General features: G+C 44.5%; 1 protein-coding gene across 2 annotated transcripts; it reads right to left on the reverse strand.

Annotated features, from left to right (window-relative positions):
* Nucleotides 1–2,071: 2,071 nt before the first annotated feature.
* Nucleotides 2,072–44,536, reverse strand: FRMD1 (FERM domain containing 1). Of its 2 annotated transcripts, XM_005148606.3 has the most exons (14): nt 44,447–44,536; nt 34,589–34,752; nt 28,811–28,901; nt 19,733–19,812; nt 17,642–17,718; nt 15,829–16,015; nt 13,268–13,423; nt 10,992–11,057; nt 10,716–10,784; nt 10,368–10,542; nt 8,370–8,705; nt 8,101–8,229; nt 7,320–7,399; nt 2,072–5,400 (listed from the first exon to the last, which is right to left on the reverse strand). In XM_005148606.3, exons 2-14 carry the CDS (start codon nt 34,682–34,684, stop codon nt 5,113–5,115), a joined length of 1,830 nt encoding a protein of 609 aa, XP_005148663.2. In that variant the 5' UTR covers nt 34,685–34,752; nt 44,447–44,536; the 3' UTR covers nt 2,072–5,112. The 2 variants fall into 2 exon arrangements, with proteins under 2 accessions (XP_005148663.2, XP_030904387.2); XM_031048527.2 differs by lacking the exon at nt 8,101–8,229.
* Between the last annotated feature and the right edge of the window lie 27,553 nt (nt 44,537–72,089).

Raw genomic sequence — 72,089 nt, forward strand, 5'->3', positions numbered from 1 at the left:
AGTGGTTACATTGCACAGAATCACAGAATGGTTTGGGTTGGAAGGGACCCCTGGAGATCATCTGGCCCACCCCCCCCCCCCCCCCCCCCCCCCCCCCGCCAAGGCAGGGCCACCTAGAGCAGGTCACACAGGAACAGGTCCAGGCGGGTATGGCATGTCTCCAGAGAGGGAGACTCCACAATCCAGAGCTCTGCCACCCCCAACATAAAGAAGTTCTCCCTCATGCTGAGGTGAAACTTCTTGTGGTTTAGTTTACGGCCATTGCTCCTTGTCAGTCTTGGCTTCCATATGCTGACTTATTGGAGGGAGTTTGTGAACTAGCGTCACCATTTCACAAACCAGCATCCCATGCCAAGATTCCCAGGGACGGAGAAGCAGAGGCTTTGTTCCCAGTGTAGCTGAGACATACAACCCTCCCTGCAAGAACCGGACATGCTCCCCCGAGCCCAAGGGACGCTGCCCCATGACCCGGGACCACGTTTTGGACATGCTTTGGCGAGCTCCTGATGGCCACAGCAGGTCTGGGGGTCTGCTCGCTCAAACACGGCACTTTGTCCTGCGTGGGCCCTCCGGCCTACCCACGTTCACAGCCGGCCGTGCGCCCGCGTCCTGCGGGCAGTCCGGTCTGCCGCCCCCGGGGTGTCCGCTCTGTCCCCGGGGACGTGGCACCGACACAGGCCGGGCCCGCCGCCAGCTCTGCAGGAGGCCGCTCGGGCCAGCCGGCACCCACCGGGCAGCGGCCGCCATGCTCCTCGGGCGCCGCCTCGCGGTCCGGCCCGGCACTGCCGCCACACGGCACGGGCGGACCCTGGCCCGAGCGAGGAGCGCCGCGATGGCCGCTGGCTCCTGCCCCGCGCCCCCATTCAGCCCCAGCCCGGGGCCCGTTGTTAGTGCGGGAGGGGCGGTCGGACAGGCCGCTCGGCCGGTGCCAGCTGCACCTAGCTTATCCGGCAGCAACAGCACCGGCAGCAGCAGCAGCAGCTAGGGAAGACGTGGAGGGGGCATGCCCTGAGACTTTGTGACCAGTTGTTGCTCAGAAGCGCTGAGGCTCTTGAAACACCGGGTCAGAGAGCCTTTGGTGTCTCAAACCACCAAGAACCGCACTGAGGAGCTGCTCCCACTTCACGCAGAATCCCTGGGTGTGCTATACATCAGCTTGAGCACACACCTTACCTCCATAGAGCAGTTAGCACATCTCACCACATTCCCCCCTTCCCATGCTGTATCACTTTATTGAGCCCACACAGGATTTGCTGGTGCCATGAGAGGGTCCATCTTCAGACACAAAACCATTCTGTATATCCCGGTGAGCAGCAGTGCGCTCTAACAGGAAAGAAGATGCTATTACTTGCAAAGCAAGGAAACAAAAAGTGACAAAACCATTCAGGTATAGGTGACTTTGTATTTGCCTATTATTTTACCTCTATAGAAAGCTCCATGTGTAACCCAGTCCCTTCCTTCCATCACCCCAAAACTCCTCCCTGCATTTACAAGGGAACCCCTGTCAGCAAGCTTCTTCAGGATGGGGATAGTTATACTATGGCATCCCTTCATAGGTCCATGCATCAAGAGAAGCCAGACTTTCCTTTATCCAGGCCAGCAGGTTAGATGACTTGTGGCTGAGTGCTCCTCAGCAGCACTTTGCATCACCTGGGCTCATGTGCCCATCCTCAGACGCAGCCACTGGCAGGATGCTGGCACATCTCTCTAAATCCCCGGGAGTCCACACACTCAGTGTTCTTGACCAGCCACCATAAGCAGCTCAACTTGTCTCTTCAGATTCACCTCCCATCACTGTTCCCACTGACTCCAACCTGACTTGACTGGGGCCTCAGTGCCTGACAGCAGCATGATGCCAAACTGGCTTCCAAGAGTGGCAGGGAAGAAAAAGACTTCCAGGGACTACAGTGCCTCTGGGGCAAGACCATATGGCCAAGATCATATGGGTTACAGCCTGGCAGCAATTTCATGTCTACAACCTACCTATCACACAAGGAAGATGTCACTGACATGCACCACTTAAAGAGAAAAAATAACGAAGATAGACAATTACCTTTTTCTATCCATACTTTATTGCAGGTATACATATAATTATTTATATTTTATTTTAACAAGAAATTCCTTTCATGGAAAGGAGAAACTTTTATCATTAAAATAGAGTGATTATACCATGAGTATTTTACAAATATATACAAATATTGGCAGCTAGTTTCTACCATCAGCTAATAAATGCTTACACGTTACCCTCTACCAAACTAATCCAAACTGAAAACAGCAAGAGACCTTCTAAATTCAAATACAAACAAAAAATAGGCCTATTACTAGCAGGAACAGGGCTGTTTTGTTGGGGTTTTTGTTTTCTTGTTTTTTCTTTTTTTTTATATGAATACAAAAACTTGCATAATAGATATTCACAGTGCTTGTAAGATATTCATTCATTATCAGTCTATACACAAAAGTGTCCAGTCTCCCCTTCATATGCATATGTAACTTGCAGTTCTAGAGGAAGCTGCATAAACCACCGAGAGAAGACAGACCTTGAGAGTTTGCCTTCCCCACCAGCCATGAATAAATACAAGAAAACCTTACATACATACAAGGCAGTGGATGCTCATGCAAGAGCCAATTACACTAGTTTTGAGTATTGGTATGCTTTACAGCCAGCGACAGCAGTATTACAGGTGGATTTCACCACATCCATCGAGTGCTTAGTAATTGCAAGAAACTACCAATCTGCTTTGTGGCAATCACCACTTCAGTAAGGTGGTTAGGCTGAAGCAGGTATGAATGGGATTGTCTTTTGAGACAAGTGTGCACAGATGTGCGCATGTGGTGCACACACATTTTATGACATTTTTCCAAACAACTATACCCACTGAGTTTTGAGGTTCTTTCCTGTTAACAGACATTGCCACAAGCACAAGTAACTGTGTCTGCATGGTTGGAGAGCAAGTTTAGCAGGACAGGCGCTCCAGACCCCCCACCTTTCCCTTGGACAGACAGGCACCACTGCTATAAAAACCATACCTCTAGCTCTGTGATGCTGCAAAACCAAGGTTGCTCCCTGCAGCACAGCCCCAAGCCTCCTGAATCTGGGCTGTGCCTTGTCTTCCATGGCTTATGGCCAAACAGGGCCCAGGTAACAGGGAGCAACCAACAGCAGGATGCTGGACTGGACCACTTGTCCATTTAGATCCATTTAGGAGAGTTTATTTTGGATTAAGTAAATGCACCTCAGGTACTCTGTAAAGGCATTTTGGCTTTGCTTAGAATAAAAGAGGTTATGGTGAATACACAGCTCCTAATTATTCATTACAAAAAGGAAGAGTAGTATGATCAAAGAGGTCACAGTCAAATAAGTCATGACTATGGTGAGCTTGTGCTCATCATTCATTCCTCACAGGTAGGGTTTGGTGCCAGATTCATCTCGGGAGATGTACAACCACAGATGCCACTTTAGTAAATGCAGATGCACCTTCACACTCTGTCTCTACACCACACTCACTTGGATAGACACAGGGAGTTGAAAAACTTCACAGATCTACGATTCTAATAAGTTATGGGAACACAATTAAGCCTGCAAGCCCACTGTCAAAGCAGCAGGTCCAACCCTTTTCACTGTGGTCTGGCTTCCTTCCTTCCCTGAACCTGGCTGTCTTCAGCTTTTGAGTGATAGGCACTGCACAACAAGCACTTCCTCAACCAGTATCAGTCTGTTTCTAGAGTTTGCAAAAAAATATTAGCTTCCACCTGCAAGGCTGTCAAAACCTGGGCACAGGTTACACATGCCTGTAAGTACAAGCTTCCCAAATGCTGGGAATTGATACGGAGAGGAGGTACTGCGGAAAGGCAGGGAAGGAAATCAAATGAACATAGACTTATTTGGGTGTAACAAGGTAGCAGGATGCTTTCCACACCAAATGCTTCCATCAAACAGCATAATAACCATTATTTTCCTAGTGAGAGCCAGCGCAGCCAGCTCCACCACTCAAAATCACCAAAAAAGTACCCTTTGTTTGACACACAAACATCCTATGCTTCCATCACTGCCAGCCCTGCAGCACCACACACACATTTGCATGACCTATCCATGACTAAGTAGGACACAGTCACTCCACCTGTCCTTTCCAAAGTGACTTCTCTCTGGTCCATACTTGCCTCCTAAGCAGAGGGAAAGACTTTTAAGAAACAGATTTATTAAAAACAAAGAAAAGAACAACATTAAAGTATGATTCAGCGTTAAGGGGTGATCATGCCTGGACAAATTCTCCAGTCACACTCCTGTCTTCAAGAGCCAGTCAATTAACTTGGCTGCTCCTGAGAGCACAGAAGACAAGTCACTTGTTTTATTCCCTGCGCCATCTCCCTAAAGATATAAGCATTTATTTACCAGTCTGCATCACAGCAGTAGTAGTAAACAGCTGAGAGACATTTCAATTTGTTGCGTTAAAGAAAAAAGGAAGACAGAACACACAATGTATTTGGCTGGATGCTTGCAAGGAAAAAAAAAAAAAAAGCAAAAAGAAGAACTTCTGGCAGAGCAGGTCTTGCTCCCAGTAAAGCAAACAGGCAACTTGTGTTCATTACAACAGCACAGGCTAGACACTTCCATACACGGCCCTTCAAATGTGCTCAGAGTATATCCTGACCTGACAGCTGTTTGGCAGTGGTGTAGCAGCACATACTCAAGACAATGCTAGTGTACAGATAGTTTGGTTAACTTAAGTGAACCACAAAAGAAAGGCAGGAAGATAAACTGACACCAACTTCAAATTTCTTTCTGATAAATCCATTTAAGACAGTGTTTGCTTTACTAGCTCAGTGCCAGTTTTGGTCCAGGGTTTTTGGTTTTTATGTTGGTTGTATCACTGCTAATGGTGCAGGTCACTTTAATTTTTTGCTCAGACACTTCAAATGCAAACATTAAGTGCTACACTCCAGTTGATTTGCCCTTTAGTCAGGTCTGCAGAAGTGATGCCACTTACTGATTATGGAGCTGAATAACAAAGCTGCTCACAATCTCCTGCAAGAGCCAGAGTGACATCACATGTGTTAATGAGGTATATATTTCCATGACGAGCTGTTTCCTGGTATGGAAGAGCTCCAATCTCATTACACCACAAATTCCTCCGGGAGCTGGTCTTCTCCAAGAAGATCCAAGGAGAGGCAGTTCATGGATCTCTTCCCATAAAGAGCAGACTTAGTTTTGCAGTCTGCTGTGGAATAAACACAGCCATAGATAGACAGCTTATCCTCCAGGCTGCAGCCAAATGTGTAGCTGTGGGACGTGTCTGAAGACAGCGTGGCACTTAGTGGTGGGTGCTGATGCTTGTAAAGGCGGATGTCATCCAAACTCTGGCTGTGCTGGTCTGTGCAGCTCCTGTTTTTGAGCGATCTGACCTGTCAGTTCAGTCACACACACAGGAATAAGACAATGAGTTCAGACACAGCCTAAGGTTGCTGGCTATTCATGCTATGAGTTTCCCAGAATTGTTCTTCTGCTCCTTCAAAAGAGCCCCATCAGCCTGAAGGATGTTGGCTTAATGAAGAAGCTGTGCACCACTGAGGAATTACAAGTGCATTAAGCTGCTCTGCCACATTCAGCCAGATCCTGATCTGTCTGCACAGTGTCCTCAGTGTCCAGTACAATGTGCCAAATACTTGACAGGTATTGGCACCTGACTAACCTCGTACTTCTTGGCAGACCCATGCAGTCATCCTCGAATGGAGGAAGTGCACATGACAAAAAGTTACTCCAACTGCTTGAAATTGCTGAGTTAGTGAAGATCTAATAAGCTCAAAAGAAGGTTCAAGAAGGCAACCATGCAAACTCGTGTCCAAAATGGTGTAACACCTAATGGTGCTACAGTATCCAAAATTAACTAAATGTGACATACAGTTTCATCTACATAACTTTGTTTAGCAATGAAGAAAACCGGAGTGGCATACCAGCAATAATTCCCAGGGGCAGTGTCTTACTACACAAGCTGTAGTGACTCAGCCTCTGTGGAGAAATTACTGACCATTCCAGACATTTCCAACTTCCCCACCTGTTTTTTCTTACTCTGTCTCTTAATTATCAGCTTTTAAATGCTAATATTAAGGCTGATTTCAAGGATGCAATTTTTAACCAAGATACTTCTATTAGGAATGCAGAAAACTTCCTCCCAGTATCACTTCTCTCACTTCCACAGGATGGGAATTAAAAACTACCCTGAGGAAATCCTGTGCTGGCTCAGCTGTGCTCCCAGAAACAGGCACATGCTGTATAGTCTAGTCAATGCTAAGGAAATCCAGTCCTGCAGCATGGCCTTCTAAGGAAGTTTGTGGGTTTTTAAAGTATAAAAGTGGCAGCCAGGTTTTTGCAATTGCTTAGACAGTCCTGTGTTGATCAGAAACATGCTTATAAAACAGATGCTTCCTGATCAATTAACAGTACAAAGCATGTGCTGGTAAAAGCATTAACATCAAAAGCATTACTTTAAGCAAGATGCGCACTCCCTGCCTTGCATTCTTTGAGTCACTCCACTCATACAGGAATAAGTTCATTAGGATTTGTTCAGCTTTGGAAAAAAAAAAAAGGTTAAAAACCCAAACCATTCTTTTAGCAGATAAGGCTAATTTGGATTCAGGAAAGAAATGATGGAGGCTTGGCTTTGGTTTTCTTTTTTATCTACCCCAGTGGGTACAGCTATACTTTGAAAAGAAATACTGTTTGGCCTTAGAAAGACATTTTAATAGGCTTTTTCCAAGCACAACTTATGATATAACATATTTTACCATATATAGTTGTCTTTTCTCAAGGGCTTGATGAAAAGAAAATGTTGACAACAAAGACTTAAGCACACGCATAGTATAATCACACAAATGATAGTAATTAGGAGCTTGAGCATCTGGTTTTGCTCTGATGTGAGATCCTTTTGGCTTCAGGAACAGGAAGATTATCAAGTTTGCAATGCATATCCAAACTGCATGGATGTGTGGCTATGACTTGGCTCTATCTTGCACTGAAAATTTGGAAGTGGGTTATTTTCCATTTCCCATTTCTGGAAGGCAGACAGAGCTGGATTGCAAGATTTTCCCACCAATAGCTCCAAACCTCCCTATACTATTCTGGACCCAAAGGCTACTCTCATCCTCCTCCTAGTGAGCCGTAGCTGGCCAACAGCTGGTTTTGGTTACACCAATTAAAAATCAGACAAATCCAGACCAGTTAAGGTCACCTGATTTACAGCTGATCCATTTACACCTGATTTCCATTGCACTAGACCTTGGTTCAATGCCCACACACAGACCCTCCTGCTGAGCACCCCCCTTACCTGGTGAAGGGATTCCACACTTTGGCCTCTTGTTTTTATTAGCGTGACTTGCACCACAGACAGTGATTCCCGATTTATAGCTACAAAGGAGAAGGAATATGTAAGAAGCATTGCAGATTTGAGGTTTTGTGGGCTGCAGAAAAGGGAAGTCATTCTCACAGGCCACATTCAAGCAGTGCTGGCTTATAGGTATAGATTACATCAGTAAGCACCCTCAGCGCTCTGGAAGGTTTGCTCACAAGTACTCCTTTTTGCCCCTAAGGATTAATGTTTAAAAACCTCAAGAATACAACTTCTCACCAATGTGTCCCATATTCACCCATCTTGCTTTGCTATAAAGGCTATGTGTCTTATGGCCAGACAGTTTCTGTGCGACTCCATTCTCTGGCATTCCCTGTATTATAAGCCACAGACCTTTACCTGTTCATCCCTGTGACTAGCCCGTTAATCTGTGGTTGAACACCTTGTCTGTTTTGTGGTATACAAGATTTTACAGAAAATTCTTTCATGACAAAAGGTCATCTGTTCGCATTAACCGAGTATAAACCTGGCAAATTTGGAGAAGGGAGACCTTGAGGAGGACAGAAGAGAGCAGCACAGTACAATAAAGGGTGCTCGCCTTTAACTTCTAGATGAGCTGACTTCAAATCATGCTGCAGTAGGGCAATAAGTAGTACTGGCAGTAGTTTGAAGAAGATACAGCTTTCTTACATCCCCTCAGATTATGTCGGGTGCTAAAGCCTAAAGAAAAGCATTGAGAAGTAGCAGAAAGCCATCTCACCTTGGCAGCTAGCAGCATCTAGAGGAAGAGATTCAACAGATTCTCCCACAGTGGCCTCCTCTAACTGGTCTCCCTCTAAAGGCTCATCTACAGGCACCTCCTCTGGCTCATCTACTGCCAGCTCAAGCTCTAGGAGGAAGAGAGCAGCAGGAGTAGGGTTAGCATTACACTTCTGCTCCAAGCTGCTTCATATTCTTTTACTCCCTGTTTTCCTGCAGGAGTAGAAAAGAGCAGGTTTAGAAGTTGATCTGCATCTCCAAAGCCTTTACCATCATCCTGAGAGTCATCTTCAGCCCGCCCTTTGCTGCCACTGTCAATGCCTGAGCTGCCGTAGCTGATGGTTGAGCTACAGGATTTCTCTTTCCTGTGCACTCGGTCGATACTGAAGGGCTCATCCACTGACATTTCCACTGACACCCGGTGCCTGGAGTCAGCCTCAATGCCTGATGTGTGGGAGCTGCCGTGACTCCCCGTGGACTGGCGTGAGAGGCGGTTGTCCCTCCGGCTGCCCCCGCTGCTCCCACTGCCACGAGAATTCTTATCGCATGGGTCTAGGTCCATGTCCAGTGTGTCACTGATATAGGACTCCCGGTAGCGCTTCTTCTCTGAGGAAGAAAGAGAGAAGCCAGTGGGAATTTTAAGCAGGACTGAAGAGTAGCAAAAATAACATGGACTGGGACAAACCAACCATTAAGAAACAACTGCTGCAGCTACTGAACAGGTACAGGGACAGCTTTGTGTTTTGCTTCCTCAGCAGATACCAAGATGCTCAGCTAGTTGTAAAAGAATTAGTGAGTCATGCTTGCAGTAAAGCCAGCATCTCCTGAATTAGAACAGGCAGGTAGAGGCAGTTATGATACAGAAAATAGTAGCTTCCAAACTGAAGATAAAAAAAGGGGGGGGAGAGGGGGAGAGGGGAGAATTACTCAGCTAACCCAAGTGCTCAGTCTTTAAGAACAGAGTGCAATGATATCTTCTTAAACAGTCAAGTACATGTGGAGACAGCCAAGAACAGGATCACTGTGGCTGGTATTTATTAATGATTTATTATTTTCAGACGGGTTGTTCTGTTACCTACAGAGAGGCGTGCTAAGGGTGGTCAAGAAATCCATGAGACACTAGTAGACACAGACTAACCTAGGGCCTTTTGCACACACACTTGGTTAGTGAGCCTTTCTACAGGTAACTGGCACGTGCCACTGGTTGCACCCACACAGCTCAAGGCCACTTCTATAACCCTACTGAAGAGAAAGACAAATCACCAAGCTAGATGAGACCAAGCACTGCCTTGCCCTGTACACCGATTCCACACAAACAGTAATCACTGCTTACATTCCTTAGTTAGTTGAGATGGGAAGTAACCAGAAATAAGTTTCCAACAAGACACAGGTTACCAGCTGCTGCTGGCTGCCTTCTACTGACCTTGAGCATAACAACACAAGCCTTACAAAGCCCAGGGAAGACAGAAAGTGCATGAATGGTGAATGCAGGCAACAGCACTTAGGAAAGAAGTAGGATGAAAAAGGCATTCAGAAGGCTAGAGGGAAAAGGACACAATCCTCTGAAAGAAAACCCATGCAATGCATTAAAAACAGTCACCAGGTAGAGGCAGGCTGAGAAGTTGTAGGAGATCCAGCTTGCAGAGTTGGAAAACGGAACAGGGCGAGCTGGGAAGTAATGAAATGAATGAAATTTGTCTGGAAGGATACTAGGGACTGTCAGTTCACATCACTGTTGCTACAGAGAGGGAACCCCATCAGAAGAGACAAATTTTGGGAGTTCTGATCTGCTCTTGGGCTCTAGCACCTGCAACTCCTAGCTCTTAACTGGCAGACACTATAGACTAAATTGTGTGCAATCTTTAGTAAAGGGCACTAAAAAATTAAGACATAGGCTCACAACTTGCACTGCTGCTTGAACACAATACGATCTAATCCCAGTGGAAAGCTTTTTATTCAAAATTACTTCCACTTAGGAACATGTGTCAAATGTGCACAAATTGGGAGCATAAAGAGCAAATATATCCTTACTTAAAGTAAGACATTGCACCTCTACTGCACTCACACTTTCTGACCACAATTTAGCAATGTGAGAACCATAAACATTTCCCAGTAATGGACTTGAAACATACCTAACACATCTATTTCTCTCACTGGCTTCCTGATAAGGCAGAAACACCATTAATTAGATAGAGAGCAGCCAGCATAAAGCAACAGCAGAGCCTAACTCTTCCCCTTACCAAAGTCACCTGCTCTTCCATCACATACCTTCAGCCTCCTCCAGCTTTTGGATTTGCTTCAGCACCGGTTGGATATTGAGAAAGAGCCGGTGACTGTTGCTGAGGAGCTGCAGCAAGTGCCGTGACCTGAAGGGGCAACCTGTGTAGTAAACCAGTTTCCGTGCAGAAGGCAAACCATCTGGCTGGATCTCGAATTTTTTCCCCTGCACGAAGAGGAGAGATGCCAATGAAATGAGCATGTTTCCAGCCGCAAAGCTACCAGAGATAGCTTCAGTCTTGTGTTTATGAGTAACAGGACCTGACATGGCAGAGCAGGCTTTGCCAGGTCCCAGGCAGACAGCCTGTTTCCAGATGGCCTCTGTTCCGTCATACTCACCAGAAACGCCAGCTTTCCGATGTGTGACCAGGGAAAGTCATAGAGGAGCTGTCGAACGTGGTTCACCTCCTGCAATACATCAAGCTCAGAGTGACACAGGGACTGGCAGGTACAGGGTGGAGTTAGCGATGTGCAAAGAATTTGCAAACAACCAAGAATGTGAGATATGCGGGGCCTGGTGCTCGCAGGGGAGGCAGAGGAGCCGTGGTTGGGGGGAGGACAGGGAGCTGGGCAGAGTTAATGCTACACCAGAAGGCTTTCACAGCAGTCTGTTACCTGATAGATGTGCATTCCTCTGAGGGTCAGGCCCAGGATAACTGACGGGCGATCCTCCTTCTTATCCTGAAAGAACAGAAGAGCTCAGAGTAAAAGGTTAATCTACAAAGACCACACTCTTGTTCTGGCACCTACTGCAGGAGAGGTAGCAGGACTCCTCTATCAGGCAGATGCCATCAGCTCATTCAGTTTTTATTGTGTTTGTAAAAGGCACCTTGCCTTGTTGACCCCTGAAATATCTACACCTAAAATCCCCTCTTGCTTGGCAACTCAAGCATTTCACCAGCAAACAAACACCCTAGGTACCTTGGCCAGGCAATCCAGTTTTAGTGATCTGAGAGCATGACTGCATGACTGCTCTCAGAGGTACCTTGTAACCTCTCGTACTGCTATGTGCCATTTCTGCTGTAACCATGAACATGCACCACTGTAGGTGACAGGAAGCCCAAAACAGAAGGGACATGTGTCCCCTTCTCCTTGCCACAGCACTGTTGCTAAAACGCAGGGACATGCTGGACCTTAGGTGTCCCTTGGCAGGGAGAGGGCTAATCAATGCCCAGGAGTTACATAAACTTTCTTTATAACCTTTTGACCTCAGTGTTCTGAGCAGGTGATCTTAAATGTTTGCAGCTCTGTTGGAATACTGCCTTGGTTTTCCTCATATTGTATCTTGGTATGACACACTGTCTCTAATGAGATTCCTTTGCTTGAAGACCAAAAAAATATCAGAAACTAGTTCTTTCAGTCCTTCCTGGCATGGCAGACTAAGGGAGGGGAACACATACCTTTCTTGCGAGGAGAAGGAAGAAAATTTTGGGGTAAAGATTTATGGGCTCACAGAACTCTAACTTGCTATCAGAATTTACTCTCCTCATCTGGCATGTACGATACAAGCCTCATACTTGTATCATCCCATTACCTCCCCCTTTGCCCCAGTACCATCCATGTCTCCAGTCTGAAGTCATTAGGAAATGCTTTCTGCCTCCTAAGAGCTTCATAAATCAGTATTGGTCTGGAGGGGAGACACGGTGCTCAGTGCTGTGTTTTCCTTCAGAGTTCCCAACCTCAGTAGCAGGCATGAGGAGGGCATAAGACGAAAGTAACTGCTATTGAAAACTCAGGGCAGCTGGCACACCAACACATTCACCTGGCACCCCTGTGTGTGACCCAGGTATCACCTAGGAAGAGGGAATCTCACAAGATGAGATAACTGTGTCACACAGCAGGAAGAAGAGCACACTGTAGAGCAAACAGCACATGAAGGAGTCAGCAATGCATAAAATATAAGTTCAAGTTAGATAGGAATTTGGATATTAAGAACAACCATTTCACAGCCCCGGTGCTTTCACATATAAATTATATCCTGTCCTGCCAGGTGGATTTCTTATGGCATTCAAATATAACCAACCATCTTATGACTGCATCATTAACAGTATTGGAATTAAAACTGTGAGGACAGAGGATAGGTAGGGGGAGCATCTACAATTTGCAAGGAACTGAAACTAAGCCTGGACTGTAGACCTGTAGACCAAATTGGAACTTATTTCCTCCAGAAAAATCCAGTAACCAGAACTGCTAGATCTGGTCAAAGGACATAGATACCTTCCAGACATAATTCCCACTGAGCACAACCAATCAAGATAATTAATTATGAGTCTGACAAAGTTGAGTATCTCCATTTGGGAAAAAGAGATCCAAGACATTCCTAATTGCACAGGCAGGTTTCACTCATTCTAAGCTGAACAGAATACTTCTAATTCTAGACCTAAACTCTCTTAGCATGTGAAAACAAAGCACATTCTGTTTAAGCTGGCTTGGCTAGGGAGTCTAAAACTCAGGGACAAACAACACAGGAATCCAAAAACTGACATACAGCTAAAAAAACACCAACCACTCTGACAGGGTTGGAGGCATAAGGGAATAAGAAAGTCAGATGACTCAGTGTCACCTCAGTTATTACATGGCATTTTTATGAAAGCTAGCCAACCTCTTGTCACCATTTCAACTGACTGTACAACAACAAAAAAAGACTTCTCTGTGATTCCCTGGTGTGAGCCTATTGACAGGCAGGGACAAAAATCAAGTTCTGTCATTCTGCCGCCAGTTTCTTGGCCAAGGAACAAAACTAGATTCCAGCTATACCTGTGTATCGACAACAGATTTGTTTGTGGGGACAGGCCTTGTAGGCTGAAAGTTTTAGACTTGTTTTGCAAGTTCAGTGGTGCACCCAATTAATGATGGGAGAGAAGGTCAAAATAAGAAGGGATTTGTTTAACCTTCTGCAGCCTGTAGAAGTGGACAGGCACATCTTCCAGCAGGCAGGACTCCTTAATGAACTTCAGCACTGCATCCTTAGCACTCAGCCCTTGCTGTTCTCGGTGCATCTCTGGGGCATGTTTCAAGATGTAGTTGCTTCCTCTCTTTGCAATTATCTAAACCGCAAGGAAAACAAACAGGTCAGCAACTCTTCAGCAATCCCCACGGGAGGCAACAAAGCAGAGACTGGAGATGGAGGAGGTTCATACAGTCCCTCAAGATGTTAATCCACATTCACCTCTACCTCCCTGGAGGATAAGCATTTAAAGTAGATGGTACCAATGTCTCCAAACAGATCCTAGATGGCAAAATTGTAACAGACCAGGACTACAGAGGTTGTGTCAGCTCTTTTCATTTTAATTACTGGAATTAGCTTTTCTAACCCCTGGCATCCATAAATGCTTGTAGGCAGATAACAAATAGTGCTCTGCATGCCAACACAATCAACAGCAACATCTCTAAACACTGCAGAAATGGTAGGTGGTCCTTTTAAGACTAGAAACTACGCATTACCTTGTTTAGCATTTCCATCCTCAAAGGGATGGATAACACTATCTCAAGGTATTTATCTGTTATGAGTAGCTGGCAGGCATTTGGCTTTGCTAAGCAGTAGAAAAACCCACACTGGGCCATTTGCTCTTTGCCTTGTAAGTGCCCAGTTTCCATGCTTGCCCACATGCCCTCACCATACAAGGCTACAGGATAGCTTAGCCCCATCTCAGACCACAAGCAGCAGTGACAAACAAGAAGGGCATTGGCTGAATTCACTTCATAAAATCCCTCACCAGCGGTGGCATTTAAAACTGGATCCTACCAGATACCTGAGAACATCCTGCCAGAACAACCTGCCTAGGCTCAAAACAACCAGACCCCATCACCACCTGGTTTATATTAAGCCCCCTATTTATTGCACTTAGTAACACCTCTGCCCTCCCTGACATGCCTTGCCAGATGATTTTGCCCTCCCACGAGAAAGGCTGGGCTCAGTGAAGGACAACACTGATGCCATCAGCTGTGCCATGTCAGCAAAAAGATGTGCTAACACCACAGTTCAAAGCCAGGCTGATCACCCCAGGGCAGCACCACCTCTCCTCACCAGCACAAGGCTTGGGGCAGCCCTTGGCCAAATGATCTGAAGCACGTGCTGGAGGAAGAGTTTGTGTTGAAAGAGGAGATCACTCAGTATCTTCACATAGAAGCCCAGGGGCAGGGAGAGAAGCGTCCCCATGCCTGCCAGATTTTGCTCTTTGTAATGATGTAATAAGTCACCCACATACCTCCTTGGGGTTGTGGCTCAGTGCAGGTGAGCCAGGATTTGCCTTGGCTTTTGCAATGTTTGCCAGATGAGCAATAGTCTGTGATAAGACTTTTAACGGCTCCAGAAGTGGCACAAATGAGACCCACCTTTTCGAGCCCTTTGTTAGCTACCTTCTGCCAGGCAACATATAACAAGGAACAACAAGGGTTGAAGGCTTCTTGCCTGGAAGAAAGCTCATTTCTGCACATGCAGACTCATGCATGAATGAGGCTCTACCAGCCTTGCCTCCCCAGTAGAACTTCTGTCACTGCTCTGAACTTTCTCCCCAAAGCAGGGGACAGTGCCACCTATCAAGGGAGACACAACTTGGTTGGGGACCAATTGCCTGAGGCATCTGGGCTTAAAATCTGCTGTCACAGCAGAGAAGGGGGCTCCAGAACTAAATCAGGTTGCAGAGAAGGTTCTGTGCATGTCATAAGGAACATCCTGCTCCACCAGACATCCTCAAACATTGCAAGGATGTACCTGTAGCAAAGCTAGCTTCCTCTTCTATTTTTATGGAAGCTAAAGTGTTTATCAAGTTTCCTTGACATCACTAGAGGTGAACTCTCTGTAGGTAACCAGCTCTGCCAGTGTCTTAGCTATTTTGCCTTCATTTGAAAACTAAACCAACTCTTAGATTTCTAGGTCTTGAAAGTCACAGCCCATGCTCACATGCTTATAAACAAACACACAAACCCATTTCAAGACCCTTCCCTTTTACTGCAGTTGAGCTACAGATTAATGGCAAAGCAAGCACTAGAGGCATTGCACAGCAGTATTATCCCTTAGAGTTTGGGTCTAACCATCCCAGAGACTGGGACAAAAGGCAATGGACTTGGCTTCGAGGCACTCAGGTTTTCTGTAGAGCTTAGGTTGTGCAGATCTTGCTGATGTACCACTGCAAACACAACCCTTTGAGCCACAGAAGAATTACATTTAGACAGCTGCACTGTCAGTTCTTAATTTGACACCAATACATTCCCTCACCAAGGAAGGTTACACACCACCCACTTCACTGATGAGTGAGCCCAGGAGAAATGGGCACCTACATCCAGTGGAAAGAGATGTCATCTTCTGCAGAAATTCAGGTTGCCACTTTACCACTATGCCTGATCACTGCAGTGGGAGTTGTGGATATTGTGTGGCTGCAGTTAGGTACCACCTTAACATAGCTCCTGCTGCACATACGGTCTGTTGACAGAAGGATGCCCTGAAACTCACCCATTGTGGGAAATAAGCCTGAGGTTCAAAATATTTGCCAGTGTGGACCTTCTCTCTGAAGTTGCCCAAGTCTGCCTGTAAGCTGTAGGCTGCCAGCAAGAAGTAGATTTCTTCTTTGTGGTTGCACCGAGACATCAGAACTTGCTCTTTGAGATGGCAGTAGTAGAGCTGCCGTGCCACCTTATCACTGCAAGACACAAAGGTAGATTTACTTGCAGCAGAAAGTTCAGGCTCAGACAAGGCCCCTTGAAACATATCTGGTTTGGAGAGGAGCGGTTAAACTTTGACATCCCTGATGTGTGCCAATGCCACCCTGATATAGCTGTGCGTAGGGGGCACCAAGCCAAGATCAAGGTGTTCTCCCACCGAGTGTTGTACAAACATGGGAAATGGTAGCTCCTATCTTGCCGAACATGAGATCTAAGAAGTTAGGGCAGGGGTAGATGAAAGAAAATCACATCACACCTGTTTTAGAGACTGACTACATCAAGCACTCTGTTTCTCTGGAAAGCCCTTAGCAATCAAGAGAGCCAACCCCCTTGAATCCCAGCCCTGTTTCTTGCACACCTGTCCTCCTTTCGCCTCTAAACCCAGCACTGCTTTTTCATTTCACCTTGCCTTAGGCACAAGGCACTTTTCAACAGCCAATTCCTTGCAAGGAAGATCAAAAGACACAGGAGCCTTGGGCTTGTTTTTGTCTTCTTCCTCAAGCTGCTAAACAGGGATAGTCTGATAAGGCATAACTATCCCATAGCATTGATAACCCACACAGCCCCCGCTGTAATAGCTCATGGGAAGCAGGCTGTTGACATGCATGTACAGATGAGGTGCTGGACACTACAGTCTGGTTGGAAAAGTGTGTGTGTATAATCTGAAGGGGCCATTCAACTACCTCTGCATGGCTCCACAAACCTCTCTAATTAAATTACTAGTGCAAGAGAAAGTTGTTTATGATGCTAAAGGATATGTATGTCAGGAGTGGTAGAATGATATGCAATCTCCCTTTGTACCTATAAGCAAAACTAAATAAAACACACCTAACAGCCAAATAGACTCTATAAGAAAGACTCCCTTGTATCCAAAATGAAAGACTATGGAGAGAAAAACCAAAAAAACCACCAAGCTTTGTTCAAGATGAGAACAAATGCCAAAAATTTGGTAAAGATTTTAATCCACCCAAATGATCCCAGCTCTTGGATTGCCCCGGGGTCACAGCGATGCCAGAAGTGCTGATGCAAATTAACTCTGTCAGTTGTTCATTTTTAACTACCTCATCCTTTGTTCTGTACCAGGGGTGAGGGTGGTGGTGTTTTGAGTGCAGCCCATATTCCATGTGAATAGACTGCAAATGCAAAACTTATGAAGTAATTTCTTTTGTCTGCTTACAAAAGTCCATTTCCAGGAACAGACTGCACAGAGCACTGCTCACATACAAAAAACACATTCAAAATTATTAGCACGTGCTCTGGAGTATAGATAGATATTTTTGGTACATTCATCTGATGCTTTCCATACAACCAAAAGACGCAAGCAGAAGAGTATTAACTGTGTTTTGATACTGTCGTCATTCAACCTGCTCTCTAAACACAGATGGAAAAGCAGTCACTATTTTCATAGGGATAAGAAGTATGATTCAAGGGTAAAATATTCATGGCTGAGTGAGGAACTCTGTGAAAGATAAAAAATAAAGCAAATCTTTTGAGCTTATTTCTGAGAGCTCACAGAGATGAGCTCAACAAATGTTATTTTACTTGCCTCCTAAGAAAACAGTGAATAATTCAAAACACAGTAACTACCATAGAGGGGAACTTACCTTATTACTCTTCCATTTTCTACATAGTATTGTACTCTAAAGAATGCAACAAAAGGAGGGCTGAATTTTTCTGTTCCCTAGAGCAGAGATAGAAGACAGATTAAGTAAGGTTCAGCACCCAAAATTCCTGTTACCCATCAGGTAACTCTCTCTTCTCCTGAGTACCCTCTCTCCATACTGCTTTTCATTTTCTGCTCTTAGCTCTTGGCTAAGGAGGGGATCCGACTGTCTTGCAGGCTCACAACAGTGAGGCACCATAAAACAGGCTGAATGGCAAAACATCCCAGGGAGGGTAGAAGGTTTTGGATGGGGGCAATGAAATAATAACTAACATAAAGGAGTCCCAGTGTAGCCTGGGGATGCCCAGCCTGGCCCAGAGTAACCCAGCTCAGCACCTGGCAGCACATTAGTGCTGAACACAGCAGATTGAACACAGCCTCCCTAGAGCACCAGGCAAGGCAGCAGGGCAGCGTGCCACGCTGGCACACCTAGGAAGAATCAGCTACCCTTGTGCCACACCACATCACTCAGCACAGAGACACGCGCTGCTGCATGCAGCATCTACTGCCTCGGGCTCAGGTGCACCAGCCTGATATTAGCTCCTTGCCTGTTTGACAGGGCTAATGGTTAGTTATCCACACTTTCCTGCAGCCACAGACCAAAGGGAGACATTGGTGTCTGCTTCACACTGAAGATGTCTGTTAGAAGAAAGCCAGCAAGATTTCTGCTGTTGTTTTAACTCCAGTTTAAACAGGAGAAAAAATAAAAATAAATATAAGAAGGAAGGAAAAAAAAGGAACAGCTTATGTTACTAGCTCATTCTCCCATCTTTCCTACTTTGCCACTCACTTCTTTAGTGTTCATACAGGTAACTTTGCTCCCACAGCCAGTTTCAAGGTTTTGCTAGTCAGACCCATCTCACTGGGACAAGGTATATGGCATGCTGTGCACATCTGATGTAGAGAGCAACTTCTTGATCAAATATTTACATGTTATTTTTCTGGAACTTTTTCATAGTCATCCTATATTATCAGCTGGATGGGGCTTTCTGCCTGAAACCTCTTAATAGAAATTAAACCCCTGTCTGCTAACCCAGTCCAACAGCCCAGCTCCTCTCAGATTTCAGTACTGCCAACAGCAACTTATCCAGCCTTTTACAATTCACCTTGCACCAGAGGTTTGACACTTGTCCTCACTTAAAAAATGTTGCAAGAATCCAGCCTCAAAGCAACCACAAAGGATACTCCATTCTGAGGTGACCTGAAACACTTGCCTCAGAAAACCCTCACTGGCTGGACAGTCAGCCCTCTGCACAACTGGTAACTATCTCTGGAGTAACCCTCATGTATCTGGGAGAAGCAGTGTGGGATAAGAGATGTCCAAACCTCAACAGTCATCTGCAAAGTTCTCTAAGCAGCAGAAGTGGCAAGTGAAAACCCTTAAGGAAGGTGGAAAAAGGATGAGCTAATTAAGACATTTGAATGTAATTGCACACTACACTGTGTTCTAGACTGTGGCTCCTCTAATAATGACACACAAACAGGCACTATCATGTCTGAACGACCAGCACTAAACAATTACGTAGGCTTGTCTTTATTTCACATAGCTTTTCTCTCACTTGACAGGCCTGGCTAGCTTTAAAGAATTAAAACTCTTCTCAAACAAAATATCCTTCTTCTCACTGCACTGTCCTGCATGTACTCTGGAAGAGTCACAGCTCCAGTCTCTTCCTCATACCAGGTTCAAGTCACAAAATGTCATTTTGGCTCTTCTGCTTATGCACAATGAGATCTCCAGACTCTTTGTGGGCTTGGCTAAGTTCAAAAGGAATACTGACCAAGTGACCATCTCTACTCTTGTAGCAGCTAAACAGCAACCATGCAGCTACTATTGCTCAGATACAGTTGTGTAAGGGGCTGGTTTAGCTCTTTTAGTTGTATAGCCATGCACAAAACATTGCACCTTGCTACCAAAAAGCATTCTGCAGATCATCTTCAAGATATGCTCTATGCACCTTAGCTTAAGAGCTTTAATTTCACTGTCTAGTCCAATACAGAAGCAGTAGACTGCAAAACCAAACATTTGTCTTACTTTCGTGGTCTCTTTCTTCCATTCTTTTGAGAAGTATTTGCTAAGCTTCTGTTCCAGGTCTATAAAAACATATTCATTATCTGAAAGACAAGAGGAAAAGGAATTCAGTGTTAAAGAATTTCTAGTTCTTATTCATTAAGTACTTAGATGACTATACAAGTTGTTTTCAAGCAATGGACTTTGGAACAAAGCTGACCAGGGAATAGACAAGGCAGGGAAAAGAGAGGGCACCAAGTCTCTTCGGTATGTGTGCTGCCTCAGACAGCATGGAAGGAAGGTCAGCTATACCTCAGTTTCAGAGATCTGAAGTTTCTCAAACACCCTCACCAGAAATGCAGAATTCCTGCTTCATAAGGAAGAAGCCACTTACAGAGGGAAGCATCACCTTACCAAGCTAATTGTACTGTCAGTTTAGCAGATTCAGATTTCTATTACTATTATTTACCAAGTAATCCCTACCCAAACTTACACTCTGCCATCGTGTACTGTCACAGCCCAACATGGCATAAGCAAGTGGAGAGTTAGGTATTTGACAGGTTTCATCCTCTACATATGAACTGGGTCCTCCAAAATGATGAGGAGGGCAATAACCAAACCCAAATGTCCACCTCAGAAGGTCTGGCATCTCCTGCTCACTTCTTTCGTAGAACAAAGAGGTGAATAAAACAAAGGGAAACCTGGCTTCTCACAAGACCAGGACTTGCTCTCCACCCAGGTAAGGGTGAACAAGAGACAGCCTGAACAGCACATCGCCTTCAAAGAGCTTTGTGCTGCTTTCAAAGCCAATGCTTTGTTTCATAGCTTACCAATTATCAAATCCAAAATAAGTCTGACAGTAAAAGATTTTTTCCAGTCTGCACAAGTCTCTTTAATAATAATTTTTAATAATAAATAAATAATAATAATAGTAGTAAAATCTGATGGGTGTTCCAGGCTTCAGCAGCAATGCCAGCTGAGCATTCACTTGACCAGTCCCCCTCCTCTTTGGTCATGCCCAACAAAGTGCTTTGACAGGTGACATAAGTACAAAGTTGAAGGGCTTGTTCCTTAGACATGAAAAGAGCAGGAAAAAGGGGGGGGAACCCAGGAAAACCAAAGGAGAAAAAAAAGAACCCTTCACAAAACAACCTTCTGCCCCTGATGACCAGCCCAGGCTTCCAACTTCACATCTTGTTTTCTGATATCAAAAAAAAAAAAAGAGGAGGAGGACAGAGGTAAAATCCATTTAGTGGAGATTAAAGCCAAATGAGAGCCTGCACTTTTCTCTGTACAGCAGATGAAAATTTGGTAGAGGCTATGGTTCCAGTTACAGCAGGTATTCAAGGGAGCTCTGAGCTACATCACAGCCATCCTGCCAGAGCATTCCAGTTCCTTACAGGGGCAGATACAGCAAATACTTCTTTTGCAAGCTTTTAAAAAACAAGCAAGCAAAACAACCCCCTATTGCCTCCTCCTTCAGTTCCCATCTCAAGTGAAAGAAACCACATTGGTCCATACACCACACTAACAGGAAGCCTTACATAAAATACCAGTAACACTGGACAAAAATAAACAGAACAATCCCCCAAAAGTCCCTTTTCCATCTCTATGGTCTTCCTTGCATTGTACTGACTGCAGCTGTAGTTTTAATATAATTACACTTGCTTACCACATTGCTTGACATGTTACATACATATACACACAACAGTATTTAAAAGGAGTGTTGAAACTGTACAGAAATCCTGAAAATTTTAGTGGTGGGAATCTAAGTGCTGAGCACACAAGGTGATGAAGAAGTTGCTTTGCTATTTTGACAAGGAGAGGAAGGTTTTAGCACCACAGAGACTGCATCTTGTACCTACCTTTTCACTTATGCCTGTAAGACTGGGCAGCTGGGGGCCTATGCTGGCCCCAGCCCGTGATTCTCTAAATCCATTTGGATCAGATAACACTGCCTTAAGAAGGCTGATAGAAGCCCCAGTCAGTGACAAAGATGGGTTTGGTGTATCTCTTGGACTTGTCTCTATCCCTTGTCAGCTGTCAAGCTGATAAGTGTCTCATTGTAAAGCTTCTTCTTAAAAAGTAAGTAAAGTCTCATTTAGGAAGTACAGCAAGCAAGAGGAGTGGGATAACAAGAGCACAGCACCCAGTCCCTGCCTGGCCTTTAGCAGTCCCAGGGCAGGGGTACTTGTGCATGACAGGCTCCTGCAGTGGGACTGAGGCTGCTGCTCCTGGCACAGGACTGTTTTGTAAAGCCTGTACTTGTTCTGACAGCATCAGCTTTTAGCTGCCACCTTGTAAAGAGGGTAGGGTACCCATGTGGCTGTACAAGCCGAGGGGTCAGTTTTCCCTTCCTGTTCAGGAAATGACAGATACATATATACACAACAAGGGAAAGATGGCAACAGAAACTGCACTGATATACCCTGAGGCATCCCATCACACAAGGATACTGGAATGGAAAGGGGAAAAGGATGACAGAGCAGTTACACCATAGTAAAGCCATTTGTTACCCACAGCCCCTATTTATCTCCATCATGTTAATCAGGTTACATGTGGCCCCTAGCAGGACCCACATGCCAAGCCTGAGGACTCCAGGTCACTATCATGCCTACTGAGAGGTGCACATAAACCCCAAGAATAAGCCAAGATGAAGGAGGAGGACACTGTGATGTATCAGCTCTCTCTGGGGGTCCTGCTCCTTCCCAGCCCAGCATCCTCCCCACCCTTCCTCCCTCCCGTGCAAGAATGCAGCACTGCATTCCTGCCTTAATGAAGTTAATATTGCTGGAATGTCAACCTGCAGTGTAAGCCTCCATCTACAAAAACAAAGAGGTATTTCCCTCCCCAGCCTTAGGTGGGCTGTGGTTTTTCTTTTCTCCCTTAAACTGGATTAGCAGTGAAACTTTACTATCTTTTGCCAGACACCAAAACTGTCTGCGACTTGAAAACAGCATCTCTAACAGACATAAGGGCACCAAATTGCAGCATTTCAGAGCCGTGCTGTAAAAGACTGTATAGAAATGCACAGATGGCTGCCTGTCCAGGGAAGAACATGTCTGATCTGCGGATAAAATCAGTACTGGATACTCAGCAGGTACAAACTGTCATTGCTTCACAGGCCTCAGCTGAAGGACAACTGAAAGGTACTAAGAAGCTGGCTTACAAGTTGCATGCAAATATGCACACGTCCACCTGCAGCTACTGACACTGCATTCATGAATCTCAGCACTGTCAGTGAGCTTAAAAAAATCACCTTCTCCTAAAAGGTTCCCTCATGTATGTGTGTACAGATACCAGACCTGGCACAACACACCCATACATTGCACTGCATCTGGATACCCAGCCAGCTTCCAGTAACATAATTTACTTTTAAGAGTTTTTAAAAGCCCTCAAATGAAATGCAAAGTTTATGCTGTAAAAAAAAATCTCACTTCAAATGAAGCACTCACCAGAAACGCAAACATTCAAGTGCTCCAGCAAAACTAGCTCAGTACATTTACATATTTAAGCAAATATAGGACAAGCATTGTTGCGGAAAAATAATGGGCCAGGTCTCCAGTCAGAAAAAAGTGACACAGTTCCAGGGAGTGATGTGGATTTTACAATAGGAATTATTTACACTGCAGGGAAAATGGGAATAGAAAATTATGGCTGTAATACAAGGTCAAATAAATTCTGAATCATTGTTAACTCTAAAAAACAATATTTTGCATTAACCAGTGCCTCCCCATTAATTTTTTTTAATAAAAGGTAAGTTTCCCTGCAGAGAAAGTAAGGAATGGTGAAGGAATGAGCCCATTTTGGGCTAGGAGCACTGAGAAATTCTAGAGGGCTAAGTCCTGTCCAGCCGAGAGGCAAAGCTCAGGCCCCACTGGCAGCCAAGAACATCCCTTTAACTCCTTTGGTTGAGCCAAGTATACTTTAGTGTAACTATTTAGACAGTCCAGAAGATGAAGATTCAAATAAAATATGAATTAGTGCAAAGCCAAACTTCACAGAGCAAGCATTTTCTGACTTAAAGGGGAGAAAACCCAGCACTTGGCTATAGCACTTAACTTCTCACAACACACGCTGTAGACCTCACATAACCAGTTTAGCTTCTCCACATACCAGCATGGATTTTTTTGTTTGTATTGAAGAAGAGGTGAATACACACATGCATGTGGAGCTCCCCAAGTTTCCAAGTGCTGGTGGCCTGGGAACATTGCCACCTCTGCATAGTATCTTCATGCTCCTGGTGTTACCTTTCAAGCCAACAGAGAGAAACCTTGTCCATTTTTCAGTACCTAGCTTATTAGTTTACTAAGGGATCTAGAAGAACTTGGCTCAGGTCATCAGTCAGGCTTGTGTGTTTAGTTTCAGCTGGAAAGTACACGTACACCAAGGGAAGAAGGAAAGAAACACAACAGAGACTAGGGAGTAAAGCAAGGGAGGCCTTGACTGAGATTGATTTACCTGGGATGGGCAGAATATATATGGAGGAAAGAATGAAAGGAAGCAATATCAAGAAGCCCAAGGCTGTGTGGCTGTTAGTAACTGTTGAGGTCTGAAGACCAAGCTAAAGGTTCAATCATTCCTGATGACAGATTGGTACTGCAGGAATTTTATGTTGGCATCTTACAGTTAGCAACAAGGCATGCCCAGGCACAGATCTTCAGACTTTTGGCAGTGTCACAGGGGATTCTTCTGCAGAAGCAGAGCTGCAGAACTATTTCCAGCACTGCTCATCCAGGAGCAAACAAACCCCTTGCAATTCTCAGACAGGAGAGCACTTGGTCAGACAAAAAACCCATCCAAGGAGTATTACGTACTTTTTGAACACCTGAATCCCTGCAGTTCCCTCTAGGTGGCACATTTCTGCACGTTTTTCTTACATTTAAGTCATTTGAACTGTCAAAGTCATTATAATAGAGCTGTATCTTATGTTAGAATGCAGAAGAAATTCGTAAGAGAGATGAAACTATCCAAGCAGATTTAAGGGAGAAGAGGCAGAAGGGGTAGAGGGAAAAGGAGTAAGATGTAGAAGTCAGAATGTATTTTGGAGAAATTCTGTTGTCTCTTACGAGAACTTTTGTTGTAATAATAATATAAAGATAACCTATTAGCATATTCCATCCATGAACTTCAGTACTGGAGGATACACAGATGCAGAGGAGTTAACCAGAGATGGAATGGCACAGTTAAACACCAAGTCCCTTGCTAAGCACGTGCTGGGAGGCATGGGTCTGGCAAGGTGAACAGAATAGCTGTAATAACTGGAGGATGATCCTTGAGGCAGGGGAGCTGAAGCAAAGGGATTTTATTTTGTTAGAAAGCCAGCCTGACAAACTGATAAGAGGACACAGAGACAGCGGCAGGGTGTAAGAGCTGCAGGCTTGCTCCCTCCCAGTCAAAGGCTTCCATCTGCTTGAGTCAAGCAAGGTTTGCTCTTGAAAGGAGAAGCCCAAGATTCAGGATCGGAGGGATCAGGGTTATAACAACAAAGAAGACCTGGCTGTTCTTTGTCTGCTGACAGTCAGTTTTGGTTTAGAAGACTGAATTGTGTCACTGCATATGCTTTCTGATAACGAGGGGGAAACCTCCTGTAAGCTACTAGATAAGATTGACCCTGCAGGAAGAGCTGCAATATAAGACCCATCTGCTGAAGCTTATGGAGCCAGCTTGAAGCTGGCAGGTTTGCAGGGTCTTTCAGTAAGCAAACTACAGGAATGGATGCACTGCAAGAAGTAGCACACAAGGTAAAGCCTGCTTGATGATCTGTGTCAAAACTAGAGGAGTAGCATGTCCCAGGCTTTGTGGTGGTGAGGCCTCCCATTACATTAATATATACTCCTGACCTCAATTTTCTAAGCGATCAGCTTCTTATAGATGCAAGCTTTCTTTCCTCCAAATACAGTTGGTTGGAGTGGTCTGCTCAAGAGCAGAAAAGGTGAAAAACTCTGTCCTGCTGCCATTACTGTTAACTTAAATCCTGAAGCTTGCCCTCAGTGTCTGTAACAGTCAGAAGTGAAGACAACAAATTTGGACAACAAATGTGGAAGACAGGCTCCATAACATACAGCTTGTATCTCACAGCGTTCATGGTTCCCGGTTTGTATGGTGTTGTTTTCATTTTTGCAGCACTTAGGGGTTAAACTTCTGTTTATGATTAAGGACCCCAACCTCTTCCTCCCCCCCACACTCCTCCCCCCCCCCCCCCCCCCCCCGTCATGCTTACTATGAAACCAACTGAGCATTAGCGTATCTGTACAGTATCTGCAGGTCAAATGGGCTCCTAATCCAGATAATCCACCCAGTGTGATTGGTTACAGTTCTGCAGAAATCCTTTAATTTTCATTCTCTTGCCACTGCTGACAGGCTTTGCTGACAAATTAGCAGCAAGGTAATGGATATAGGTGGATTAAAATACCTTGTTTTGCATGTGGCAGCATCAGACTGCCAAAAACTAATGCATGTTAAGAAACTGGGAAATCTACCCTTATTAAAACAGGACAGTTGTTTCTTTGAAAATGACATCTTAGAGCTGCAGCACAGAGGTGAAAGCATGGTGCAGAAGAGGAATACTTTGGTCTGAAACACACATGCTTCCTCTCCAATTCTTGGAGATGTAACCTCCCCCTGCCTCATAGACCAACACCATGCCTTCCCTTCACAGCCTCTGCAGGACGCACACCAACTTGCTGCCTGGCCAATGCAGTTGACATAAGTACCCACAAGACAACCCTGGGCAATGCAAAACTTACTCAGGCCTCCCCACAACCTGACTGGATTGCTTCCCTTTCTTGACAGGACAGCCTGCCATGAAATGGAAAAACCCTGAGAAGCAGGTCCTGAAAGGTTACTTCCCAATGCCAGAGATGGAGAGTGCTGCATTTGCAACAGAAGGAAGACCGCTTACCACTGGCAGCAAGGGTGATCACCAGCCTGCTGGCCAAAACAAAGTGGAGGGGGGAAATTCAAGTTCGGGAACAGAAAACAAATTATTTCCTTTTCTACAGCTCTACAGTAGTAAACATGAAACTATTTTAAGAACAAAATGAAGACGACACTCAAAACCTACTCCACAAGACTCCAGTCAGCAGCTTACTGGATTTTTACAGTACGGACCACAGGAAGCAACAACAAACAGACCAGGTTTGCTCCCTCTCTCAAGAGTGGGATGCAGCCTTCCTTGGGGCTAAAGCCTTTCAGGCTGAGAAACTCACTGCTGACACTTTCCTGTTGGCCAGCCCCAACAGTTTCTTAAACAGAGGCACAAACAACAATAAATATCTTCCTCTGTCCAAAATCCTGACACTTGCCTGGGTGGTGGAGGGAGATGGCTGTCAGGAGGAGCCAGGGCGAGCACGAGGAGCTTTCAATTAAGCAGCTTTACAAACTGAGCTACAGCAAGGAGAAATGAGGAGTTGTAAAGAAAAGAGAACAAACCAAAAAGGTTCATTCAGGCTACTGGGCTCCTGCAACTCTTTTCCTTGATGTTTTTCTGAGAGCTGTGCAAAGAATTAGCTGCTCTAAAAAAGGAAGAACACTTTTGTGAAGCAAGAAGACTGTTTATGTTTAAAGCCATGGGTAATATTCTTTAAGGTCTAGTCAGCACGGCTTTATTGTGCTCTTTGGGTTGGGTAATTATACTGCATTTCCAACAGGCTGAAAGGCATTTGCCACAATAGGGTATTTTGGGGCCTGAGTCCTTGTGCTTGACATGGTAAAGGAAACTGCCCCGTGCAAAAGGTGGGAGAAGTTATAAACAGGGTACAGAAAATACAAAAAAAGGAAGATGGTAAGGGAGGAAAAAGCAAAAGAAACATGAGGAGAACAGGAGAAGAGCACCTAATTCAAAGAAAATGGTAATGAAATTGCCCTGTTTTACATGGGAGGTCAGGAGCTCCAGTTTCACTCAAGATGTTCTGCAAGTGTAATAGCTGAAAACTGGTGTTAAAAAAGGCAGTGAGGAGGGGTGGCTCACAGGAACACAGCTGGTTTGTGAAAAGAGTTATGAGCATTCAGGTCTTTCTCACCTTAAAGAAAACCCAAACCTGTGCTGGTTTAAACACGGCGATATAGTTCTTAGCTACTGTTGTAGTAGTAGTTACGTAGTTACACTTACAGAATTTCTTGGAGACTCTACACACCTTATGGAGATAAAGAGATTATGCCTGTTTTAGTTTGAAGGGTATACTCAAAAATGTGAAAAAGTTATTGGAGAACAAAAACAGAGAGGAAATGAGACAAGTAAACTTAAAGAGAACTATTTTATCCCATGTAATCATTAGAAGGCAAAAGAAACCTTATTTGGAAGGACTCATAAAAGACTACTCTCATTTCAATGTAACAATATCTAGAGTTGTAGTAGTAAATAACACACTTGAGAAAACTTCTGGAGGGAAGTCCTTTCCATGCTTTTGGAAACATAGGGAGGCAGGATAAGGAGGACAACAGATCCATTTCTAATTACTAAGAGTTGGGGGCAGACGAGGTGCCAATGCACACACCATCCTAGAAATGCAATATCTCGTATCAGTTTGCTCCTTTAAGGCATCACCTTACACTATTACCTGGTCAATACTGAGCCACAGGACCAAGGAGACTGGACTTCAACTCACAGACTAAGAAGTTTTGTATTTCCCATGTAACATGTCAAAACACTGTGTCCCCCACACATACACTCAGTCCCCCCAAAACCATTTGAGTTTCCTCCCCCTGCTGCCACATTCTTTTCCTGTGACTTCAGAAGTAACACTTTCAGCCCCAAAGTCCTTTTAAAATTCACCTCTTGTTCAACTATGGACAGTTTTGAATTCAGCGACAAACATGTTGGCTAGCAACTTGGCTACAGGAAAGAAAACCCCATGAAGAGGTGGAATGTAAGAACAAAGGTGGAGAACAAAAGCCCCCCCTTCTCCCAATTTGTCTGCCCACATACCAAAGATCAAAAGAGCTTGAGAAGCCCATGCATAATCTACATACTTTGTGACCTTACTACAATCAAGTTCCCTGCAGGCACGGCTGCTGTGTATATATGCACACACTGTAAATACACAAACGGGTCTGTGGACGTTTGCCAAGTCATTTGCTCCGTGTATTGAGTTTGCTTACTTTTAACAATGCTGAGGCCAAAGAAGTGAGGCTCTTTAATCTTCACTAAATCACAAACTTGCTGAAAGAGCTCCTGTCCAGTGGCTTTGACCTGAAAGAAACAACCAATCCAACATTACAGATGGCTCACACACCTGGATGGAGCAATTCTACTTTACATTGGCCAGTATATTTTGAGGTACCATAGCAAAAAAAAAAACCCAACCCTGAAGCAGCCAAATAAACCCCCTAAGTTCTCCCAAATAAACCCCCTAAGTTCTCCCAAAACAACCATAAAACCCACCCAAAACAGAGCAAGGTTTGTTTTCAGTATTACTGCTGTTATCACAGAATAATAATCAATGTGTCATTCTCCTTCCTTCACAGTGCAGTGCTGCTCAGCTCAGTAAGATTAATTTAAAAGGTTTCCTATCTATCAACATCTCTGCGTAAGAATTTGGAGCGCTGCTGGAGCCCTAGTTTTATTCAGTACTGACCAGGCTATTTATGGGTACTCTTACAAAAAATGTACTTGTAATTACAAAAATGAAAATAGGACTTTCTTGCAGAATTTTTCTTTTAAGAAAGAGAGGTTAAGAGCGAACAACAAAACCAAAAAGCTTTTATTCAGGAGAACTAAAAACAAAAGTACAAAACCAAACTCATAACTGTATGGTTTGAGAGCAGAAATAGGTCACGGGTTAGAGATGAGGTTGCTTGGTACCCCCACAGAAAAGCTTGTTCTGTCCCCTGCTGACTCCTGGTCACACAGCAATTAACATCTTCATCTTCTGAAGCTGCCACTAAGGGCCTATAAGCTCTTTCCTATTTCCATGAGACACAGAGGCCTTCTAGTACCTTTGCTTTCCGTATCACTGTGCATGCTCTGAGGAAGCACTGGGAAAAGCAGAGCTGCCAGCATACCCTCCTGCATGGGACCAAAGGCTGGGGAGCATTTGCAAGCATGGCACAAGGGGAAGACAGCATCATACCACTGTGGCACAGATACTGAATGCACTTTTCTAGCAGGGTGGCTCAGAGCACAGGCTCCCCAGTAAGAGCATGATGCTGGTTACCTGCATATGCAGACCTGGATGTGTACTATGATCACAAGATTCTTCCACTAAATGTTCCCCACCTACAGCCTCATTTTCTCCTGCCCCATTGCACCACTCCAGAAGCACAGACAGATAACCACAGGCACAATCAAAAATCCTCAGAGGCATTGGTGGAAGGAGCAAGATCGGATGGGGAAAACAGTACAATGCTGACACAGACAAGCTCAGCACAGGGTGCTGCCAGCTGCAGACACAAAATGGGCCAGAAGCTCTGAATTTCACTGCACTGCTGCTGGGTGATGCAATTCGCAGCAGCGGAAGCAGCCTTCCCCGGGGGGGACACAGTGCAGCACTACCTTCACAGCAGCAAAGATAACTGGGCAGAAGCCAACTGCTGAACTCTCCCACAAACTAATCACCACCAACAACTAATTGCCACTGCAATTCTTCAAGCCTTTTTAGTGTCACACTCCCCAGAAACTGGCTGCGCTCCCCTCCCTGCCCCAGGATGTACCATGTCACTAGACATGGACAATGGGAACAGGAGGTCATTTAATTACTTGTTTTCTTCTACTTGCCAAGCATCACTAGCCAAACACTCACCACTGTTTTATTGGGAGCTGTGTTACACCCATACTTACACGCATGTGCATGTATGTGCTCTGGGAAGAAAGGAGGTGAGGCGCAATTCTGGTAAGACCCAAAACCACCACCAGGTCTTAATATGGGTCTCTGTGTGAGACTGCACCTTTACAGTCTCCCAACTAAATGCAGTATTTACTCAGCTGCCAGGAATACACAGTTGGAAGGGAAAGTTAGGCAGAGATTGACCTCCTTTCTGAAGGAAGCTCTAAGCATGTTCTCCTACCTGGGAAGGACTCACTAAGGAAGAGGTGACCTGCCCCTAGCCAGAATGGTGACATGAGTTACTGGAAGCACAGGACTTTATGGAAAAGCTGAAATTAGATGAATTTTGCAAGTGGCACACTTTCACACCTAAGGGAAGAAAAACCTGCTTTAAGACACTTAGTTCCAGGGAACTGAGCACTTCAGTGTTTTGTGACACTCTGAAGTACCAACTTAATCATATTTCTTGCACAGCAGGTATGTGAACTACCACTTTGTCCATTTCTCTTTTGGCACTTCCCTTTTGTATCAAGTTTTACTCCCAGCCTTCAAGGCTATGCAATACCAGGGACACTTGCAATGGCTGTTCCCTCCTCCTGCCTTCCCCTCTGCTCAAAACAACCAACATTTCCCTTTGCATTTTTAATCTGTGCACTTCTCTTTGGCCTTTCCTCCCTTTCCATATGGTTCCTGTGCCAAGCTCCATCCCAGACACGCCATGAATCATTCCTTCCACTGATCCTCAGCTTTGCCCCACGTCAGACTCAGGGCTTCTTTACACATGGAATTTAGTCCAAACTGAAGTTGAGTGCAAGTTTACAGAAGGTAACTGCTACTCCAGGGTCATGCTGTGTGCAAATATTCACATGTATTGGTTACCCATCTCTATTTTAACTCAATCTATATGCTTTAAAACATCACCTCTCCTGCTCACAGAAAAACTGAAAGACTGGAGACCTAAGCTTGCCATTCACCAACACACAGAATCTCCTCACAGGACTTCCTCCCTGCAGAAATTCCTGCTCATGCTCCCACCCCTTCTGCAGATTCTAGGCAAGAAGCAACATCTGCTGTGGCTTCTTCTGAGACCTAAACACAGGTAGGGTGGCTGCCTGCCCTGCTACCCTCCTTGGCAGCCAGACCTTCCCTAGCACAGGGGTCTTTCCTTTATTCAGCTGCTACCAGCCCAGAAAAGTTTTAGAAACCTAGCTGATCAACAGGTTCAACACCACCAGGGAGATGAGCCACAATGCTGGCAGACAAACAAAACTGAACAAACTGGATACCACTCCAAGATCTCTGGTACAAGCAATACAATTTCTAGTTACCCCATTCTCACTCAAAGTCCACTTAAGCTCTCTGGTCCTCATACTCCCACCTCCCAGCTGGGGCTACCTGGAGCAAGGCAGAGGACTTTGCTCTGTGCTCAGAGATCCATTCTCCCCCTTTGCCTCACTGTCTTCAGGGCAGCTGGTGGAGCTGCAGCTCCCACTAGTTCTCCTCACTGCTTTGCTTCTCCTCATGCTCACAGTTGGTACTGGAAAGATAACTTTCCTCCTCACTATCCCCTCATATTCACCTATACATGCAGAAAGGTGGACACCAAAGTTAATTAAGAGATACCCAAGTATGATGGAAGAGACTTTAAAATGCCTCCTGCTGTTCCCTCTTCAACAGCACTATCAGTGAACCACATAAACCAAATCCATTTTAAAGAGCAGAATTCAATCTACATGTGACCACATAAAACACATATAGGTAAACTCTTATCTGGAAGGGTGGAATTTATATGGGAGGGAGGAGAAAGGAATTACCTGCATAAACACTGCTTATCATGGGAAGGATCTATGGTTTATTCTGCTGCAAGGATAACCATTTCTACCTACCTCAGTGAGCTCCAGGCTTGTTTAGTATTTGCATTCCAAACTGAAGAGGTTAAATGGCTTTGAAAATCATAAGTAGTGGCATTATTATCCTAATAAATGCACAAAGTATCATCTGCAGTTGTACTAATTGAATTTGGGTTCAACACCACTACAAACTTGCCTTGATGTTCCTTTTAAAAATATGTATAGATCTCCAGCTGTGAAACCTTATTTTGTTGCTGTTTTGAAGGGGTGTTGTGGTAAAGACAGAAGCCAAATAAAAAGCTGGTCTTGGTGACTTGCCCAGCTTTAACAGGTCATGTTTCACCATCTATGCAATTAGGACACAACTGCACATTAAGGTCCCATGTTTTGGCCCAGGCAGCTAGTCCGTTTCACACAAAAGCATCTCCACATACATACTTTCTCCAGTTTTCCAGCCACCAAAGCAAGAAGCAGCAGAAGCAAGGAAGGGAAACATCTTCAGAATCATAGAATAGTTTGGGTTAAAAGGTACATTTAAAGGTCATACAGTTCAACCCACCTGTGATGAACAGGGATATCTTCAACCTGAGATCAGGTTTGCTCAGAACCACAAAAAAAAAGGCTGCTGAGAGTGCTGTGACAGGGACACCCCTGTGGGAAAAGGCAGCGATGCTCAAGGCACCCCAACTCTTTGGAGGGGCAGCAGGCAGGACATAGCACCTTCCTTCTGTCTCTGCCAGCACCCAGTGCAAAGGTTCATTTCTTATGCTTATTAAATACCCTGGAGGTATTTTGAAAGCATGTACATGTGGCACTTAGGGACATAGTTTAGTGGTGGACTTGGAAGTGCTTGGTTTATGGCTGGACTCAATCTAAAGGGTCTTTTCCAACCTAAATGATTTTATGATTTCAGGATAAACTGCAGGTGTCCAGGATTTACTGTATGGTCTAAACACTGCCTGAACTTAATATGGTGGAGTGTGACCCAGCAGTGGAGGAACAGCCATGTGCCTAGCAAGGAGTAGTGACAGCACCAGCTCTGTTGGTACACTGCCCTGCTGCACACCAACCTGCACCTTTCCCACAGCAGGGTGGCCTCCGTTACCTCAGATCTTCATTCTCCCTGATAAGAGCCATAAGAAGGTGAGATTTAGGGTCAGCTGCAACAGACCATTCTCAGGCCTATGCACCTGCCACCAAGAACTTAATTAAACTGTCATTCTGAGGCTTGCACAAAAGCCATCAGATTGCAAAACCCCTCTGGGGCAGTAGCTGGGCTGGGTTTGAACGGGTAACCTAGAAGCAGAGTGCCCCAGATTTTGCTGTTAAAGCCCTGTTCCATCCAGCCCTGGTGGCTGTTTCAGTTAATGATGCCACACAGGCACAGCAGGTAGGAAAATTCCTACATGGATTTTGAAGATTACCATGCATAGTTTCAAAAGCCACCATCTCAAATCAAGTGCTTAAAATAACAGTTCACCTCAACTGTCTTCTCCCCCTCCCCATCCCAGAGGGGGGAAAGAACCCACCCAAAACAAAGCAAAAGCTTCCCAGCCCACACATGAGTGCATGTACACACAAGAGAGTGCTTATCTCTGAGGCTGGCTTGTCTTCTGAATGTGAAGTGCCTCTGTCAGCTCAGTTTCTCACAAGTTCAAGGAGCAGCCGGCGTTGCACAAAGAGGCACCGAGCCCTGGTGGACACTGTGCCACGCTGGGCTGCCAGCTGACCTGGCTCTGCTGTCACTCATGCACACACTCTTGGGCATTTGAAGTGGGGATCAAAAGAGAATGAAGTGACTTACCTCTAGTTTTTGTGTGTACACATACTCAAAGAATGGAGAAAACCCCACCCGCAGTGGCTGTTTGCCTTAAGACTCTGAAGAGATCTGCAGACTATCAAAACCAGAAATAGCTAAAAGTCAGAGCAAATGGTCATGTGTTGGGTACAGCTGCCAAGTCATCAAGGCATTTCAGGCTCAGCCTTTAAAAATTGCTAGATTATCAGCAGTGACAAAAACACTCAGAGAGAATAAAAAAAGAGCAGGAGGGACCGCCTGTCCAAAACCACCACAGAGACTTTGAAGGAACTCTGCAAATGAGTTGAAGCTGCCCAATAGAAAATGGAGCACCAATTACCCTAAGCTGGCTAATAGCCTTTCGGTCAGCAGACCCACACCAGGCTCTTGGGAGAACAATGGGAGCTAACAAAACTGAGCCACAGCCCTAAAGCAGAGACCTCCCGTCCTCCCTCCAGCCACTCACCCCAACGACGAGGCTGAGCTGCTCGCGGGTGGGCAGGAACACACAGACGCTGCGGCTCTCCGGCTGCATCCTGCCTGCCAGCAGCACCCGGCTCATGGCGGGCAGCTCTGTGGGGACAGGATCTCTTCTCTGGGCAGGCGTCAGGCTCACTTCATCCCACGCACCTGTAGAGAAGGTGAGAGCATCAGTACCATGCTCCAGCCAGCATTGGGAGCAGCCCATGGCATGCATTTAATGGGAGGTTTTCCTCCTTGAGGTTTAAAACAGAACAATAAAACAAACCACACACGTTTTACAGTGCCATTGTCAATGTTTCCACCAGCATCACAGCACAAACTGGGAAGAATCAACTTTTAAATAGTTTGTGAGTCCTAAGAGAGTGCCATAAAGTGATGAGGTCTCCCTAAAATAACAACCAGACTCAAGGTTTTGAGACATACTAAGTGATGAGGGAGATGACACCATGGGCTGCTCCCAGAAATGCCCACAAGAGAGGGATGAGTGCCTGTCCTTCAACCAAGTACCTCACTCTCACCCAAAGCAGATATTTCAATGAGCCATCCAGCAGGCATGTGTCAGTGCACAAGACTTCATCTAAGCTGCTTTCTCCCTGACCTCACCCCTAGTCCTTAGGAAACCGCTCCCCCAAATCCTCTATACCTCAATTCAAAGGAGGAGGTGGAAATGCATCAACTCACAAGGATGAGCTGCTGTATCATACTTTTTGTGAGATGAGCACTGCCAGCCTCCTTCCTAAGGTTGATCCCAAGTTACCCAGGCCTCTTTGGAGCTTATGATAACAGAAATAAGAGACAGAAATTCAGCTCACACCCAGAAGCACAGTAGACAACATCATCTTCATGTTATAGCTAGGCTAGACACAGTTCAATCAGTAACTTGTGACATTTTACAGCCCTCTCTGCTCTGATACTCGCCAGGGCAAGGAAGAATCCTCCAGGCCCTGATGAATCTATCATGAAGGGGCTAGGCTCCTTGAAGGTAAGTCAGGGATAAGCACCAGCAGACAGCTGAACCAGCAAGATACCAACCAGTTATGGGGTCCACATCATCCCTGTGCAAGATGTAATGCAAGTCAGACCCTGGCTGCCCCAAAGTCACCCTGGCATGACTCCCTTCCACCAGCAACAACTACTCATCACCAGGTGCTGCTGGCTGCTGCAAATCCGCCCTGATTGGATTTACCCCTCTCCCTTCAGTTCTGCACTCAAGCATTTTAGTTTTTCTTCATCAAACGCAAGAAAGAGATCTGTAAGTGTCCTTTTGCCAGTACAAAAAGCTGTCCTGTGCACCTCCTTCCCTGAGCTGGCATATATAATGCTTCTTAATAAAGCATTTTGATACGATTTCTTTATGTAGAGCACCTCTTATGAGGCAAATGCATAAAAATTGCATTTACTGTAGTAATGAAAAGAAGGGGTTAATAAAGGCTGCTATTATTAAATTTTTTCAAAAACATTTTAAACAGGAATGAGGAGTTTTAAAAAGGATATTACTCTAAGTTATAAGCAAGCAGGAAAACCACATTTGATTCCCTGAGACAGATAATAGGTTCTATTAAATATTAAGAGAAAAACTCTGATTTATCCTCTCTTATTGATATAATTACACTGATGAGCCCTCTTGAGCTCCAGGCTACACACTACTAACAGTTGTATATAAATTACAGATGTCTACTGAATGACTCAGGGGCAACAGATCACCATCATTATTGCCAGCTGATGTCATACACACTATAAACTTTATCAACAGCATAAAGACCTCAGAGGCTCAAGCTTTCTAGTGTAAGGAGGCTTGTCAAACTCCTGCACTGGCCTGTACATATTCCCACTCACAAGAGAAGATCATGACCTGCAATGATATTAATTTGGCTTCTAACAGAACTGAATAGAAGGAAGAAGTGACCATTAAAAACACAGCCACAGAAAATTGTGTGCACAACTGGAGAAAAAGAATGCCACTTCCCCATAGCCTCTATAAAACAAAGCTTCTGGAAAGCTTTTTCTCTGGTCTCACACCTGCTTTGTGCATTTGGATTTTTATGAGAAAAAGTGTGGACCCTGGGAGCAAGGAAATGAGAAAGGAAGGGGAGAAAGTGTTACTCTCCCTATGTTTTTAAACCAAAGATCTAGTGGACCCAGTCACAGCAGGTAAGAGGTTAAAGAGGCAACATCCTTAATCTGAAGAGGGAGGTCAAACACAAGCCCAGCTCAGCCATCTCCAGAGGTATGTTAGGATGTGATAAACCATAGTGAATCATTAACTTGCCTAGCATTACATGTTTACACCTTTAAAAAGAAAAAAGTTGTGAGCCAGGAGTAGCTGCCCAATGAAAACAAGTGGCCAGAAGGAATGCTCTTACTTAAACATACACAATTTCAGACTGTCCATATGCTGTTCTTTTTGTTTACCACAGATTCCAACCTCTTAACCTCAATTAAACCCTAAAAGCTTCAGCAAATGCACTGCAGATGAATTAATAAAAGCTGAAGTCAATCACTGGCCTCTGAGACACCCTACAAGGTGTTTGGTTTTGTTGGGGTTTTTTGTTTGGTTGGTTTTGGTTGCTTTTTTATTATTATTTCATTTATTTATTTAGAAATAACATCACAGCATGTTTTCACTCCTGTAGAAGTGCATTTTGAGATGCAATTGCTTGGTCAAAGGCCCAGCAGTCTATCATTGAAGCAGTCAAAAGCACTATTTATTTGTGTTCTTCTGGTACTAGTCAGGAAATTTATTAGCGCCAAGAGAGGTGGCACAGCTTATTTAACACTGTTTATTTTACCTCAACACACATACAGTGGAGCTTTGGAACACACACCTGCCATTAATTTCAAGACTCTTCCAATTAAACAGCTCTTACATGCCTGTAAAAACTCATTAAGAAACCCCCTAATCATCCCCTCTTCTCTCTACAGCCCTTTGAGCTGCCTTCCAGCACCGGTCCAGAACCTCAGCACTTGCTGTGTACAAGGAGGAATGATTGAGGTTTGCCCCAGCAAGAGGGATAAGAGTTATAGAGACAAAGAGGATGAGTAAGGAGACTGTTTGCTTTGGATTTCAGGAGGACAGCAGGCTAAACCACCTCACACAGCCCATATATACAATGGCACAAGGATGACCTGCCACCACTGGATTTGGGGACCTACCACAGCCACAGCCTGTCTGGAAGCACATCCCATCCAAACAGCACATGGGCTCACATAGCCTTGTAAGCACTGCTGTATTTTACACAACAGTTCATGGGACCACAGCAAACTGGGTCCTGATCCTGATTTCAGCCTCTGCCACAAGTAGTCACCTACCAACTGAAAGCAGAAAAACAGAATGAAGTCCTTTTCTGTTGAGAGAAAAGCACAAGTAATTCCATGCTTCTTGGGAACACCTGGAAACATGCTTTGTAAGGTTTATTACAGTAAAAACAACTTGGGAAAGCTGGTTTTGCTAGAGCTGACAGAAAGTGAGCATTGAGCATCTTCCTGGCAAAACGCTGCCAGAGTGATCCAATGAAGTCCCATCAAAAACTGTCCAGAAGCATTAAGACTCTTCTGAACACTTTCCCAACATTATCCAGAGATGTCTTCGGCTTCTAAGACAACTAGACTCTTAGACTGCAGTTTCACAATCAGCTTAAGCCGCTTTAATCAAGGCAGTCCTGCAGCAAGACAGACACACAACTGCCTGGAAACAAACCTGCCTTTGGCAGCAACCCACACTTGGGCTGTCTCATAGTCATGATGAAACACAGCCTTAAAACTGGGAACCCACCTCACCTTCCTGGTATTTCATCTCTTCAGAGGCATACTGCATGGCACCTTGAGAACAGTAATCAAGCGACTGAAAGATGTAATGATGTTATGCATTAACCATTCCCAGCAACCTTAACACTCCACCTACCTCCTTTGACTATCACCTGAGATGATGAAAACTTCTCTGGAAAGATGCATCAATCAGGATGGAGGGGAAAAAAGGTTGCTTGTCAGGCCAGATAAGAAGACTGAAGCTAAACAGCTTTGTGTCACAGCTAAAGATGAAATGAAAAGTGCCACCTACAACCAACAGCCAGGACAACTAGGCTGTGCCCTGCAGCAAATTCCCAGAAGCACATTGACTTTTCAAATGTATCTGCCTCAGCATCACTTCAGGGCTAGCATGACACATGACACATATGGCCAAGGATGCCATAAGGAGGTAATGTGCTGAATTTTGTGTGCACACACTGCTTTCAGAGTAGACTACACACCTGCTTTCAAACACTGAGCACTACTTAGTAGGAAGTCCCTATTCAAAGCCATTCATTGAGGAATACCGAGATACCTCCCAGTTACTTGCATGCTCTGAAGGACTGGATCCCAAACCAATGCAGCTTGGCTACAGGACAGATGCAACACTGGCAGCAAAGACAAATAGCTTTCAGTCCCCAGTATGGGAGATGCAACTGCAGCAGGCCTTCTGCATCTGCAAGCAATACTGGTTAGATCCGAGTGCAGTCCTCTTGCAGGAATGGGAGTACGCCTGGCTCCCACCTTTCCTTTAGGATTTTCAAAAGGTACCACGCAAGATGTTTCCACATACTCCAGCACTGTAGAGCCCTAGCAGGCTTAGCCATCACCCTGTACCTTTTGAGACATACGGAGAAACCACCGAGCACTGATCTCAGATACTAACCAGCATCCTTTTTCCTTTCTTGTTGTACAAGCAGCACACCCTGGTGACATTGAGCTTTAACAATAGAGGAAAATGCTGTCTCATTAGTCTTCATTGCAGGATTAGGCACAGCTCTTAGCGAGGCATGACCACCCATACCTTTGTGCTGGGAAGTTTTCCTGCCTCACCTCAAGCAGCATAAGTGACTACTAGAACACAAAACGCGCTCTTGAGTCTGTAACTCTTCTGCTCTGCACCCCCACAACATGGTCAGTGTGCTCAGGAAGAAGGGATCTCCCAGAATTCCCAGGGACACCCATTCCTAACCTGGGACTGTGCCGCTATGCTACTCTGTCTGTAGGCTGCCCCAGTCCTTAAGCTCAAAGACAGGGGACAACTCTCCTACCCAAGGCTGGCAGTGTTCTCTGGCCATGTAAAAGTGACTCTCACTTCTGGGCATACATCAGACCTTACTGCTGCTAACTAGCCTTCAAAGAGAGGAAGAAGGCTTAGCTGGGCACAGAGCACCAAAGGAGGTGCTCCTACAGCACATGGAAGCACAACAGCAGAGCAGGGGTGGCAGGACTATGCAGGGTGGCTGCCACACTTCCATCTGGCTCTCCCATGGGATAAACAAAGCTCCTCAGCAGTTTACTCCCTGTGAAGAGAGCCCAGCATGAATCACCTGGGCTTAATCTTTCCCTGAAACCAAAACTGAATCCAGAAGCCTTCTGAGAGAAACAGACAATGAGTATTAAAGGCTCCAGGCAAAGGGACAGAATCAGGATCTCACAGGGACTATGTCTTTCCATCACTGCTAAGTGATGGAAAGTGCTTTTGAATTTTTGTACACAAAACCATGCAGCCTTATTTTATCAGAAGCATATGTAAACCTTAGCAATATATATACTTTAAACAATACCCAAACAGTAAAGCTTGCAGTTAGAGCATGCAATTCCTTGCTAGCAAGCCCTTTTCCTGGGAGGACTAACATTCTCTTGCCAACATGGGAAGAGCAATGGATCAACTGATCCTGCCTTTTCATTGATTGGTAAAAGTAGCAGCATGTATCCTATCATGCCTATCTACCAACATGAAGTTTCTCATTACAACGAATTTGTTTACTTCTGCATAATCTATTAACGGACTTGTTTATTATTGATTACCAATTGTTTATAGGGCTTCCTCATACTTCATAAGACAAGCATATTAAAGTTCATGAGCAAGTAGCAACTGAAGGTGTCGATTGGCCTAAGTAAATGCAGAAGCGTAAGAACCAGTAAAATATGGGACAAGGAATGAGTCGGCCTCAGTGTCCATTACACCCTGCATAAAGCAGCTGCAAAGAAAGCCTGCTCACAAGTGCAAAGCTCCACGTTTCTCAGCTGAATGATCAAGACAGCATTGCACGAGAGCTTCCAAAGATTAAAGGAAGTGAATTACTTGGATACTCAGAAACACAAGCTTGCCTCCACTAAAACCCATAGCCACATCTTTTCCAAGATGCCTACAGAAAGCTTATTCATGGACATGCACATACAGAGCCAGGAAACACATTCCTGGTTTTAAGTTTACCAAGGCTATAAACAGGATTTCATAGAATGGTTTGGGTTGGAAGGAACCTTAAAGACCATCTAGTTCCAAACTCCTGCCATGGGCTGGGACACCTTACACTAGACCAGGCTGCTCAAAACCCCATCTCTCTCACCTGGCCTTGATTCTCCCAAGCAAATCCAGTGTACTCTTGCCTTAAGCACAACAGCTGAGAGACACTACTGTCTGCAGAAGTTATTCCACAGCTGTACTGAATTGGGACAGATCACTAAGTCTTCTGAAACACCTCACAGAGCTACCCAAAAAAGCATGAATAAACTCTTCCTTCATTTTCTATTCTCACCAAGATCTTGTGACAGATCTATTAGTAAGAAGGCTATGAAGTCTTCATTAAGCAAAAAGGAAAGCATCATTATAGTCTCACAAGCAATACCTGGAGCTGCAGCACAAGTAAGAACAGACATGCTTTCATCAATATATCACGTAAAGAACTCTTCTGAGCAGGAACAGCTTTGCTACCAGTAATAACCAGGTAAAAAAAAAAAGAACCAAACCAACTTGGCTTACTTCCCCAGAGGAAGGAGAAAGTCCATTGCTGATCTCTCGCATCTGAATCACTATCTAAATATTCAGACCAATTAGGCAGCTTACGCATCAGCTTGCTTCTACATTTTTTCCTCCTAAAGTGTCCAGCTAGTCCTCATAATATTCAGAGCAGAGAGGAATACTGATCTATGTAAAGTGGACAGACATTCAGAAAGAGTGGACAGACATTCAGAAAGAATAAATAAAACTCTGCCTGGAACACAGCTTGCCTCTATTAGAAGTGTGAAAATGCCAGTCTGCTGATACCTTGACGAAATTAACACAAACAGCAGGATCTTTATGATTAGATGCAGCTTCAGAGACTGCAAGCAGTACTGCCAGGCATCAGCTTCAGCAAAGCATTAGGGAAATGGGATAACATGGCCCAAAAAAGAAACAGAACAGAAAAAAAAAAACAAAATACAAAAACAAAAAACCAGAGTGCTGCATTTTTTGAGGTGATGCCAAATTCTGCAAAATTATGAAAGAGAGGGAAGGAAAAAAAAAAGGCAAGCATAAGGAATGGTTTAACAAGAAGCAAATTACTTCCTCCTGCAAACCTCCAAGGAGCAGCTCCTCCTTGTCAGAGAACTTCTCTTGGGCTGTAACCACCATTTGCCCATGCTCAGTTAGTAACCACAAACCATGAATTAAGGTACCATTGATAAAAATCACTAAGATAACCAAGAGCAGTGCAGTAGCACAGGACTTTCTGCAAGAAAAGATGTGTAACCCTGGAGCACAGTAAGCATGCAAGCAATTCACATTGTCTTGCATTGGATGAACAGTAGGGCAACCACTTTACTACAAAAGCTAAGTGATGCACTTAATCACTGGATTCAAAGACTTTTACCTGCAATGTTGGGAGCAGAAAAGTGTGCTATAGCTTTAAAGTGCTATCCACTTTGCTTTTCTTAACAAAAACAAAACAAAAACCACTTTAAAACCTACAAACATTCCCCACTCCAAAATTAAATTACATAGTCCATACCTGTTATCAAAAAATTTCCTCTATCAAGAAAATACTTAAATCAGAAACACACATGTAAATACATTTCAGGGCATTTAAGATTTTTTAGTTGAGGGGAAAAAAAGGTGACAAGTTTGACACTGCTGTTTATCCCAATTTATCACTATATAAAATTCCACATAACAAAAAAAAATCTTTAGAGAAAAAAAACCTGTCCAAAGAGCACAGACAATATTTTTTGGTGAACCACTCAAAAATAAAAACCATTACACCTCATGGTTTCCAATAGCATTTTGTAGACTTATTTTTGCTTATACTTCTCTTACTCCATTTTTTCCCCTAAAGATAATCTTTACAAGAAAATGTTTTTTTCCCCCTTTTGGATTCCATTTTGTTCTGATTTGGCATTCCTCATGTGAAGCCAAAAGGCCAGCTACTACATAGACTCTCAGCACAGACAGTGCTGAAAATAGGACACTGATTAAAAGTGCATAACATTTAAAAGGGAGGAATAAACAACCGAGTAAGGCCAAGACATTCTATTGCATGCCAAGTTTTTTTCAGGAGCAAAATAAAATAATATAAAATATTATAATATAAAAACATATTAAAATATATTAAAATATGTAAAAGCTGAACAAATTAATGGGACACCAATCCAAACATATCTGGGTTTTTTTTTTTTTTTCCCTCCTTTTTTAATATCACTTCAGAGATCACCAGTGCTAGAAATACATCCTTATTATTTTCTCTGGGAAAGTGCCCTACGCTTTTGAAGTATTTACTGTAATGGCCTGAGCATCACAGCAGTTCTCTGGAGAAGGGACAAGGTTCAGACAGCACACTGCAGTGGAAAAAAACAGATGTGCATTTTAAATGCCACGAGGGAGTTAACCTGAGAGCCCCGTCACTGCCGAGCAGGAGGAGAAACATCTCTCGATGCAGAGGATGATGATTTCCCAGCACAGGAAACCTAGAACCTTTCCCTGTAAATCATTGCCAAGAAGAAACTTAAGAGGCGTAGAAACAAAAAAGTATGGAGACTTTTTCCCTCTTGACACCCACTCCTTCTCCTGCTGGGACACTCCTTCCCTATCCTGTCCCATGCCGGCAGATGGATGTCTATCCTCACAGTCAGACCAGCCCCACAGGATGCCTCCAGCCCCTCAGCCTTAAGGCCCTAGAGGAGTCCCAGATGCTCAGCTATTTACCCCACACTGCTCACACTGCCTGAGGTGCTAAAGCATGTGGGGCAACACGCACCCCACCGGGCCCGCAGCTGTCCCGAACCGTCCGACTATGGCCGTGTTACTCTCCATCAGCACCTGCTCGACAGGTACCAGCTAACTATGTGGCTACTGGGAAGCGTCCTGAATTTGTCCCACGGGAGCCCTTCGGGACATAACCAGCTGCCCCGGGACATGCCGGAGGTGTGTCTCAAGGAACGTGCACCGGCATCACCTCATCGTCTAGCACCGGCGAGACCCACCGGCGGTAAATGACGACGACGGAGTTGCCCAGCACTCTTCCAAAACTTCATTCCCTCTCATTCACCAGCCGGTCATGCCCACTCTCGCTGTCTCTAGGAGCCCAACGTAGCTCTCGGAGGCACCCACCGCCTCAGCCCTCCGCTCACCGCCGCTTCGACGGCAAAGTTCCCTGATAACATAGCAGCAACACGAGAAACTAGTGCTGCGCTCCAGCCGAAACTCAGACCTCCCTTTACCTACCAAGCTGTAAACGTACAACTGCAGCATGCAGCGCACGGGAACGCGGCCGGCTGCACGCCGGCGGGGAGCACCGAGCACACACCTCTCACCGAGCCCTCCCCTCCGCGGTGCAAAGGGCTCCTCACTCACCCCGGCAGCCGAGCGCAGCCGGGCGCTTCTCAGGTCTCCCCGTTCAAAAGCAGCTGCAGCGTCCTCCGAGGGCACCGCTCCCCACAGCCAGACGGGACAGGTGCCTGCGCCGCTCCCGCCCCGCACTTGCGACCCGTCCCCCGTCCTTTGTCCCCGGCAGCTCACCGGGGCCGCGCCTGCCCCACCCGCTGCCAGAGGAGCTGCAGACAGACGTGCACTCACCGCGGGCCGGCCCCGTCCGTGCCTCTCCTCAGCGCTCTCCGGGACACCATCCAACACCCGCCGAGCAGAGCGGAGCCGAGTAAAGCAGTGGTGCGGGCGGGGTGCCCTGAGGGGGGACGGGGGCGGGGCGGGGCCAGGCGGGGCGGGACACGCCCCCAACCCCGGGCCGGCCTCGCCACTGCACTCCGACACCCGCGGCAGCTCCTGGCGGGGTTCTCCCGCCCCCCCCGCGCAGCCTCCCCATCGGATTGGTAGAGCCGACCAGCGGTGGGCGGGGCTGGGCTGGGACACGGCCTCTGGTTGGCCAGCGCGGTGACAATCAGCGCCGCGGCCGGTCCCGAGGGAAGGGGAGCGGTACCGCTGCAGGCGGTAGCGGGTCCGGGTCCTAGTGGGCTTGCTGAGGGGGAAAAGGGGACTGCGGGACAGGCGATGTGTGTGTAGGGGAGACCCCAGCGGCTGCCTGCGGCGGCTGCAGCGGGTTTGCCCCGTTGGGATCGATTTTATTTCTGGCAGGGTACTCCGTGCTCCGCGATGGCAGCGATGAAGTCTCGTAGGCAGGTCACTGCATTAAGAGTGATGAAGGCAAAGCACGATCAGTTCACACAGGGTCACCCTCCCGCAACCGGGTTGGCAGGGCAGAGGAACTAGTACAACGTGTAAAGAGATGCTGTCGGAGAGTCGGGGTCAGATACGGAAACACGGAGTGCCTGGTGGGGTCCGGGAGCCTGCGTGTGCAGGAGGCAACGTGCTTGGGAAGAAGATACTGAAAGTCTTCCTGCCTTCTTCCTTCTTCTATGTTATAATTCACTTTTTAATGTGATTTTCCAAAAGAAGGCTAACATCATAGAATAGTTTGGGTTGCAAGGGTCCTTTAAAGATCATCTAGTCCAACCCCTGCAATGAGCAGGGACATCTTAAACTAGCTCAGGTTGCCCAGAACCACATCCAGCCTGGCCCTAAATATCTCCAGGGATGGTGCACCTGCCATCTTTCTGGGCATCAGCTCAAGTTCTGTAGTGTAGCTCCCTCTCCCTTGTAAGTAGATTGTTGCTTAATTTCCCCACGTACCCAGCTTGTTTTAAGGTGCAGCCCGCAGGGGAGCTGGGATGTCAACAAGCTCTAAGTCAAGCAGATGGGAAGGCTTTTGTACAGTGTTGCACTGCTCTGCAGAAAACAGATGAAATTTGCCCAGGAGGGACCACAGGAGTGAGCCTGACACACTGGTGTGACATGGGCACCTGGCAGTGTGAGGGAAGCAGGGCATCCCTCTCCTTCCTCCCAGGTTCTTCTGTGTTTCAGGTTGAATGAGGGTGGATAAAATCCCAGTGTGGATAACAATTCTACCTCTTCCCAGCTGGAATGTACTAGTGAGGCTCCTCTGAGTGCAGGGGACATCTCACCACCAACCCTTTCTCTTCCTACAATAGTCTTCAGAGAGAAAATATTGGCATCTTACTCATGATCTGAGGAAATGTGTAAGCACCACCTTTCAGGAACAGTTCCAGGGCTGTGGGTCCTCCGTGAACAGATGGGATCCCCACTGGCCAAGGTTAAGTTCTTCATGGCTTGTTCTTTTGTTAAGCCTATGCTGATGTGTAGTACCATCTCCACATGCCAGATGTTTCTAATTCTGAGGTGCCTAACATGAGGTTTCACAGGCAGCTGAGCTGGCATGACAGCTCCCCTCTCTGTATAAAGATGTCTCACTGTCTTCTCCTTTTTACTCCCCTCTCTGTATAAAGATGTCTCACTGTCTTCTCCTTTTTACTTCTTCCTATGTTCAGTCTTCTGCCTCCTTTTCTCCCTTTGCTAATGGCTGTATTACCTTCCTTGTGACAGCACTGAAGCACTTCAGACTGCTGAACTGGTCCAACTCACTAAAGGGACAGAAAAGAGCAGCTTCTTTTTTTTTGCTGGAAGAGTGGTCTGTCATGTTAGTGAATTAGATTGTCTCATGGTGTGATCCACTCATTGCTGGAGCCAGTGTCTTGTAGTATCACCACCAGCATCTCCAGTGAGGTACTGGAATGGGTTGCCCAAGGAAGCTGTGAATGCTCCATCCCAAGCAGTGTTCAAGGACAGGGTGGACAAAGCCTTGGGTATCATGGTGTAGTGTGAGGTGTCCCTGCCCATGGCAGGGGGGTTGGAACTAGATGATCTTAAGGTCCTTTCCAACCCTAACTATTATACGATTCTATGATTCTATGACTTACTTTATAGCATGGATTTCAGGATTGAATGGGAATCAATCAGGCAGGGAATCTGGTGCCCAAGTTTAAGTTCTATTTTCAAACTTGTTCTTATTTAACCTGCCCAATACCACACATGTAGCCTGCAGCAGAGCCAGTTCACAGTAGGACTTTCTGTCATGCCTTGACAGATAGTGGAGAGCTTGAAATGTCAGCAAACAGCTCTGAGCAGTTGCTGCATGCTTCTGGGTTTGATCATTTGAAAATAAAATGTTATACTTGCTTACAAACTCAGCTGGGGTTTCCGTGACAGGGTCCTTTATCCATCACAGGAGCAAAGGACTGCATCTAGGCTGTTGAGACTGTGGTGTGCTTCATGGCAGGCCATGTTAACCTGCTGTCATCATTCCCACCAGAATGCAATATCGTACAGTATGTTAGGTCTGACTACTTTAATTAGAAATATAGTCATTATCTTGCATAGCTGGTCTCTTAGGGTTGGCAGATGTTGTGTGTCACCGTAGAGAAAACAAGCTGCATTTTGAGAAACATCAGAACTGCAGGAAAATGGAGATAGTGTTAGCCTGTTTGTTTTTGAAGGAGACATCAAAGTGTTAGAGACTGCAGATATCTGTGCTCAAGGAAATACCCCTGCATGTTTTCAAAGCGTGAATTCCAGCTCTCCTTCTTGCAGTGCAGATAAGCCATTTCATCCAGCTTGCTCTGTGAAGTGGAAGCTGGAGAGGGGGATTTGTGGAAGGGTTCTTATAAACCAACGTCTTGATTCAGAAAATTCAGAAAATAGAGCTCCTTTTGTAAGCCTGTGTCTCTTGCAGAGTCGTGCTGAAGTCACAGGGACCCCATGCAAAAGTGAAAGTTTGCATAAGCAGATGTCTGCTCATGGTCTTGGTCTACGTTGCATGTAGACAAAATAGTCTCTCAGTGCAAAAGGGAAAGCTGAGGTTTACCTTCACAATCTTGGAAAAGTATCCCTTTCCTTTTCTTACCACAATTTTAGCAATGAATATAGGGGTTAATTTTGTTGCTACTATTTATTATCTAGTTCACAAACAGCACCTAAATTTGGAAAGAAATGGATTGTTTGTAAGAGTCTAGAAACAAAAGGAGTTCTCACTAATGATCTCGGGGAGCTGAAGCTGGCTTCAATCTGTTCAAGTCATGAGAGGATGACTCAGAAGTCAGAAATTTGAGGCATTCTTATGTCCAGCATTTAATCAACAGGCAAAGCGTTGGGAGGTAAGCAGGGGAAATCAATGGCAAATCAAAGAAGAATAGGTCAGCTATTCATTAGAGAAAGGATTGATCTCGGGGATATTAACAGAAAGGAGAGCATGAAATGAATCCTAAAAAAGTTCACATTAGCTGTGGCTGCAGTGAGCTGACAGTCAGGGAGCCTTAAAGAAAAATTACTTTTCTGACTTGCATGAAAAAGATTATTTGCAGAACTCTGTGTTCTCAGTTTAAACCGGTCAGATTTAACTAGCTGCACACATTATAGACACCTTCCAACCATAATGCAGCTCTTGCAGGAGTAATAATTCTTTGCATATATTCATTGTGCACACAATCATCATAGGCATTACACATGAAATGATGATAATAATCTGCTTTCTGTTAGCATACATGCTGAAGCCAAATCTTATTTTGCTATGTTTTCAAACACGTTGGAGCTTGAGTCTGCTGGTTCATACCTTATTCCTAGAAAATCATTGATAGCTCCAGTGGGACTATTCATGATTAGCATGTTGCAAAATCAGGTTCAGTTGTGAGCTCTGGGACAGGGGTTTGGGTTTTATTTTTCACCAGTAAAATATGAATTTTTTTTATGATAGCATGCAAACAGTAACAAATATTTGTAAAGTTGCAGGGTGGCTCATATGACAATAACATTCTTGGTAATAACTAGTAATTGTTCTACCAAAAGCTGTGTACAACGTATAGCTATTAATTGGTGAGGTTTGAAATGACAGTTTACATTAAATAAAAAACAAATGCTTGTTGCAATGATCATTGACCACACTACACTGCAAGTGAGGCCAAGGTACAGATCTGCAGCCATAAACTGCTTGCGGGCAATTGAAGTATGGCTCGCAAGCCACGGATGTGCCATGTGACTGTGCGGCTGTAGGGGACATTCCGTTATATCTGCTGGGTCTGGTGTCTTACAGGCACTGTGTATCGGACCTTTCATCCCAGCAGATCCTGATGTGCTTCCTCCATAAGTTTTTTCATTTGCCATTGAAAGAGAGGCACCCTCAGGTAGTAAGGAATAAACACTGCTACATCAAAAACCTTTGGAAACCATGTGAGGAACCTGGGTAGGGAGAATGGATTCATAAATCAAATTTAGCCCTAAGGCACAGAGGCCATAACTCTTGCCCTTGGCAGTCTCAGGAACTGCATTTATTAAATGGTCATGAGCTTCATTTCACTTCTAAAGTGAAACAGAGAAATAGAGTCTTTCAGTAACATTAAATCATTTAGCAACATTATAGGCTCATGCTTTTCTTCTAACTCAGACCAAATTCCCAGGACCCTTTGTTTCAAGTTTTCCTAACCCAAGCTCTAATCAAGCCCAAACCTGTATTCTTTACACAGTCTTCTGAGATCACAGCTAGTGATGGTGTGGCCGCTGGCTATGGGAAGTTAAAATCACTTTCTCTCTCTGATAGGACCCGTTTGACATATATGTACTTGTACAGGAGCTCTAGCAAGTTGGTATCTGTAGCTAAATACACAGAAGGTGCATAAGCTGCTGCTGTAAGTCCCTTTCTGGGGACAGGAGTTGTCAATGTATTTAACCATATACTGCAGTTTGATCTGTGACGTTTTGGTTACTTTTCAGGTGATTTTGAAACCACACCAGAGTTGTTAAATCCATGCTTAGGGTTTCTCAGTGTTGAACATGTCTGTGCTAGGCTTCGATCACAACACTAAAATAATTATATGTCCTTGCATGGCAAAAGTACACACACATTGTCAGTCACTGCTTGATAAAATATTCTTTCCTGCTGTTCATTCCCTGAAGGTTTTCCTCTCTCAGCTTCTAAAGGACAACAGTAATGCTACCAAAGCCATATCTCCAAAAAGAGTAAATGCTGTCTCTGGAGAGGGGTATCACAAGGGCTTTTCTCTTGCTTGTATTTTATTTCAGACACATGCTTATTTTGGCTGTGATTAGAATACTTTCTGTAATATTATTTTCCTATATTTTCCCTTTTTCTCCCTTACTTAACTATTTTTACACAAAAGGAAGAATAACACCACTAGATGATGGGGAACGGTAGGTTTTGGTTATAAAAATGGATCACTTTTTGAAGTATTTGGAACAATATTCCCTGGTTAAGCTTTTTTTTTTATATGTAGATGAGATGCAGATTTAATTTCTCATCTGAATTTCAGTGTTTTACCTTTTTCAAAATTTCATCTGTATTCCTGTGTTGTTCCCGAGATCAGATAATGGAAACGTCTGCAATTACAGAGCGCTGGAGTATTATTGAGAGGCAGGAGAAGAGAAAGATTCTTCTACAAAATCACTGTGTTTTTTAATGGTAAAATTGATGCCCTTTACTGTTTTTTTTTTAATGCTGTGTGTGTTCCCTCTGATCCAACCCCCTAGCAAATTGAGATGTGGAAGAAATGTAATCTTGGCTGCTGGGGTCCTGCTTGCAGCCTCCTGCCTGTGGAGCACCTTGCGCCTTCACACAAAGGAGAGCTGGTGTTCCTGGTGGGGGAGTTGGAAGGGGGGCTGGAGGGCATGGGGAGTGAACGTGCTTGGGAGCAGCTCCACATGCTCCAAAATCCTATAGGCAGGAAACAATTGGATGAACAGAGGCCGCTGCTTGCAAATGCCTCAGCCCCTTCACTACCCCCTGCTAGCAGGCAGTGTTGCAGATTCCCCCACCTTGTGCCTAGATGAGAAAACACTGGAAAAAGTGTGTAGAAAGCCAAAAAAGAGGCTACAATACTACAGATTTATGGGAAGAGACTAGACATCCTTATGAGCTGTGTCATCCTGCTTCTTAAATAAGAAATGGGGGATGCAATTTAAAAAAAAAGCTACATTTAGGCTGAACATTTCTATGAAGTAATGGCACTAAGACGATTTGAATTACCCACAGGATGAATCCAGCCTGACGTGTAAAATCTATTTCTACCATTATCGCTGCTAACCTAAGCCTATTTACAGATAATTACAGTCAAGTGCTTACCCTGCTCTTGCTCATCTCTTTTTCCTTTCTACCCGTTTAGCAAATGCATCAGTTATGTATTAAGACTGGTATGCTGTGTCAAAGTAGCAAGAGCTTTGAAATTAGGCAGCAGGAGTGGAATATAATATATCAGGAAAGAACCACTGAAATCTGTAAACAAAGGGTTGTAAAAATGATAATTAGAAGTCAGTCTATGTTCTAACAAATTAAGATCTTAGAGTGAAATAATTTGAATTTACATCAGTGTCAATGCAAATGCAGGCCAAATGTAGTAACTTTGGCTAAAGCACTTTTGCATTGCTTGGGGCAAAACAGTTCCAAGCATTAAGAAAAGGCATTGCCTGTACCTGGCTTAAAAAACTAATGAAATTCACAGCAAGTTATCTTATGCTGTACTGTGTGCATTTTCTGCACAGATAAATTCCATAGATATTCTTCTTCTCTCCAGCATGTTCTGGGTAAAATTACCAATGTGTAGGTCCCATCCGCTTCCCTCCTCATCACATTATCTGGGCACTGAGCAAGGGGTTTGGGCGAATTCCCAGCTCCTGTGCAAAGCTGAGAGAGATCACTGGAAAGAGTGCTGTGATGCCTGTCCATACAAGAGGTGACATTAGGAAAAGTGACTGAAATGTGAGGTTTATTCCACTTAGAGTATTTTGAAGTCAATGAGTAAAAAGGCAACTAGATTTCCCTTCATTGCTGATAAATGTTGGTCTGGTAGGTGCCCCAGGATGGAGTTAGTCAGGCTTTGCTCTCGCCTCTGAAAATGTGGGTCTGGATTAAAGGTGCTCCAGAAACTCCACACAGCCCCCTTCTTACTTACAGGTAGGGCTCTGCCCCTACCCATCGTGAGTAACACTGCTCCGGTCAGAGGCTCAGCTGCCTGTAGCAGTATCTCCTGCCTATTTGTAGTTTTGCCTCTGAAGAGGATGATGGGTCTTTAAGTGAGCAAAACAATTTACTCAGAATTGAATATTCAACCTGACATTCTCCAGGAAGAAAAATGACATGATCCTGAAAAAAAAATCAGAGCTGATTTCAAAGCTTACATCAAGAAATGTAATCACATTTCACCAAACTCTCATAGTTTTAGAAGCTGCCTGGAGGTGCTAAAATACCTGCTGCAACTCTATTCATTGAAATACTTCTGACTTGGAAGCTATTTTGTCACATTATAAACGTTTCATCAAGTTATAAAATACAACTGATGTATCTTACAAGCATAAAAAGTCTCAAGCAGTGAAACCACCTTATAAATAAAGAATGTGGCTGTGAAATAGAATCCTTGGTGGGGCTGGTTTCTGTCCTTTGAAAAGGACATTACTTTCAGACAGGCAAAGACAAAGTAAAAGCTGGAGATGAAGGGTGGGAAAGGGAGAAAAGCCTAAAGTAATAAAAAATGTACACACAAGGGTTACTAATCTACAATGACTGCAAGCATGTCTCCTGACTTCAGTTCTGAATAAATCATGCTATCTATACCAAGGTTATCTCCTTTTGTCATCATACATCAAGTAAAGATGAGAAACACAAGTCAGCCTGGTTCACTTAAGGTTGCTTCCAAATTGTATTCTAAAACTTTAGAAGGTAAGTACTGTTCTCTAATTCTTTGTACATATCAGTTATGTCTCATAAAAACTGTTATTGTTTTTAATCTTCTAGTTCAAAGTTGAGGGTTGTGTTTTGTTTGGTTTGTTTGTTGTGTTTGGTTTGGCTGGTTGTTCTTCCCCATGGGGAAGATGTCCACAGCCTCTAAAAATGATCCCATAAAGAACTAAGACATACTTTTAAAAATAGCTGGTTCCATTCCTTCCATTAAAATGTCAGAAGAAATGCTCATCTGATAGCAGTGAAAGCAATTTTTAGAGCTATCCCTTGCCATCTTCAGTAGTAAAGTTGAGCTCCAGCACAGGGAGGCCCTGCTAGCTTGGGTATGGCTCTCATTCTTAGTGGGTGCAGTGGGCTCTGGATGCTCATAAAAATGTAGCACTTGATCATGTTGATACGAGCAAGTAAGTGAGCTGCTGGAAGAGGTTGCTTCAGCAAAGGGCAAAGCATGTTCAACCAGGCATCTTAGGTTGTATGCATCTCCTTTTTCAGGCTAGTGAGAAATTTTGTATGAAGGTACATAGCACATTATAATGCCCACCCCATATTTCTTTCAGTTGTTTGACTTGCTTTTAGATGACAAAACCTTTTTTTCAGCAGATTTTGTGTTGAGAAGAATTATAAGAAAAGTAGAAACAGCTTTCCAGTTACCATACATGTCTCAGTTGTGTGGCCATCTGTGATCATCAGGTTTTTATTGACTGCATTGTGGCATTATAGGGGTAAAAATAAGTAGGGTAAGTACTTTTAAGTAAATAGAGATACCTTTGTCATGCTCTTAATTATAAGTCAGATGTAGAAAGCCAGTTCTTGCATGAACAGGTATAAAGTACTTTCAGAAGAGAAGGCTGCGTGGAGACCTCATAGCAGTCTTCCAGTATCTGAAGGTGGCCTACAAGGATGCAGGGGAGGAACTCTTCATTAGGGACTGTAGTGATGGGACAAGGGGTAACAGATTCAAACTTAAACAGGGGAAGTTTGGGTTAGATATAAGGAAGAAGTTCTTTACTGTAAGGGTGGTGAGGTACTGGAATGGGTTGCTCAAGGAAGTTGTGAATGCTCCATCCCTGGCAGTGTTCAAGGCCAGGTTGGACAGAGCCTTGATTGACATGGTCTAGTGTGAGACATCCCTGCCCATGGCAGGGGGGTTGAAAGAAGATGATCTTAAGGTCCTTTTCTAACCCTGACCATTCTATGATTGTGTGATATCTACAACATTTTTGCTAACCAGGTATTTAGCTTTCCACCCTGCAAGCCCACCTCTGAAGCAGGAAATAGCATTTCCAAATAATTTGGACTTAAAAAACCTCATTTTACTTCATCCATAAATACGTATATGCATGCATCCAGGCATATCCTACATTTCAAAGGAGGAGGGGAGCATCACTAACACCCATGTACTAGGGATGCTCGTGGTAGAGATTGCTCTTCTGTGTTGCCCACACATGACCTGAAAACAGGGATGTCACGACCTGCTGAGGAAGTAGAGATAGCATGGTTTACTGCTGACTGCATTAATGCCATGTGGCCTAAGCATTGCTCCTGGGTGGCAAGGGGGCAAATTCCTGCTCTCTGTGTTTGAGGCACCTCATTTATGGCATGGTTTCGAGTTACAGCTAAACTGGTCTGGCCAAAAGGAAGGAATGCTCTGCTCCTCTTCCTCTAGCTGCTGCTTCTTTAGGGTGCAGCCTAGTGATCCTACAGCTGCAGGGGGAACTGGTCCATTTGGCCAACTCTAGAAGACTAATACTGCCAAAAAATGAGCCAGCTGAATTGAAGCACTAATTGGTGCTTCAATTGCTCCAAGAGGATATGGGGAGGGATAGTAGGGACATTGCAGTTGGAGATGTTGCAGCAGCAAACAACATTTTCGGCAGAAACACACTGTTTAATTAGGTTCACTAAAATGTGAAGTGGCACCTAACCCACAGAAAGAAAGGGCCTAAATCTTGGCAATTGCATGCTTGCTACATTTGATGTGAAACAGAAGAGTGGGAGTGAATAGTCGAGGTAGCTGCAACCAGAAGATGACAGAGACAACAGGGATGCTACTTAGCAGAGTGGATTCTCAAACTTTTCATGCTATGCCTCTTCTGGAAGAGTTTTGGGGCTCCTTATATACCTGGCACATATTCTCTTTCATTTTCTTTTTTGGTTGGGGCATATCACATCAGCCAGTTTAAGAAAAACAAAATCTCTACCTCTGACTGACTTTGGGAGGCCTCTCTCCTTTCTGTGACTGTACAGGTTGCCTCACTAAGATTAGGCAGCATAAATAGCCTCAATAGTCCACGTTTGCATTACTGTGTGGGGATCTAACTTCAGTAACTTGAATGAATTCAGGCATGTATATAAGGCCACAGTGTTTTCAGAACTGGACATTAAGTGTGTGGTCTGCACTGCTTGCAAGGAAAATTTGGAGTTTGGTTAATTGTAGTTGGGATTAGAGAGAGGTTCGGATGTGAAACCATGGCCACGACACCTTCAATCTGGGGGACAAGAAGCTTGCCTGAGTCCAAGAAGATACGCTACGCCATGTATACATTTGTGTAAGACTTGGGGCTGTAGATAGCACTTGCAGATGATTGCAAGGACTTAGGGTATTGATCCCACTATTGAGCCTGAATACTTTGACTGAAAGAATTCCTGCTGCATGCGACACAAGTCTTTAGATCCCTTTGGTGGATTACTGGTTGTTCATACTAACTTACTGTATTACAGTATTGCACTGTCACTGTAGGTGCTCAAGCAAAGCGTGACCTCTTCTTTGTTGGGACATAAGCTAAACGGCGTCATCTGTCCTGTATTAACTTACCCTTAGTCTTTCATGAAGATAAACTGATGAATGAAGCCAAATACGATGAGATAGTGAACAAAAAACAATGTCAAGATTTATTTGTGTTTAGTCAGTAGCCCAGGAATGAGAGTTGTGGTGGTTGTGGTGATGAGCCAGAGGAATGCTGCTGGTATTGAGAACTCTTTGCTGTGTCACACATTCCTGTATTTTGCAGTCACATTAGGATCTGAAGGAATTAGCCTCAGGAGAGCTCAGGGTTTATTTCAGGTGGGTAAGCTCTGTTTTCTGGTCTTTTGGTCAGCGGTGGGAAACATTCATTGCGACTGAAGAAAAGATCAACAGGCTAGATAAGAGTTTGTTATCTTCCAGATGGCAGGTTATGAAAGCAGAGGAGAGGGCCGTGTCTGTCAGGTGTAGGCTAGGAATGACAAAGAAATTTAACTCCGTTCCAAAAATGTTAACCATATTGTTCACGCTCAGCAGTAAGGGGGCCTGTGGCTGCTGTGAGATTAACCTTGTGACCCCAACAAGAGTTTAGACCAGCTTGTCAAAAGCATTATGCTTGAAGGCAGTAATCATTCTTTATTAAAACAGTTACTTTGCCTGGTTTCTGCTGCCCACCTATGGATTGCAATTTGGCTGCAGCACCACCTTTAGGAAATGGTGTGTAGTTTAATCATTAACAACAGTGGATTCCTAAAGGCTGTGCACAGCCACTTCAGTGTGGTTGAATTCACCCTTAAAAAGCAGCCCAGTATAAAAATATACTTATCTGGTGTAACAATGATTTTCCATGTTATGGGATGGTAGTAGTCTGTAAATTATTTTGGATAGTGTAAATATTTTTATTAAAAGAATTTGGGAAAGTTTGAGCTTATGTTTTTAAGCAGACTTAAGAGCTAAGTTTTTAGAATGGCTGTGCTTCTCTTTATGGCCATCAATTTCGGATCAGGCTGTCGATACATCCTGTGAAAGATACTGGTCTGTCTGAAGACTTGCAGCACTGAAATCGTTGCAGCCTCGGTGGTCCAGAGAAATGCTATTAGGAGGCGGTAACTGCTCATACAGCTGTAAAAAGTGAGCCAGCCTTGGGGCCCGTAGGCTCTTCAGTAGGTTTGCAGGGAGTCCTCCTCTGCTCCTGAGTGCTGAGCTTCTAAAGCTTGGTGGAGCTGTGGCTGCCCTGCCAAGTCTCCCAATAAAAATTAAAATTGCTATAGTTTTCCAGAGTTGTTTCGCATTCTCTGCTGATGAGTTCTCTGTAAGATAAAGTGTGAAGCGATTTAGTATCTCATTTAGTTGGCTGATTCACTCAGTATTGCTCTACAGTGGTTCAGATGTTCTCTCACAACTGTATTACAGCATGTATTTGTAATAAAAATGCACTGAACACTCATGAACAAGAAAATAACTAACATAAGCCACAGGATATATGCATTGTGGCCATAAAATCCAATATCAAAATACATGAAAAGCATTTTCATCCCTATAATGATATAATTCTACCCCTTTAATAACATAATTTCATATGGAAACTGCTGCAGAAACTTTAAAGCCGCAGCAAATTACTTACAGAATTTCCTGTAAATGTCTGGATCCTTATTGCATTCGCTTGTCTAACTTTTAGTCTTTCTGTCCCCACATGCTGTGTGGATGCTGAGAGTTACATTTGGGAGCACTGTGATCAAATGCACATCATGGTTCTTTTTCTTACCTTTAAAACATAAAATTTGTTATATTGGAGAATATATATGGAGAAATATATAGAAGAGTATATGAGGAGAAAAAAAAAAGGATGTAATTTCTACTTCTCAGGAGCACTGTCTCTGTTCATACTAGTAAAACACCCTGGAAATAACAACTCATACTGTTGCTAAGTACTTATACCCCAGGAGAATCTAAACCAGTGGTATTCTTTTAAGTTCCCCTTTCCCGGTTTCCATTCTGCAAGTTTGGAGGTGCTTGATTTATCCCTGTGTTTGTTTTGATGGGGATGCTGTCACCTGTTTTTTGCAATCAATAGATGCTGCCAGCGATCGTAATAGGGCACTTTCAGCTGCAATCTCCCTTGGGACTGGTGAGTATCTCTCCTAGCCTTTCAGGACAAAAAGCTGCAGCAAAGCCATTCATCCCAGGGCACAGGCATTACACCACAGGGGGAGGTGCGGAGTTTTTAATGCATGAAGTCACTGCCATTCACAGTGAACTAATGAAAACACTGTCTTTAGCTATGTTTAAAATCCCTTGGATGCCTCTGTGTGTGAGTGTGCGCTGAGAGGCAGACGAATGATACTGTGAGGTCTTTGATACCTTTTTCAATGAGACTAATTGTCTCTGCATAATTTTTGGACAAGCCTGCAATAATGATGTTTGGTTGCTGTGCAGGATTAGCATGTTTAGCAATAGGAGAAGGAGAAAAAGGGAGAGATGGCATCCAGTACCTAGGTGATGGGCCTGGCTCAGTGACATGCATCTGAATGAGACATGCCTATTTAACCCTAGAATCATTTTTCTAGCTAATCATGGAATGTGCATGACATTTGTTATTACTGACATTATAATGCATCTATTCACACTACTAGAACTGCTAAGCTGTTCCCACTACTGCAAGTAATGGGAGCTTTGTATAAGCAGAAGGGAAACAGAATTGGGTCTCACTGGAACAGGTCAGTAAGTTTCTCTACTCAGCTTCATTTTTAGGGAGCTGCACAACTGAAGCACCAGCCCTCCTGCTGCAGTTTTGGTAGGGACACATGGACAGACTTAAGGCTATATGCTTTATGTTCATCTCTATTTCCACATCATAAGGTTGTTTTAAGAGTATCTCTGAATTTATTGGCCTTCAAGCATGTTGTTTTATTTGATTATGCTTTGTATTTGTTATGGAGGACACTGCAGTTCAGTTTTCCTTCCCAACAGAAACACTGTGTGATCATGATATTGCCTCAGTGCATAGCAGGTGAGCTAGGATGCTGAAGGAGTAACCTCGGCCCTGGCCTTCTTGAAATCAAGAGGAGTTCTTCCATCTGCATCCATCAGCTTCTTGTCCCTCTTTTGTCACTGACAGTGATCAAAATGCTAGCCATTTTGTTTACTGATTTTACACTGGGTAGTAACATCATTGCTGCACTTGACTTGCCTGCCTCTCAGAAGTGCTACAAGAAATGTCTGAGATCATTTGACGAGCTCCCAGTACTGAAAGACATGAATAGAAAAGAAGCATGGCCCAAAACGTTAGACAGTTATATACTGATGCATATATGCATCTTCTGGCATCGTCTATATGTCTTTGAAAAACTGGGGCAAAATGTTCTAGGACAAGACGTCAGTATTAAAGCACTCTGCAGTCTGCAAATAGGTGTGTAACTGGGATGCCTTTGGTTCCTAGGCAGAAGTTTTCTCACTCCTAGCTGGAGTTACGTATCTGTTTGCTGTTGCACAACCAAGGAGCACTGCAAAGATTGTTTTGAACACTGCATATTTTCCACTTGCCTTTTTTTCAATATCCTTTGAAATACCTCTGCCACCTTCTTGTTGAGAACAGAAACCAGGCTCACAGAACAGGCACACTTCCATTGTTTCTCAATCAGTCTGGCATGTAAGTGGTCTGATGCTGAGATTTTCATTAATCTCAAGGTGTTGTTAAGGAATTGATCAGCCTCTGCAATGCCCTGATGTGTTCTATTTCTGCATTTTATGTAACTGAATTTAGACAGCAGTCGAATAAATGGATTTTAAATGCAACAAAAACATCGCTCTTTCTTTTTAAAGCTAGCGGCAAACCTCCAATTGCCTTCTCAATATTCATTACCTGTAGAACCCAGCAAAGCTTCAGGGACAAGAATAATGTTTTTTAAACATTTACACAGCATTAGTTCTACATCAAGTCATGGCTCCCTGGAGCCTAAGCCGCTAATCAATATGGAGCCACATCTCTTGAGGATATAGTAGTGTAGAATTAGTTGAATTATTGAAGGGGGTGGGTAGCAATTCAGCTGTGTCCATTCAGCTGGGATACAGATCTGAGAGGACAACTCTTCTTTCTTACTGTGCAGCACTTTTCTCAGTTCCAAGTTTCAGGAAGAAATAATATTCAGGAAAAAAGCTTCCTGACTGTATCCCAGAGGTCCATGTGGAGACGTGTGTCAGCAAGTTAGGCTGACATACTGATAGCAACACCTGAGTCCCATCCACTGCAGAGCTCCTGCCATGTTTCTGCCAGGGTTATCACTGCGGTGTTCATGGCAGAGTGGGAGAATGGGTGAAATACAGCTGTGAAGGTACAGGCCTGAGCAAGGCAGCTTTAGTGAGAGTCAGGCAGCCTGCCCTTTGAAGTCAGGGAACAGTTTCCAAGTGCCATTTGTGCCCCTGGCTTAGTTTGCATACATGGCATTACATCACCCAACAAAGCTGCCTTCAGCCAAAGCCGCACAATGGTGGGGGGCTGGCTGCGCTCAATGGGGGGCCAGCAGTTGCCCTGGGAACGCCGCATTCCAGCATCAGCTGCTAATGTGCAAAGCATGCTGCTGGGGGCTGGCCCGAGCAGAGCATGGGAACATTCTTGCATACTTTATGAGACAGAAACAAACCGACTTTCAACAGAACAACAGCCAGGCATAATCCTCACCATCACCCCTCGCCCCGCCGCCTTCACCCACCCCTCTGAAACCAAAGCACTCTAGACCTTTGTGTGAGGGCTGGCAGGTTCATACTCCAGGGTATTTTGCCAATAAAATAAACCGTAGATATATTCTGATCCGAGAGTGAATTTTCCACATCTTGGGAGATGAATGACCTTAGTGTTAAATGTCTTAAGTGTAATTTCATACAGTCTTTTACAGTGCATCCAGGCAATCTTGGCTCGGCTTCCTGTGGAAGGTTAACACCTGGGACAAGTGGAGCAGGAGCTGACCTAACATTGTGAAACAACCGTTTGTCTCTCAAGCCTTCTTTCTTCTTCTGCACTGACAGCTTACTGCTCGCAATAATAGCATCACATTAGTCTGTTGCCCCCATCCATGCTGAAGCAGCCTGCTTATTTACCACAAGCTGGTAGTTCTGGATACCACCACTAGGCTTTTGTGGGGAAAAAGTGAGACCAAGGAAGGCAAAATGGCAGTGAGGACAACTTCTCACTTCCGGGTTTAATAAGTGTGAGTGCATAAGTACATGCATGCTTGGGTTCTCACATTACCCCCCTGTTACGGACAGAGCTGGCTTCAGCAGAGGCAAAACTGGTTCACCTTTGATTAAGAAGAGGCTAAACAGTAACTTTATGAAGTAATTCAAAGCATAGCATCTATGCCTCTGTAGCATATTGATGTAGCAGAAGGACCACTGGTGTGGAGATCCTGTCAGCGGGATGCTTCAGGAAGCCCAGTTTTAAAACTACTGTTCATGGTCCTCTAATTCATTGTACAAGGTGTCCACGTGCAGCAGTTACTTGCTTTTTATTTCTACAGACAGAAAAACTTCTACACACAGAAAAGCATCACCTGTGTAAGGCAAGCTGCAGTTGCACAAGGCAGCTTGCATCCTTTCGTACATGCTTTTGACAAGGAGGAGAGCACTTGTACTCCAAACCCCTGCAGTGTTTGTTTCAGAAAGTGTCTCTAGGAGAAATGACAGGCAGGGTTTGTGTAGCTGGTTTGTAGTTGTTGGCCACTGGGCTACAGGTCCAGTATGCACTGACAGTGGTTCTCAGATACTGCAACTCAGTGCCCCTTGATGAGACTACTGGAAATGAATTTGGTGACAAGACTTTGCTCGCTGGTAATCCAGTAAATAGTCTTTGTTCCTAAACCAGGATTTTAAGAGACAGCTAATGCTGCAGCAGCAGCATGTGGCACTCTTTAAAGGAACACTGGTTTCAAACCTGTCTGTCTCATCTGTGCTGTGCTGGCAGTAATGGCTGTGTGCTGTACACAAGGCTCTTTTAACTACAGATTTGAGAGAAGGAGGTTTGCTTTTGTTTCCCCAGTTTGTTTACTTTGTAAACATGATGTTATGCATTGTCAGTTCAATTATTTCTGAACTGCAGTCTTGTCATGGAGATTCTTTATATCTTGCTTTCATACAGCATCTGAGGAGAGAAATTACTTACCATATGCCTGTGAAACTGTAACAGTGAATAAGTGGGCTGGACAGTAGATACAGCACTTACTGCTACTTTAAACTTGATTTTTTTTATCTCCTGTGGCATGAGGATGCAGAATTTTTGGCCTAATGAGAGCCCTAGATTTGGATTTACAACATCATTGAGCTATGGCCTGGATTCTTCTTGGGTGCCTGAATATCCTGGGACACATCTGTAGTAAATCCCCTCCATCACTAGTTCAGTGCCTCCAAACCATGTTGATCATGACTGAATACTGCTATTGTTCTCGCCTTCTGACACATCCCTTCACCCAGTTGCTCCTCAGTTGAGTGGTTGCACATGTCTTTGCAGGCTGCCTTCCCCATGATGGAAGGATTCCTGAGCTGTGAGAGACCAAGCCTGGCCGTTTGCAGCAGTGCACAGATGTCCCACAACAAGTGTGTAAGCAGTCTAGCAATGTTTACACCATACTGAATCTGAGTTAACAGTTTCAGATGTCTCTGTATCACATTCCCCATCGTGTCTGATTCTGTTCCCACGGGTGAAAGCAGACCCAAAGTGTATCTTGAAGTGTTCACAGCACTCCCCAAAGGAAGCGGCCAAGCAGCATGCGAAGTGAGACTGCCCTCCAGGAGCCTCCTCAAGCACCTGCAGCACCAAGGAGTTTATCCTGTTCGAAAGCGAAGTCTCCACTGCCAGTCCCACTCCCTGCTTCCTTAAGATGTCTCCACACCACCACCTAAGCCACAATCAGCAAAAACATGGTGTCCTTCAAAGAATCAGCACATGTTTGCATTAAGCAAAAGCAATGCCTGGGAGTAATCATCAGGCAAAATCTGATGTAATCATCAGGCAAAATCTGCTCCTAAGCCAGACAAGAGGGAAATACACTGAAAAACACATTTTCTCCACAAAAAACTTTTCTGAAGAGCACTGTTCCGCAGTGAAAACACTTTCAGCTGGAGGCCCTTCTGTTCACCACAGCCTTGTTGGCTGCCCACTGCTGCAAGAACAGCTACTATCTAGAGCTGACCAAGCTGTGCAGTCCATCTCAGGGCTGCTGGATGCAGTGGCCCTTGCATTTGTGAAGCCCAGCTCTGGCTCCAGTGCTGCAGTTTAAATCTAGAAGCAAAGTTCAAGGCAGAATTTAGAAGCTGTTTTGCTTAACTGTGTAAATGAACTGCTCCAGTTCCAGCATTTCTCTGCATGGAGAGGTTGGGCTGGGCCATCTCTGAGCTTTGCTTTATGGGAAAGTTATTGCTAAGGGATTCTGCACTGGCCTGAAGGCCTGAGCAAAGGAAGCAATCCCACCAGGTCTGTGAGAAATACCACTCCCTCAGTGAGCGTAAATGCACCATTGCTGTGAACATTGCACAAGCACATCCCCTCTTGGCAAATAAAAGTCCATTTTATCACGCTCTCTGGAATTCTGTAGTATTTAATTCTCCAGTTCATGTAGTAGGGTCTCTGATATTCCCAAGCTGCTGACTAAAGTAAGTCCCAAACCAGATTTTGTTTGGCTTTCCCATGCCTCAGTAGCCCCCAAAAGGTGTTTTTATTATTTTAAGTATTAGGCATGTGCATGGGAAAGTATTTTGTTAGTTCAGCTCGACCACTCCCTAGGAGTTTTCATGTCTCTCCCAGCGTCTCCTTACCTCAGGCTGCTCACATCTTTCAGCAGATCTCACTACTGGACTCAGCAGCTCTCCTCTTCCTGGCTTTCAGTGCAGATCCCATCAGGGCTGGGCACCCACCATCCTCACCAGGCAGGGGGAACCCATGGTCTTTCACAGGCAGAGGTCTGCTCCTGTTAGGGGCAGAGACTGTAAGGGTGAAATGTTTGGTCCAGTGTAAAAGCTAGTACAAAGTCTGTACACTGCTTAGATCCCTGACAGATTTGAGAGTCCAGTATGAAATTAATGTATAAGACTTGTGCTGGCTTCCTACATACTAATGAAATCCACTGCTTGTCCTTTACTCAAATTCACTGTTTCTTGCTTATTCTGTCTCTGAATAACAATATTGCAGTGAGTGCTTTTCTCTGGCTAAACAGCAAGGTGACCATGCTGAATTTTACACCATAGGATTTTTTTTTTCCCCAGTTTCTAAATACTGAGCAGTGGGTGAGCCACAGTGGAAGGGTCAGGTAAATAAATTCAAATAGGGAATAAAGAGCATGCTTAAACATTCAAGCCTATTCAGGGTAAAGCTACCAGGTACTTTTGGAGCAGAAGGGCTAAAATGTTTTGCAGTTTCTTAAGGTCTGCATATATAATATAAGGTCTGAGTATAATCCACTGAAATTGGTTGTGAAGAGGTGCCATAGGCAAACAGAATATTGCAAAGCAATTCCTCCTATTTGTATTTCATATTGTTCATATTACCAAAGTGATACGCCTGCTGAACGCCTGCTGAACGCCTCAGTTCAGCAGAAAGCATCACGCTGCGTTTTCTCCTGGGCTCCATTAGCTTGTCAGTCACCAAACAGGAAGCCCCAAGCTGCCCTCATTCGCACTGTTCTTTGTTGGAGCTGGTGGGGTTCACAACATGGTCACAAAGATGAGGCAACCCTCTTTTGTTGAGCATGTCCAGGTGCTCTTTGCTCTCCAGACTCCTGCTGTGACTTTGTCTTTTGTTAGCTCAAAGCCTGGGCTCTCACAAGGCTGGGCTGATCAGGTCAGGCAGGACAAAGAATAAATGTGGGTTAAGTGATGAGATTCAAGAGTGGGTACAAAGCTGGTGGATCTGTGGAAACATTGGTCCTCCGGTGTCACCAGGGACAGCGTCTGGAAGACTATTTGCAATGGGTAAAAGAGGCAATGAAAGAAAATGCCAAGTGGTACGGTGTTACTGGCAAAGCGGTCTCAGCTCAGGGAATTTTTACTTACTTTATTTTATTTCCAGTTATCACAAGCTTCTACTCACTGATTTGGATATTGAGGAAAAGAAAACATGAGCAATTAAACAAACACTTGGGTAATCATATTTCTTTACTCCTCCCCAGGCACAACTCCAGTTAAACACCTCTTCTCCATCCTTTCTAGTCTAATCTCCCTGTGTTTTTGCTGTATGTTACACTTACCCCAGAGGTTGGGGCCATGTACGTAATGGGTTTGGTCTGCTGCTCTTCCATCCTTCTTACTGCGGATCCTTTGGTCATGTGTCATTCTTACTGGATTTTCTCACTCCTTCATGCTTCTCACTGGTTCACTTGATGTTCACAGTCACTCAGGGTTGTCTGTTCCCTGGTGTTGGTCACCCACAGTCCGACAGGGGTGTCCCTGCCTAGGCTGGGTTGCCCATCCATGGGAAAATATATATCAAGTGAGGCTAGGAGATAAGGAAACTATTTTTTCAGGGAATAGGTAGAGAGTTGAAATGGAATGCAGCACACAAGGAAGGCATGGGAAGAGTAAAGGCATAGCTGAAATTCATCTCTCCTTCTACTGATAAACCTTTACTCTTTGTATAATACTGGAATATTCAGTGAAATGGAAAAGCAACATTTTGAAAAGGTGACCCCAAAATTCCTGCTATAAAGTAAAAGGTTTAGGTCTTTAGTCATGTATGAAAGGTCCCTATCACCAAAGCCAAAGTATTGACAATGAAGTGGCTACAGCAATCCCAGCTAATGTGGTAGAGGGTTCTTGCAATAATGCTTCCACTAATCTCTCCCCCATTTCACCACTCCCATATCAGCTTGTGACAAATAGTCCATGCCAGCCTAAAAGCCTTTCCTACATCACAGAATTGCTCTTCCTTTTTTTTTTTTTAAATGAATAATGTAAGAAATTGCGTATATATGCCATAAAAATAATGGAGTGAGAGAAAGATGTTGTTACCTTGGCTGCAAATCATCCTGGAGATCATGATTTAATCACCTACCTCTCAGACTCCCCTTCTAGTGTTTGTGATATAATCAGAGGGCTTTGACTTGCTCCGTCTCCTCCTGGTACAACTTAGCTATGCCTGGTTGTGATTTGGTTGGTGTATCACCATTCCACCTCAGAGCAAAGCTGCAAATTGTAGACTCAAGCTGCAGTTGCGTTCTGTGCTGGGAAAACACAAAGCCCCAGAGAGCCTGACAAAGCCCTGGGAAGGGCTTTCAATGAGTTCTGCACTTTGCAGGCCTCTCTAATGCAAGTATCAGAAATGCCTAAGGAGATTGGATGCTTATGTTGGGCTGAAAATCACATTGCAAGCTGAGCCCTTGGCAAACGTACCCATGAAAGCCAAGGCTGCTCTTTCTTCAGTCTCAGATCAGGAAGAATAGCATCAAACAAATTAATCTTTGCAATTTCTTTGCTATTTTTTTTTTGTACCTCATGTATTTAATCTGTCCCTCTTTACAGGTACTCTTCTCTGCATCTTCCCTCAGGTAACAAAATGAGGATCTCATCAGGGATGAGATTTACCTAGCTTTTGCTCTCTAAGTTAAACAGTCTGTGCTAATTGCCTGCCTTTTTAATCAATGAAGAAAAAAGCCTCCTCCAGAGGGCAACTGATCCTATGTTAAAGTAGATGTCTAACACATGTGGGAAGAACTGTCCTTTTGAGTTGCCTTTAACACTATCTATCTCCATTGTCTGTAGATGGAGCTCAATCTTAATAACTAGATTAACACCCAAATTTTAGATGGCTAAGGAACTGTTGGTGACTGGAGAGAAGGCAGAAGGTGCTTTCATGCTCTGATTGAGGAAGCAGCAAGATTGTCCATCGACCTTTTTTACATGACACTTTCCTGGGCTTTTGTGAGGGTGGAAGAAAAGTGCCAGAGGAAGTGAAGGGCATTCCTGGAGCCTGGACAATACCACAGGCAGTGCTGGGCATCTTCAGGCTCAGTCGATGGCTGGGTCTCATATGAAACTGAAAGGGGTGGTCCAACAGCATGTATCACATGCCACAGTGGAGGTGAAGGGTCCTTAGGGATATGGTAACACTTAAAACCAAGTATTTCACCTTATATAAAGCATTACTTTCATACCTTGTGCTTAGTACTTGTCAAAACTTAATCAGTTTATGGAGTTTAACAAGCCAGGATGACTCAGTTCTGTTTTAAATATTTTTGCCTAAAGATTAGATTTTGCAGAGGTGGGAGAAAACATTTATTTCTATAGTCACAGACCTCAAAAGAGCCAGGTAGGGTTTTCCTGCTGCTTCATTACAATTCATACTTTATCAGAGGAGCTGAAGAGAGTCACAACTGTTCCTGCCTGTTCTGGAGAGAATATCTGTTGTACAAAGCCCAGACTGTGATTTGTGTATTATTTATATATTCACATACTTGAGCTGTAGGTGAGCTCTAATGAATTAAAGAAATACCTGTGGTTTGACCATGGGGAATACAGTGAATGTCCATACACAACGTGCCACTCCCTACCTCTCTTTGCATTTAACGTATTTAACGTAACCCCTTCTTACCTCAGACCAAGAGATAAATATTAAGCTACAGATCCTGTTTAAGGGAGAAGTTTCAAGGCTTTCTGTTCCCCGGTCTTTTGTTTGCTCTTCAAAGCCTAAGATGAAAGCCTCCAGCACAAGCTGCCTGCTGTGCTCAGCCCCGGTGCCTGTTTGGTGAGGTCAGGGCTATGTGCGGTCGGGAGCAGCACAGTTGGCACTGACATCCCGCCAGCAGAGAATGGATGCATCCCAAGTGAGCCGAGTGCAAGAGCCTTTGGCATGGCTCTGGGATGACCCCTAGGTGAAATCCTGCCTCATTGAGCCTACAGAAAATGATGGCAGAAGGGCCAGTGAAGCCCAGTGAAGACTCAAGGGATGCACTGCTCTTACAAATTCGGGATATGCAGGGTTGACTTCTGCCCCTGGAACTGACTGTCACAGCCTGAATACACCCAAACTGCTCAACTTCTTGCACCCAGAACAGGGTGCTCTCAAACCTGGGCTTAGAAGGTGCCTGTTCATAGGCTTCAGCTGGTCCCTGTCAAGGTCTCATTGTGCAGGCAGCTTGTGGGACAGCAGCTGGGCTCAAATGGGCAAATCAAACAGAGCTGCAGCATGAAGATTTGCACCACTGTTGGTGTAGCCTGGCTAAAGCTGACATTTTAAGATAATACTTTAAAATGTGACGTTTAAAGATGTTAAGAAAGTCACACAATGTAGAAGCCAGCCATAGGGCTGCCTTTAATCTTTGGCTGCTGAGGAAACTGCACTACTAAATCCCTCTAGGAGTCTTACAAGTGAAAGACATGGTCACCTGCAGATGAAGCTCTGACCCAATTTTTGGCATAATGATAGATTTCCTTTTTTTATTTTTTAATTTTATTTATTTTTGTTTTACAGCACAGTTGATACAAATAAATATTTTTCCAGTGCTTTTGTTTTGTTTTGTTTCTTCCCAAGGCTTTTCTTTTCAGCTGCTCTCCACAGCTCTCTGTGATTTGTGCCTGGCACAGGGCTGGTGCATTTCACACTGAGCCATGCTCCCTGGGCCTGTGGTGGAAGTGGAGAGGAAAGAGTATCTTTTGCAGAATGAGGGAATGTTGCTGACAGCTGGTGACATCTGTGTGAGTGAGGACTGGGCTTTGCAAACCCACAAGCTAGCAAGCTGCCTAGAAGCAAGTGTGTGGCTCCATGCATGTGCCTGTGCATGCTGGCAAGGATGTACAGACTCAGAAGCACACCCTGCCTTTAATGCCATCCCAGTTTCTCACATAGGTCTCCCCTGTCCCTATTCCCACAGATGTCTGCTCAGCACAGGCACAAATGCTGTCTCTTCCTATGAAGGCTCACAGGGAGAAGAGGGGAGCTGAACATCCCACCTTCCCATCACGCCCATCCCCAGACTTGCTGCAGGAGTTAACAGCATTGTGCCAGGGGTAATCCCACACTCTGGTGGCACTGCACTGGGGTGACAGATCCCCAGGCAGCCCCCCAAGTAAATCCACTGATGAAACCAGTATTTTCAAGCACTAATACATGTCCAGTTTTGTCAGAAACTCTGTGGTTAAAATCAGAGAGATAAAGCACGGATATGATGATACAGCCAGGCCCACACAGGAGCTCTTGTCCAGCACAATTGTGTCTGTGAGGGAGCACTGTTCTTCACACCTTTGACAGATGCAGCTTTGCCAAGCAGAAGTCCGTGCTGCAGTCCTGGCCTCGCTCTGCCCTGTATGTTTGAAATGTGCTCTGAGAACCACAGGTATTTTTCACACAAGATAAGAAAGCAGAGGAGGAGGCTGAAACAAGGAACGGTTGTTTTCCACTCAGGACAGTATTGTTCAGCAAGTTTATCTTATTTGCATTTTTATCACATCACCTCTCAAATGTATCTGTACTACCTGCAGTATCTCAGGAAAAGATAGGAGAACTTGGAAAAGGCAAGGTTTGGAGTCACTTAACCTTTTCAATGAAAGGGTCCAGGCAGTCCAGTGCCTATGCCAGCAACTGTGTTCTCACCAAGAGACTTGCCAGATTTGGTTGAGCAATGGGCAGATGAGCCATGCTTCAGTGCTGGTGATGGCAGAGAGTTGCCTGCAGCTGTGCACCAGCCCTGGCAACAGACAGTGTCTGCAGAGAACACACCTCTCACTGGCACTGTGAACACATGTGAACACTGTTCCCTGCTTAAGTAACTGGCAGACTGTCAAGGGAAGAAGGAAATGCCATTTACTGTGCATTGCCTTTGCTCTCTGTGCTGTGTACCTGATACCCACGGCAGCTATAGAGGTGGAAAGAACGAAGAAGATAATAAGGAAAAAAGAAGTGTAATAAAACTCCAAACAGGCACACTGCTGAAAGAAAACAGCAAAAGCATAGCCATCTTGGGTACAATAAATCTTATCTTTAAATACTTTAGCAGTTTCTCACAATGACATACCCCTTGGAGAGACTTCAACTAGAACAGTTAGGGAACTAAAGTCCTCATTCGAAATCAACTCTCAAAAGCAGAGCTAAAGCCCTCTCTGTATTAAAATTCAAACTGAACCTGGCTAGGCAATAACTTATCTCCAGAGTGACTTTGTAGCTACATATATTTCCAACAGAAAGTTAGAATGGAGGAGCCTCTGATGTTAGCATGGTGGCACAGATAAAGTTACGGACTTTGAGAGCAAATCATACAAATATACTTTAAGTCACAAAAAACCCACAAACAAACTAAAAACAACAACAACAACAAAATCAGAAAGGAAACATCTATCAGACACAGTAGGCAGAGTCCCATACTTCTCTATGAGATGAATTCTGATGCAGAATACATTATCTAGTTTACATATACACACCCGTAATGCTCTGGCTGTGTTTGTGTCTTATTAGAAGTTGTAACCGTTCCTATTCCAGTAGCAAACTTACAGAAAAACAATGAAGCCTGAATAGGAGAGCCAACATATCATCATGCCAGGAAAAACAATCTCTGCAGTAATAAATAACATGGAACCAATACATCTCTTTGTGAGACCTGGGCTGGGTCTGACCTCAGGAGCCCAAATTCAACATTCCCATCAGCAATGGCCACTGATGAAGCTATTCCTACCTCCAGCTGTCTCCTACTCCTTTTGCCAGGGAGCATCCCTCCCTCCAGGGCAGTGGCAGGACAGATGCTGTGCTTGCTCCTCAGCTGCATTGTGCAGTCTATTTTAATAATGATTGGCTGAACTAATGTATTAAATTAGTGTTTTGAGTGGTGAATAGGACAGTTCAGCAGAGGACAGGCTGCCTGTTCCGCCAGCTCTGCTTCTGTGGGAACATTGATCTCTAAGATTGGGATAGGCATGGACAGCTTGTACTGTTATATCTGCCAGCAGCTCTGTGGGCAGCATTGATCCAACTATCTAGACAACATGTGATTACAGCAGTGGGGCTGGGAAACAACTATAGGTGTTTACATCTTGAACTGGAGCAGCTTTATCTGACAATGACTGAAGATCAAAGCTGTAAGTCCCACTACAGGCAATGCATATTTTGCCATAGGTTTTAACTGAGATATGGATAAGACTCGAGGTGTGTAGGTTTTGAAAGTTTAAAAAGCATTTCCTTCTCAAAATATCCAAAGAAAGGAAAATAGCATGTGTGCAGTAGCTATTTTTTTCCAGGAATGACATAAAGCTTTCTATGAGAACAGCATCAGGTGTCACAGGTGCTGGCTTGCATAGGGGCTTTAGTTGATTCACAATTCAAACACATATAGATCTCTTTTACAACTATATGAGAAGTTTGTAAAGTACCTGTCTGGGGCTCAGGAGGTGTTATTGCCGCAGTGCAGGATGTCAGGGTACCATGGTACTCGTTACTTTTCCACCACTCCTCCCTTCATCCCTGTATAAGCATTGCATGTGCATCTGTGAGGGATTTCTCACTATCAAATGTAGTAGGTTCAGAGTTTAGTGAACTACAGTAGCATGTGCTCTGAGGCACAGAACACCTGCTGAAACGGTACTTGTACTCATGTCTCTAATTCACCTCCCTGATAACCAGGAATACTGCAGGAAGACTGGTTTATCCCATGCACAGACATCCTTGCTCAATTTTTGTCCAACCTGGCTACATGGCACATACATGTGCAGCTGCTGTGTGAGCACATTATGCAATTCACATGGCTGACCTGGTAAAGCAAACACAGCAGCTCTTTCATGTATATTAGTGTAGTTATTTTTACTAATATTTTATATGTCTCAACAATGACATCTCTGATTAATTATGGACCAGGAGCTTTAAAACTTTACCTCCCATGACAGTGGCTGCTGAATGAAGCTGAGTGACTAAAATTAGGTTCATTAATAGAGGAATCCTGAAAACTTTCTGAGACACAAAGACTTGTTATTGGCCTCCAGAAATCAAAATAAAATGCTCTATATTTGGTTGCAATGGCAAAATCTAGTCATTGTGCCTTCCAGTGCTGCGTGGCTACTGCACAAAGGGCTCTGTTATGGGGTTCTACCTTCCTGGTGTGATAGTAGCTCACCCAGAGTTAATAACATCAGATTTGTTCAAAGATGCCATCTGCACACAGAATGGTGTGAGGCTTTTTCCCCCAAAGAAAGCTGGAACTCAAAAATTTGGAGGAATAACATGCAAGAGCAGCTTGGTTCAAGTGGGTTTGATCTGGGTTTTGTCCTTTCTTAGGCAAGATGAGTTAGTTCAGAAACAAACTTCGTTATTACTACAGGTTGGCGGCTAAATGTGCTAGAGGTGTACCTATTTGTTAAATAAATACAGGGAGTATGCTTCACTGATTTACCGCACCCACATGAAGCTCTGCATAATTACAGGCTTGTTGCCAGACAAGCTAGAATTGTTGGGTTTTTGTGGTTTTTTTTTTTGCAGAGGTGTTATTCATAAGTCATAAATAACTGGCTTTGGTGAAGGAGATAAGTTCTCACAGAAATGCTAAATGATTGTTCTGAGTGGACTTCTGCAACCAGAATGGGGGTTGTATTTAGTTATTGCTAATAGTCATTCACTGCTAGACTTCAAAAGGCAGGTGCAAACCAGACTGAGAAGGCAGATCGTTATGTAGAGTAGGGATGCTCTCTCCAGCTTCCATTGCATGTTACAAAAATTTGACTTCAGTAATTTTAAAATGCTTATTATAGGTGCCAAGCATACACACCTTGGTGTGTCTAACTCCTCAGTGTGTCTAAGAAACTCTCAGAATTACATCTTGGAGAGCACATTTTGGCATATAGGAATGTATCAGTCCAAAGCTATGGAGTTCTGGCCCCAGGTATATTCATGTTCTGATGACTGTCAGCAGTCAGTG

This window comes from Melopsittacus undulatus, chromosome 3 (genome assembly GCF_012275295.1).
Source record: "Melopsittacus undulatus isolate bMelUnd1 chromosome 3, bMelUnd1.mat.Z, whole genome shotgun sequence".
Taxonomy (NCBI): Eukaryota; Metazoa; Chordata; class Aves; order Psittaciformes; family Psittaculidae; genus Melopsittacus; species Melopsittacus undulatus.

Bases quoted from the DNA above. Each gene is read 5' to 3' on its own strand.
- FRMD1 (XM_005148606.3), bottom strand. From the start codon at position 34,684: ATGAGCCGGGTGCTGCTGGCAGGCAGGATGCAGCCGGAGAGCCGCAGC. The intron at 16,016-17,641 runs GTAAGTTCCCCT...TGTGTCTTGCAG, and splicing joins GAAAATGGAAGAGTAATAAG to TGATAAGGTGGCACGGCAGC. The intron at 8,230-8,369 runs GTAAAGGCTTTG...TCTTCCTCCTAG, and splicing joins AGATGACTCTCAGGATGATG to AGCTTGAGCTGGCAGTAGAT.